This window comes from Acomys minous, assembly GCF_964271855.1.
Source record: "Acomys minous genome assembly, chromosome: 8".
NCBI lineage: Eukaryota > Metazoa > Chordata > Mammalia > Rodentia > Muridae > Acomys > Acomys minous.
In genome coordinates, this window is record NC_140489.1 from 59,753,948 (window position 1) to 59,823,175 (window position 69,228).

A 69,228-nucleotide genomic window follows, 5' to 3' on the forward strand; every position below is an offset into this window, starting at 1 on the left:
AATTGAACTCAGGACCTCTGGAAGAACAGCTAGTGCTCTTACCCACTGAGCCATCTCTCCAGCCCTCCTACCTATTTTTTAAATTGATCATTTTATTCCATTGGTCAAGGGTTTTGAGACAAGGTCTCGTGTAGCCCTGCCTATCTTTGAAGTTGATAAGAAGCCAAGGCAGGCCTTGACCTCCTGATACCCCTGCCTCTCCACTTCCTGAGTGCTAGGGTTCCAAGGGTGAGCCATCATGCTAGGTTTACCTTGTATTTACCTATTTCTTTCTTTCTCTCTCTCTCTCTCTCTCTCTCTCTCTCTCTCTCTCTCTCTCTCTCTCTCTGTTTTGCCATTGGGGGTTGTTGTTTTGAGATAGGGCTTTTCTGTGTAGCTAGCCTGGGACTCACTTTGTAAGCCAACCTGGTCTCAAACTCAGAAATCTGCCTGCCTCTGCTTCTCAAGTGCTAGGACTAAAGACCTGTGCCAACATGCTGGGCTTTACCTATTTCTTTAGAGTTTTTTGTTTTGTTTTTTGTTGTTGTCTTCAAGACAGGGTTTCTCTGTGTAAGAGCCCTGGCTGTCCTGGATTTGTTTTGTAGACCAAGATGGCCTCAATCTCACAGAGATCCTCCTGTCTCTGCCTCAAGAGTGCTGGGATTAAAGATGTGTGACAACATACCCAGCTCATTTACATATTTATTTTGTGTGCATTGGTGTTTTGTTTGCAAATATGTCTGTATATAGGGCGTTGGATCATCTGCAACTGGAGTTAACAGGCAATCGTGAGCTGCCATGTGGGTGCTGGGAATTGAACCCAAGTCCTCTGGAAGAGCAACCATTGCTCTTAACTGCTGAGCCATCCCCCCACCCCCACCCCACCCCCACCCCACACCGTACCTATTTCTTAAATGTGGCTACTACAGCATTTACAATCCCTTCTGTGCCTGCCCTGTTTCTCCAAGACAGCGCTTCCCTGCATAGTTGCTTCCTGGTAGCTGATACAGCCAGCTATGGTTCCAGCTGCTTCTGCTGCAGGCAGCTTTTGCTTTGCCTCAGTCACTTAAGTAGGAGTGAGAGAAAACTGTCACAGGTGCAGTGTCTTGACTCTTGCCTTCTGTATCTTCACATCTCACTGAAAACCTTTTTGGTTTAAAGGCGAGTAGCCTTTTCTTTTCCTCCTCCTCCTCCTCCTTCCTCTCTCTCCTCTCTCTCTCTCTTTCTCTGTCTCTTCTCTCTCTCTCATTCCCTCCTCTCCTCCTCCTTTTGTGAGGCAGGGTCTCACTGTGTAGTTGTTCAATGCTAGCCTTGAACTCAGCATTCTTCTGCCACAGCCTCCTCACTGCTGGGTCATAGGTGTGCACCCTGAGGCCGGAAGCCCCCATGTACAAAATCTGCTTTGGCAGAGAGGCAGGGTTGAGAACAACCCAGAGCAACAAGCAACATCTTGTCTCAAAGTAAAAATAATCAAGAGAGAAGATGTACCTCAGAGCCTGTCTCTAACACACTCAAGGCCCTGGAACCATCAATCATTCGGTGAAAAATAAGCCCCTGTACTTCATGTGAAGGCACAAGGGGCCCCGAGCTGCTGGAAATAGCTGGAGGGCGGCTATATGATAGCAACAGTTTTAAAAAGATGTGTGAATCATGGGAAAACCTTGGTCAGGCCTAAGTGGAGGCTGAGGCCTGCACAGAGGCTAGCTTGAATCCAAGTTCACTGTATTTTTATTTGTTTGTTGGTAAGTGGTACCACTGACTATCCTAGCAACGTTAACAGAGCATTCAATAACACACACTGAGTACCCTCTCTAAACCAGCTTCACTAGGCTATGATTTAGCTCACTCCCACAGGCCCCGGCCACCTCCAGGTGTATGGTGCTTTCACACAGCTGTCACTGTAGGGCAGTGCAGACTTGCTTGCTGCCTTTCTCTCACCTGCGTCCATCCTCCTGCGCACTCTCCTCTCTTTCATCCTTTCTCTCTCATTCTTTTATATTATTTTATACAAGGAGGTGTTCTGCCTGCATGCATGTCTGTGCACTGTGTGTGTGCACCTGGTACCCACTGCAGCAAGATGAGGGGGATTGGGTCCCCTGAGCTGGAGTTTTACATGGCTATGAGCTGTCATGTGGTTGCTGGGAATTGAACTCAGATCCTTTGGAAAAGCAGTCAGTGCTCTTAACCACTGAGTCATCTCACCAGAGGGTAGCTCGCTCTCTCTCTCTCTCTCTCTCTCTCTCTCTCTCTCTCTCTCTCTCTCTCTCTCTCTCCCCTCCCCCCTTCTTTTCATTTGTTTGTTTGCTCTGATCATTGAACTCAGGTGGTTTTGGGCATGTTATGTTAGGCAAGTACTCTGCTTTTTAATACTTGAATAATATTCTACCAAATGACTATGTCATGTCCTAATTCTCTATAGGACATATATGTCTCCGGTTTTTCAAATGTAAATAAGACAGTGAAAATGAAATGTGTATCGTCTTTATAACTTTCCTTTGAGGTTTGAGTTCTTCTTAAGATAAGCTCTCAGGAAATAAACTACTGTGTTGAAGGTAGGAACTTTTTCTAATTCCCTGAGGTATGGCCAGGATGCTATCCAAAAAGCATGTATGGGCTCATGTTGCTGCTAGCAGTGCGCACATGTCTTACATTTCTTGCGACCCTGCCAAGAGCATTCTCACCCATAATCAAATGTAAATGCTGCAGCAATGAGAGCTCTGTTTTGTTTTGGTTTTTTGTTTTGGTTTTTTTTCCTTCACGCTGGTGCTGGATTGAGCCAAATCCAAGGCCTTAAGCAAGAGCTGCACCACTGAGCCGCCTCCTCTCCCTGCTTTTTATGAAGCCCAAGCTGGCCTTGACCTTGCCCTGTGGCTGAGGATCCCTCAGCATCTGTCTCTCCTGCCTCCAGCCTTCGAAGTGCTGGGGGGTCCTGCTGTCAACCAGCGCACCTGGCTTTCAGAGTACTTGTAGGTCCTTAGTCGGGGAAACTGGTCGCCCCTGCTGAACTTTCTCCCCAGAAGTATGGTTTGGGGGAGGAGGCAAGAAGGTGCACAAAATTATTTCTATTTAGAGAGGAGATTTCATTAAATCTTACCCAAAAATTAATTATTCATAGCTACCAGTGGGAAGTGTTAAAGGCACCAAGCACTCTGTGTGGGTCCCCAATGGCGAAGGGTCACGGAAGCCACTCTACTGGCCTAGCCATGTGTCAGAGGCTCCTCACTAGAACCCACAGGAGAGTCTCAAACACAACTGTCTCCATTCCAGAGTCATATGCGCCTCAGTACTTCCCTAGATTGTATCTTTGGATGGAAGAGCTTCGTCTGTTTGGTCTGTGATACTGGCTGCCTCAGACGGCCTCGGCATAGCCTGATGTGGATTCTGTCTGTCCATCTGTTTGTTTGATTAAGACAGAGTCTCACTATGTAGCGCTGGCTGGCCTGGAACACCATAAGTCAAGCTGACCTTGAACTCAGACACATTCACCTGCCTCCACTTCCTGAGTGCTGTGATTAAAGGCACAGGCCGCCACCACACCCAACCTTGGACGTGGATTTTACCAGCACGGTACTGTCCACCAGAAGAGCCTGATGCTCAGAGAGTGGCTTTCTGTCATCTCTGCCTTCCCCAGCCCCTGCCCCACAGGAGGATGGGGCTCCCCTCTCTCTGTAGTGGTGAACAGTGAGCATCCCTCTTCTGCAATGCCTGCTCACCTGAACTCTAGAGCCTTAGTAGGGTGAGAGTCTGCACGGAGCCCAGCAGCACCTCCTTCTAACACAGAGCTCATGTTTACACAGGCAACAGTAGCTGGAGCTGGGTCAGGCTCTGTTCCAACTTATTTAATCCTCGTTTAAACTTTTTTTCCTCTGGTGAGCTATGCTTTTTTTACACGTGCATTCAGGTCCTCCTACTTGCATGGGAAGAACTTTACTGACTGCAACACCACCCCAGTCCACATTACGCCTATTTTTATAGGAAAATCAATGCCTTGAGGTTTTGGGCTGTTTGGTTGTTTGTTATTTTGGAGCAAGGCCTCATATTATGGCTCGAGCTGTGCTCAGCCATGGCAGTCGTCTTGCCCCAGTTCCCGGACCCTCGGGTTTCAGGGTTGTTTTTGTTTTTGTTTTTGTTTTCGTTTTTCCTTTTGGTATTTTTGGAAATACAAGAGATTGAACCGAGGACCTCAAACATGTTAGACAGGCACCCCGTTACTGACCTATAGCCCTAGCTGACAACTGTTGTTTGGTTTGGTTGTTTTGTTTTGTTTTGTTTTTTTCAAATAAATGATATAATTTCAGGATATAGGAGGAACTTTAAGTAAACAAACATACAAATGCTGCATGTGTCAATTTTTGGGCTTGCCATTTTCGCCTTAGAGCCCTCCAAGTCAGGACATATAGATTTACCTCAGCCTTTGAAATAGTCCACCATGGGAATGTACTTGCCTGGTGTCCATTTTATGGGCCTCATGTTGTTTCTTGCACTTTGCTAGATAAACAATGCTAGATAATCCTTGGGTGAGGATGTTGGATAGTGAGCTCCCAGATGTGAAATTTCCACATCTAAGGTAGTTACACTTTCCATTACTACTGCCTACGTCTCCAAAGCCACCTGGCTCATTTGCTCTCCCCAGCCGAACTTGAAAATACTTTCGTGCCCAAAGCCTCAGCCATACTGAGCTCCACAGTCCTTAGAGTTCTGCCCCTCCCACAGGTAGAACGAGACCTGCTTCTTTGAATTTGAACTTTTTAAAAAAAGATTTATTTATTATGCATACAGTGCACTACCTGCTTGTACCCCTAAAGGCCAGAAGAGGGCATTAGATCACATTACAGATGGTTGCGAGCCACCATGTGGTTGCTGGGAATTGAACTCAGGACCTCTGGAAGAGCAGTCACTGTTCTTAACCGCTGAGCCTTCTCTCCAGCCCTGAATTTAAACTTCTTCTGCTTGTGTATCATGCATAAGTTCCTGAGCCCTGAGTTCCCTGGCTTAGACATTTGTCACAGTGCTAATCTGAACAGATGTTTGAAACTTTGTTGATCTCACCTTTGAGCTTATGCAGACTTTTCTTGAGAAATACGAGTTTCCATTTCCAGGCAGGTCCAAGGCTATCTGGAGTTGTCAGTGATGTCTTTGTGGGACTTGGCAGGGTGACAACTCAAGCAGAACTTCCTATTTGTCCTTCCCAGAGTTCCTAGAGCTGGTCCAGAACACGCCTGCCTGTGGACTGCTGTAGACTTTCATCACTGTGACTCAGGCCATGGTATCTAAAGTTATCCACGTGGACAACAGGAATTCCCTACACCAACTGCCCACTGCTGTCCTCAGCTCTTTGACCAACTGTCTTGCTGATTGACAACTTTGCTATAGATTAACTATTTTTGGCATATGTAGTAATATCATTTCCCTTGGCCTATGATCTGTCTTTTATTTGTAGGCTTTTATTGTACACATTTTATAGAGTATGGATTTTGTGTCTTTTTGATACAGGGTCTCTGTACATAGCTCTGGCTGTCTTGGAACTCACTGTGTAGACTAGGCTGACCTTGAACTCAGAGGTCCTTCTGCCTCTGCCTCCTCAGTGCTGCAAATAAAGGCATGTGCCACTATTCCCATCTCTTTTGTGTCTTATAATACATTTCACAGCGTAGAATTTAAGCACATTGGTTTTGTTTTTTTTTAAGATTTTATTTATTTATTATGTATATAGTGCCCTGCCTGTATGTAACATCTGCAGGCCAGAAGAGGGCACCAGATCATATTATAGATGGTTGTGAGCTACCATGTGGTTGCTGGGAACTGAACTCAGGACCTTTGGAAGAGCAGACAGTGCTCTTAACCTCTGAGCCATCTCTCCAGCCCAAGCACATTGATTTTTGTTTGTTTGTTTTGGTTGGTTTTTTTATTTTTTTTCCAAGACAGGGTTTCTCTGTGTAGGCCTAGTTGTCCTGGACTCTCTTTGTAGACCAGGCTGGCCTTGAACTCACAGCAATCTGCCTGCCTCTGCCTTCAAAGTGCTGGGATTAAAGGCGTGTGCTACCACGCCTGCCCAGCCAGTCTGGATCTTCTTCCTTTCTTAGGAAAGGCCAGCTCTCAGGACATCTGGCCCTTAGGTATCCCCAGCTGTCTGTTCAGCTCAGCCTATCCCTCATGGCATTTGGTAGTTCCTCTCAAGTCTTATTACCTCTATTTCTGTTTTTTTGACTTATTTTCTCTTCTCAGTGTTTATGTCATCAGATAATTTGCCTGTGGACTCTGACCCAAACTCAAGCATGAACCACAGTGCTTAGCGACCCATCTAGAGCCACTCATGGGGTCGACTCACTGGCCTCTTGTGACTTTAAATTCTCTGAGCCTCTTTGCTGTGAACCTGTAGTGGTGGGGGGGAACCCTAATGAGGATTCCATGGGTGTCGTGAGAATGTAGTGATTATTGTTAATGTTACATTTCTATTCTGTTATTATTGTTGTATTAGCCTACTCCATTTAGCACAGTGGTTCTCACATTTCTTTTTTGTTTTGTTTTGTTTTTTGAGACAGGGTTTCTCTGTGTAGCCTTGGCTGTTCTAGACTCACTCTGTAGACCAGGCTGGCCTTGAACTCACAGCGATCCGCCTGCCTCTGCCTCCTGAATGCTGGGATTAAAGGTGTGCGCCACCACCGCCTGGCGGTTCTCAAATTTCTTAATGCTGTGACTCTTTAATACAGTTCCTCATATTGTGGTGACACCCCCCCCACCATAAAATTATTTTTGTTGCTACTTCATAACTGTAATATTGCTACTGTTATGAATCATAAATTAAATATGCATGATACCTGATACATGACCCTATAAAAGGGTCACTTGGCCCCTAAAGGGGTCACAACACACAACACCGCTGATCTAGCCTAAAGCTCTTTTTTGTGTGCACGAGACAGAGACTCCTCAAACTCTCCGTCATCTTGCCCGCCCTCTGTCTCGCTGGGATTACTGGCATGCACCACCATGCCTGGCGATCACGAATCTTGTTGTGTTTGTTTGGGGCGGGAGGGCCTCTCTACTATTTCCTCCCCCTTTTTGCACAATTTTTTTTTAATCGAAAATGAGGCTGTCTGAGAGAGGAAAACACCCTAGGGTGTGAGTGGAAAGACAAATAAGCTCTGGGCAGCCTTGCCTTGCCGGGTAGCTGCCAGCACAGTCAGCCGTGAATGAATAAAGCTTGGAAACTTCGGCCCAGCCTCCTCACCATCTGTGGACAAGAGATGGTGCCTGGTGTCTTCCCACGATCTACATCAATCCAGGGCCATGCACACATTTGGAACACAAGCCACCAGGGACAGGCCAAAACACTCAACCCCAAGCCAATACGAATTGAGCTTCTCTAATGAATGAGGCCTGATTCAGCTGAGAAAAGACACTAAATTACAATCTGATGTGTCATCAAAGCCCAAGGACACAGAGGCCCTGAAATCAGGAGAGGAGTGGGTGGAGCATGCAGGGAAGAACAGGAGATCTGCTCCGAAAGGAAACAAGAGGTTAGAGCAAACCAATGCATTGCAAGGCTTCTGTACAACAGAGGATTGCAAACGCCCTCAGTGCTAACCCAGGATGTATCCAAACAAGAGACGCTGAATAAAGAGTGAGAAATTGCATTGCATATTAATGCAAAAGGATGTCTATGAAACGATCTTCATTGTCAACTTGGTTGGTATGGTGGTTTGGATGAGACTGGTCCCCATAGGCTCAGAGATTTGAAATATTTGGTCACCAGGGAGTGGCACTATTTGAAAGGGTTGGGAGGTGTGGCCTTGTCAGAGGAAGCGTGCCACTGGGAGTGGGTTTTGTGGTTTTCAAAGGCCCAAACCAGGCCCAGTGGCTTTCTCTTCCTGATGCCTACAGATCAGGGTGTAGATCCTTCTCCAGCGCCATGTCTGCCTTCATGTCACCATGGTCCCCAGCCTTGGTCCCAGCACTCGGGAAGCAGAGGCAGGCGGATCGATGTGAGTTCGAGGCCAGCCTGGTCTACAAAGTGAGTCCAGGACAGCCAAAGCTGGAGAGAAACCCTGTCCTGAGAACAAACAAACAAACAAACAACAAGAGTTGCCATGGTCAAGGTGCCTCTTCACAGCAGTGGAACACTGACTAAGACACTGGACGACCACGGAAGCACATCGTTGAGTGCGTTTCCAGGAAGGAAGGAAGAGCTGCCTGCAATGTGAGGCTGCTATGCCATGGCCTATGGTCCCCGCTCCCGTCTCTTTGCTCCCTGACTGTGGACACTCTCTTACCAGCTGCCTCACTCTCCCGCTGCCAAGCTTCCCTGCTGAACTGTTTCTTTCAAATTGAAACCAAATAACCGTTCTTCCCTTAAAGATAATCTTTGATGAGGTTGAAGAGCAGATAGTTTAGTTTTACAACTAAGCTTAGTTGTTTAGGGGTTTAAAATGTTTTTAGGTCTAGATAGATGTTTTAAGTTGATAATGAAGAGATATAATAGATAGCGATTTACAGTCAGGATTTTAGACTCACCAAGATAGGAAAGATGTTTTCTTCAAGTTTTCCAAATACAAATGGCCAAATCACTATGAATGTGACATTTATATAATTCCTGATTGTTTCATTTTTCTTCTTGCTGTAGGAAGTTTATTGTATATATGTGTAATGATATAAATGCATATGTAAAAAATACTTAATTAAAAAAATTGGTGGTGCATGCCTTTAATCCCAGCACTTGGGAGGCAGAGGCAAGAGGATCTTTGTGAGTTTTAGGCCAGTCTGGTCTACAAAGTGAGTCTAGGATAGCCAAGGCTACACAGAGAAACCTTGTCTCGAAAAACAAAAAAACAAAACAAAACCCAAACAAATAAATAAATAAACTCCATGAGGGGCAGAGGCAAGGCATGCGCCACCACAGGTGCCTGGTAATTTGAATTTATTTTCACTCAAGTTTTCAGGCAAGAGCAGAATGCAGCCAGATTCTTTACTGAAATAAAACATGTGTAGCCTCTAGCTCAGTTCCCAATGGAGTCCTTATTTCCTGTTTAAATTTCCATTAACTAGGCCTCTACAGTCCGCATTTATCTCAACATTTGATGCCTTAAGCCCTGTTTATAACAGTGTGGGATTTTTCTAGGTCAACTCTTCCATATTCTGCCTGTAAACCGGTTCTAAAGCTCTAAGGACCACCTGGTCAGACTCACGGTCTCAATGGCCCTACCTCTCCCAGCAGTTACCTGTCTCACTGCTGTAGTAAAACAGCCGCCAAACACAGCTTAAGGAAAGAAGGGTTTGTTTTGGGTTTCTTTCTTTTGTTTTGTTTGAGACACTCTGTGCAGTCTTGGCTGTCCTAGACTTGCTTTGTAGACCAGACTGGCCTTGAACTCACAATGATCCACCTGCCTCTGCCTCCAGAGTGCTGGAATTAAAGGCGTGACCCACCATGCCCAGGTCCTACATTATTTCTTAAACCAGAAGTTTAAGTTTCAGCTAGACTGAGTGCCCCCCGACCTCCATCATCCTGTCTCTGCACCCTGGTTCTGGTGCTACAGGTGTGTGCTGCCACAGTACCTGGCTTTTTGCATGCATGCCGGGGATCCAAAATCCAGTCCTCATGCGTGTACAGCAAGCACTTTACCTACTGAGTTATCTTCTCAATCCCCCAAATCTTAAAAAAATAAAATAAATAAAAAAAAATGAAATTAAAACAATGAGAAGCAATAAGTAGATAAGGCCCAGGACAATCTAAGCTTTGTTCTACACAAGGCTGAGAAGCTGAGAAGCAGTAGGGAATAGGATAGGCTGGCCTATCTTACAAAGAGACTGTTTACAAAGCTAGAAGGGACTGTGGAAGCTCAGGGGTGTGTGTGTGTGTGTGTGTGTGTGTGTGTGTGTGTGTGTGTGTGTGTACACGCAACAGCATGGGGTTGGTAGTAGCAAGACTAACATTACTAAGTGAAATTCAGAGAAGAGAAACAGTGGCCAGTCCCCTCTTGCAGGCGAGGGGGCCAAGGAAGGGGGATGTCAAGGAGGTGCATAGGCTTTCCTCTCCCCCCTTCCTCTGATCTATGTCTGAGATGCTCACTGACCAACCCCAAAAGTCAGCCAGAAGTCAGGAGCACTTATGCATGCAGTCAGGGGCTGAAGATGCCCTCACAACTACACTTACCTTCCAAGCTGCCTTGAGGGTGAAGCTCACCAGTACATACCAAGTGCTAATGCGCATGGCAGCACCACACACAGGAAGGACACCTGTCACAGGTGCAGCTGCAAGGCTCCTAAACACCTTTTATAAACCCTTCAAGCAGGCGCACAGGAGAGGCTGAAGGTGGAAACCAGCAGCGGGTGCCAGGTCGGCTAGCCATTGGAAACAGCAGCAATACCCATGAACCGAGCACCTGAGATGTCAGGGCTGCATTGGTCCCCAGGATACATGACGACTGGGGTAGAATCCTCCCCATCTCCTGTGGGAGGGGACTGAAGCTCAGAGACGTCACACTTCCTGCCTGAGGCTGCACAGCTAATAAAAACCTGGCTCGCTGCCCCTTGCTCTCATTGCTGTATTCTTTCAATCCTATGGGTTCTTTTTAGACAGTAGCATCTATGAACAAAACTTATAAATTGTAATATGAAAATTTGAGTTAAGATAATCTTTTGCCTAGCAGAACTTTGTTGAGCGTGTCTGTTACCTAGACACTTGCAAAATGAGTAGATTTACATTTAAGAGTAGGATAGTAAGCTGGGCACAGTGGCCCAAGCCTATAATCCCAGCACTCAGAGAGGTGGAGGCAGGTGGATTGCTGTGAGTTTGAGCGAGGTCAGCTTGGTCTACAAAGCAAGTCCAGGTTAGCCAAGGCTACACAGAGAAGCCCTGTCTTGAAAACAAAACAAACAAACAAAGAAACAAACAGAGTAGCATAGTAGCCAGAAGTGGCGATATGCACTATTAATCCCAACACTTGAACTTGAAAGGCAGAGGCAGAAGAAAAAAAAATTACACACACACACACACACACACACACACACACACACACACACACACACACATTTGTATGGTTTATGAGAAGACTTAGTAAAAAATAGTGTTAAAAATGTCAAATATGGGCCTGAGTTCAGTTCCCTGGCACCATGTAAAAAGTTGACTGTGGCTTCCCGGGCTGGCTAGCACCGCCTCAGTGAGTTTAAGATCACCATGACCTTGTCTCAAACAAAACAAAAACAAAAGACCTAGGGTGGGACTGGAGACAAGGCTCAGTGGTTAAGAACACTTGCTGTTCTTAAAGGTTTGGTTCCCAGCACCCCTGTAGAAGCTCACATGCAAACATACAGGCAAAACGTCCATATACATAAAATTTTTACAAATCTGAAAAACAAAACAGAGTGAAGGGTCCTGAGGAGCAAAAGGCAAAGTTGTCCTCTGGCTTCCACGTACACACGCACATACATGTACACTCAATCACACATGAAAATACACACACAAATGCACACAAAGTCAAATTATTGACTTAAGAACATAATTTTGAAGAAAAACTGGAGGAAGTTTATATAAAATTTTGTTTATTCACCTATTTGTTTATTTTTGAGACAGTATCTATTTATATAGCCTTGACTGGCCTAGAACTCACCATGCAGACTAGGTTGGTCTTGAACTCACAGAGATCTCCCTACCTCTGCCTCCAAAGTATTGGGATTAAAGATATGTGCCACCACACCAAGCTTTAAAAATTTTTTTCTAGCCAGCCTGGGCTACAGAACGAGTCCAGGACAGCCAAGGCTACACAGAGAAACCCTGTTTTAAAAAACAAAAAATAAAAACAACAAAAAAGGTTTTCTATTTACACAGAAATATAATAGATTGTGAGCCACTGTGTGGGGGCTGGAAATGAAACCTGGGTCCTCTGCATGAAGAGCAAGTGCTCTATGGGGTTCTAGTGATTCTCTGGCCTCAGCTTCCTGAACTCTAGGATTACAGGCATGCACCACACACAGCTACACACACATACACACATAGTGTATGTATATAATCTTTTTCCCCCCAAAATAGGGTTTCTTTGGACTTGCTCTACAGACCAGGCTGGCCTCAAATTCACAGCAATCTGCCTGCCTCTGCCTCCTGACTGCTGGGGTTACAGGTGTGTGCCACCACACCTTGCTATAATCTTTATTTTGAGATTTTCATAAACTCCAACTCCCTCTAAATCTTCTCCCCAAACATGTGTCCCTCCCATCTTCATCTTTTCTTTTTCTTTTATAATTCACTGAATCTAGTTAGCGCTGACCATATGTGAGTGGGTATGAGTCCATCCGCTGGAGTACAGGCAAGCCACTCGAGACCACAAAGAGATCTGAGCCCCCCTCCCCAGCAGCCAATAGCTCCACAGCTCAGGGTGAGACCTCATAACCCTCTCCCCATCATGAAGGGAAGCCAGGAGGAAGAAACCCTTTCCTCCTCAAGTTGCTTCGGACCATCAGGGTTTATCACAGCAATGGAGAGCAAAGGAAAGCACCACAGTTCTGCGGTGCTGCCGCTCTGGCTAGAGAAGCCTCGTCAGCTATGGGCGGCAGTTAGTGGGAGAGAATGGGAGGTAATCAAAGGGCTGAGACTAGGTGATTGCGAGTGCTCAGACGCAGAGGGAACCTCTTTGTCACTCCCTCCCAGGAAGGCTCAAGAACACTGTGGAAGAGCCAGGAGTGGTGGCACATGCTTGTAATCTCAGCACTTTGGAGGCAGAGGCAGGTGGATCTCTGTGAGTTCGAGGCCAGCCTGGTCTACAAAGTGAGTCCAGGACAGCCAGGAATATTACACAAAGAAACCCTGACTTTAAAAAAAAAAAAAAGCATCGTGGAAGAAAGGACAGAAAGAATGTAAGAGGTAGAGAATGGGCAGTGTTGGGCAATGCTCTCTCCTGGGCAGGTCGCTGTTGCAATGCTTTTAGCTTTTTCTCGTGGGTACCAGGGTTTGAACTCAGCTCATCAGACTTGCACACGCAGGCACGTCTATTCACTGAGCTAGCTCCCTACTCCCTCAAGATCTTTTTGAAGTCCGAAGCCACCCCATATATCAAAGTCTGTCAATGGACTTAGAGGTTGCCTCCTTGTTCTCTGTCCTTGTCCCATCTCTATCAGCTTTGGTTTGCAGACAAATGGCCACTTTGAAAGACAAATTGGCCAGGGCAGAGAGGAGCTGGTAACAAACTTGGGCTACACGGGGGAAGATCTGACAAGCTACATGGGGGAGGGGGGGAAGATCTGACGTGGCACTGAAGCATTGAGACTGTCCACTGTCCCACTGGGTTCCGGACAAGAGAGTGGTGCAATGTAACGTGGGCTTTAAGAAACATTTTTCTCACTAAGGAGTTTGGAGAGGCTAGTGGAGAAGAGACTGGCCTCAGAGTCACCACTCTCATAGGTGGCAGTGCCTATGAGAAGGGTGAAAGGGAAGGAAGCCTGAGAAGTGGCCAAGAAAACTGGAGGAACTTAGTGGGCACCTGTACCAGGTGTGGTTAACTACCCCCTATGACAGGAAAAGGGAGCTTTGTCCAGAAGCTGGAGAGACTGCTCAGTGGTTAAGAGCACTTAGTACTCTTACAGAGGACCTGGGTTCAGTTCCCAGCACCAGCACCAGACTGCTCACAGCCACCTGTAGTTCCAATTCCAATGGATTCAAGGTCCTCTGGCGTACACAGCCTCCCAGCATGCAGGTGGTGTATGTAAATGCTTTCAGGCACACCCATGTGCACATAAAAATAAATAAATCAATCTTTAAGAAAAGAAAAAAAAAGCTGTCCACTTGCAATGCAGATATGCTACTTGACTTCCAAGGTCCCAGGGGAGGACAGACTATACATATATATATTTGGGGGGGGGGGGCTGTCTTCCTTCCCTGCAAAGTTTCAGCTCAACCTGGAGTCATTCTAGGGGCAAAGAAGATTTTCCAACCAACATCTCCTAGAACACAAAGCCCAGGGTGGAAATAAGTCGATGGAAGCCAGGATGTGTAAGAGGAACAGAGCTGTGGCCAGTAGAGGCCTTGGGATGTGGACCAATTAGAGGTCCTTGAGGGCCTGGCCATTAGGTTCCTCAAAAGCAAAACCACTTGAAGCATGTCACCCGGGACAGCTGAGGCCCTGTGACCAGCCCCCAATGGCTCAGGAAGCTTCTGTTACAAAAGTCCTCCGCCAAGAAAGGCAGCTGCCGCCTGCAGATGTCCACACGTCTTCCTACTTGACTGTTGTCTTCTCTGAGTGGCAAAGGGGCAAGTGGCAGGAAAGCTGAGGGCTGAGGCCTGACTCTGGAGGAACAGCCGCCCTAAGGCTCCCACTAGCTCCAGGACCTGTCCCGCAAGCTCCCGGCCTCTCTGTTGCCATAACCTTCTGTCCCAGCCTTTGCTTTTTCCCAAGTGAAGGGAGGTTAGAGGCTTGGCTGCCCAGAGAAGCAAGCAGCCAACAAGCCGTAGAAGGCATGGGCCTTGGCAGGCACACAGTGTTGTCTCTGTGAAAGCAACAGGGCTAATTATATTCAGCTGGCAGCCTGGTGACGGGAGTTTCCCAGCTCACCCGCCTCTCTGCTTGCCTCTTTTTGTGTGTAGACACTTGGGGGGGGAGGGTTGCGGTGGAGGGGGGACAGAAGGGCCAAGAACAAGTGGGAGGAGTTAGAGTCGGCCTTGAGTTTGGCTTCAACAAAGGACTTGACCTAAAATTCTAGGGGGAAGGGCATGGCCAGCTCCGTCCAGGATCTGTAGCCCCCCTCCCCCATAGAGCTCTGAGGTACACTTTGATGGAGAATGACGGTGTTTGAGTTTTCTTCTTCCTTAGCCTAGAGACTTTTCTGGGGTCAAGGCTGCTGTGTTCAGCCACTAGGTGTTAGCTAGAGGGAGGGGAAGCGGGGTCTCAGGTGGTCCTGAGCTCTGTCCATCTGAATGAGCAGTAGCTTTTCCCAAATCACAGCTGGAACAACGTGATGTCGGTCTGGCTGGCGTCAGGAAGACAAGTCTTTGGAGATGAATCTGTGCTGGGTGGCTGTCATTTCGTGTACGTTACCAGAGGGTGGGTATTAAAGAGCAAGGCATGAGAGACGACACCTCAAGGACTGCACATTCGGCTTGGATCATCATGACAGGCTCCTGAGGTGGATTCATAGCTCGGGAGGCACCGAGAAAAAGGCAGCATCTCCGCGCTGCAGGCTGTTTGCTCCTGTGTCCTTCCCTTCCTGTGTACCAACTGGTTTTCACACTGAATAGGTTGGGTCACACAGAACTGGAATGAAGCACAAGTCTGTGCCACCGGGGGCTGCAAGTCAGTGTGGTGTCTGCACTGGATCTGAAAAGTAGCCTGCGGTGGGCAACTTATGTGTAAGGGTGTGATGGACACTGTTTTGGTAAGGTGTCCGGTCTGACCTAATTCACTAGGGCCAACTCTGGAAGTGAGGTTCCCCCACCCGACCCCGTTTCAGACCTAAGTATGTTTGTTTCAGAGTGTCCTCCAAAACCTTTTGTTCTGGGACATACTGTCCAGATAATGGACAGGGAGGGGAGAGAACACAAAATAGCCCAAGTGAAAACATTGTGTCCTTGAGAACAGTTAAAAGGTAAACCATTTCCAGGAGGGGTTACTGTATTTATGTTGTGATACAAAAATGCCTTCAGTAAAGGGCTAGAGAGATGGCTCAGAGGATAGGAGCACTGGCTGTTCTTCCAGAGGTCCCAGGTTCAATTCCCAGCACCCACATGGCAGCTCACAACTCTCTATAACTCCTGTTCCAGGGGATCCAACACTCTCATTCAGACATATATGCAGGCAAAACACCAATGTACATAAAATAAAAGTAAATAAATTAAAAATGCCTGCAATGGGACCGAGAAACCCAAGTTCAGCCCTGGGAAGCTCATCTGGGAAGAAAAAGCTTTTACAGGGACTCTAGCTGACTGCCTCATCCTCCACAGCTGGATGTTTATAAGCTCCGATTTGATGATGTCATCTGCCTGCTGCTATTTGTCGGTTCACCTGGAAATCTCACTTGAGGGATCACTCTGTTTCCCGGGAGACTCTGAATCTAGAATTCCAGCCGGCTGGCTTCCCTGATAGATGTTTGCAAGCCCCGGTATGGGGATGTTACCTCTATTGTCTCACAAACAGGCTACACAACTGTCTCCTGCATGCTTTAACTGCCCCTCTTCCCTCCCCCTCCCGCCCCCTCCCCCCATCTAATGGTGTTCCTACTGCCTGCGGCTTCTATCTGCCACTTACGATTTATTCTTACTAAACGCACTCATTCAAAACAGGAAGTCTGGTAATGGCGGGCCATCCTCTGGATCATCCAAAACCAATGACTGTTTGGGGGCCAGGAACAGTTACTTAATTCATAGCTGTTCTCACATAATTCCAAAGGATTTTAGATTTACAAAAAAACAAAACAAAACAAAACAAAAACAACATCCGGTCAGCAAAATGGCTCCACAGGTAAAGGGTGCTTGTCTCCAAGGCTGAAGGCCTGAGCACAACCTGCTCCCGCACTGTAAGCACTGAGACGTGTGTAAGAGCACACAACATTAACAAATATATTCAAAAACAGGGTCAGCATCAGGGTTAAAGGTTAAGTTATGTGCTATCAAACATGGGGACCTGAGTTCAACTCCCAAGACCTACATAGTGTAATGAGAATCAACTCTTTTTTTTTTTTTTTTTTTTGAGACAGGGTTTCTCTGTGTAGCCTTGGCTGTCCTAGACTCACTTTATAGACCAGGCTGGCCTCCAACTCACAGCGATCCACCTGCCTCTGCCTCCCGAGTGCTGGGATTAAAGGCGTGCGCCACCACCTCGAGGACCAACTCTTACAAGTTGTGCTTGAACTTAGACAGTGCTCTCACATTGTCACACACCACACACACACTCACATTATTGAGTGCACACACTTTCTCTTGATCTCCAAGTCTGCCTCTGTTCCCTCCACTGTAGTCTGTGCTATGTGGACCTCCCCCATACCAGCCTACAAATTTAAATACATCAGTGCCTCCATTTTTAAATATTTTATTTTATTTCATTTTTATGAATCCACCAGGACATACAGTTGATCCCTCCCTCCGCCTTGTGGTGCTTGGGAGCTGGCACGCTCCTCACGTCTGTCTTGGGTCACATCCACCCCTCATGTTTGTAGGTGGTCACTGCAAACCTCCTGTCAGCACTCAGAACATCACTCTCCACCACTGACAACCATAGCTGTGAGCAGGTGTAGAGGGAAGCTGCCTCTTGTGTAAGCTTTGTGGTCTGGGGTGGCTCAAGGCTTTCTTTCTCTTGGAAATGGACTGGGGTGAGTTTTCTGCTATTCCTCAAAAATGAGGGCAGTGAAGGTAAGTCAGCCACACCCTCAGGATTTACCAATCCATCACTTCATACTCCAGCTTGAAGCAACCTCCCTGAGATTTTGCAATTTACTATTGCTTGCTTTCTTGTCCATTAGAATGTAAGCTCAGGAGGGAGGCAACCTGCTGTGTTTTGCTTCCTTACTCAGTCTCCAGGGACAATGTTGAACAGGAGGTGTCTAGAGGGCTTTGTGGTTAATTTTTCTTTTACATTTATTTGGGGCGGGCAGTCCTGATACAGACGTGAAGGACGTGCTAGCGCCTAGGCACCACAAGAGGGAGGGAGGGAGGAATCAACTCTATGTCCTGGTGTATTCATTAAAAAATAAAAATTAAAAAATGGAGTGAATGAATTTGAATTTGCAGGCTGGTATGAGGGAGGTCCACATGGCACAGGCTACAGTGCAGGGAACAGAGGCAGACATGAGGACCAAGAGGAAGCGGGTGCACTTAAATAGGGTGAAGCAGGCACTCAAAGGGGGAGAAACAGACAGCTAGGCTGGGGAGTGGAGCAGGGCCTCAGCCTGGGCAGGAAGCCAGACAGCACTCAAGGGCAGGAGGATGCCAGCCCTTGGTGACTCCTTCCCCTCCCTACCACCCCTGCAGCTGCTTCTGCCACTCCCTCTGGGGGTTTTCCCAAAGTGTCAACTGGCCAGAGTCCTGCAGGGCAAGGCCGAGACAGAGCAGCAGAGAGTGGGTATGTTAGAGTGTGCCTGGGGAACAAGGCTGCTCCCTTCAAATCCAGCTGGCTAGTTCCTTTTCTGGGAACAGCAAGACACTAAGAAAAGTAGCAGCAGCAGCAGCAGCAGCAGCAGCAGCAGCAGCAGCAGCAGCCACCCAGAGCGAGGCAGCTAGTCGGAGAAGAAAGCAGTCTGCTGTGGGACTGCCTTTTACTCAGCAGTGTGAAGTGTGTCCATGCAGAACTAAAGTTCTCAAATGCTCACGCTAAGGATTACCAGGGAGGGAGGGGCCTGTTCTCCTCTGAGATCGGAACGTCTAGCATAGGACTCAAGGAAGGGTCATTCAGGCAGGCTCTTGGCCAGGCGAGCTTTGGTGGTGTATATCAGGAATCCCGGCACGTGGGAGACTGAGGCAAGAGGATTGAGTTCAAGTATGGATTAGAGTGAGAGTTTACCTCAAAAGCAGACAGACAGACAGACAGACAGACAGACAGAGCAGCAGCAAGCAATTCTGAGGTGGCAGCTGGTGATCCCAGAGTGCTGGGTGCTAGGCCATATAGCCCAGAGCCATTAGGGAGTTTGGAAATGGGTAGCCCTATGTTGGCCAAGCAGCTCAAGAAACCCCAGGACATTCCCTCTCCTCATATCAGTTCCCCAGTCTACCCTGTCGCAAAGTCTATGAAGGAGTCAGGTCTCCCATCCACCGCATCTTGGACTGTTCCATCTTTGTTGAGCCTTCTCCTGCAAACACAATAATATTTTCCCACAAAAGAAACAGAATGAAATAAGAGAACAAAGATTCGCAGTAGCCTCCGGTCTGATAATCCAAAGTCGAAGTGCACTTGCCTATGCAAAGTTAAAGCCCTTGGCTTCTTAGTGCCAGGCTATGGTGTGTAGTCAGTGGACAAAGATGAATATTCCAGAAGCCTTGAAAGGACCAGGCAATAGCGAGAGCCCACACCTCCTGAGACCGAGCTGCAGGAAGGCATACATCGTCTTCCTACTTCATAGCCGCTGGTTCAGAAGAGGCAGGAGGGGAGGACTCTCTGGTTAATCAGGAAGATCAAAGTGGGACACAGAGGCCTTGGTGGACCTCAGGCAGGCCAAGGATGCTGCCCTCAACAAGCCCTTCTCCAGGGCCAAAGGCTGGTTGAAGACAGGTGGGAAATAGCAGCTGAGCTCATTGTATAAGTGTGTATGCCTCAGTTAAGACTCTTAGTTCAAATTAAAAAAAAAAAAAGCCAGGCGGTGGTGGCACACACCTTTAATCCCAGCACTTGGAAGGCAGAGGCAGGCAGATATCTGTGAGTTCAAGGCCAGCCTGGTCTACAAAGCAAGTCCCAGTCAGCCAAGGCTACACAGAGCAACCCTGTCTCGAAAAACAAAAAACAACAACAACAAAAGACTTTTGGTTCTAGCTGGGTGTGGTGGCACAGTCCTGTAATGCTAGCACTTGGGAGGTAGAGGCAGGAGTGCAAGGTCACATGACTACAAAGTAAGTACCAGCCAGCTTGGGTTGCAATGAGTCCTGTCCCAAAACAAGCAAACAAAGAAAAGAGTCCTAGCTATAGATAGTTCTGGTGTTGTGTGCCTATAACCCTAGCAGTATGCTTGGAGGGTCAAGAATTCAAGGTCATCCTTGGCAACATAGTGAGTTTAAGGCCAGCCTGGGTTATGTGAGACCCGCCCCCCCCCTGCTGCCCCATATAACAAAACAAAACAGCAAACAAACAAAGAGGGGGGGAGGGAGAAAGGAAGAAAGAGAGACAGTGACCAAGAGTACAAAGCCAAATAGGAGTGGGGGGTGTGTGCCCGGCAATCCCACCCCTCAGAAGGTTGAGGCAGGAGGTAGCGTCAAGGGCTGCACATCAAGGCTTTGTCTAAAAAAAAAAAAAAAAAAAAGTGTGTGTGTGTCCACAGGACAAACACAAGAAAGTTTCTTACTTATGAGGCTGGGGTGTAGGAAGACTGGCTTTTAGTATTCACAAAGCCCTTGGTTTAGTCCCCAGCAGCAAACACACATTTACAGATGCACGCACATGCACACAAACAGAAGTCGTTAGGCTTCTGCAGCCTGCTGTTCCTAGATCTTAAACACAAGGTGAGGACAGGGTGGCGCGAGCCTGTCTGTGAGGCCATCCCAATGTCCTTCACTGGGCTAGACAGGAGGCCAGTTCTAGGAGCTTCCAATTTGTACCCAGCTAGCAGAGATCTGACCCCTGCCCAGCTCTCTCCTAACTCCTATTAGTGGCCTTTTGTCCTTTAACAGTGGCACTGTGAAGAAGGTAGGGTCCTGTCCCAGATCCATCACCCCCTGCTGAGACACACTTAGCTGAGTAAATTTAGCTGCAGGGAAACCACCCAGCAGGAGGCAAATTCTACTTTTAAGTAGTAAGGCCAAGTTGCTCTGGCCTGCCACAGGTTAGGTCTATATCCTAACTTAGAGAGCCCCGTGATGATTGCTGTGTGTTCTGCCTGCCACTGTGCTCTCCTGCTAAGCAGTCTCAGGCCACCTCAGAAAATCAAAGGTGAAATGCTCACATCTTTGTGAGCCTCTGGCCCTCTTTTATGGGTGCAATTGAAGCTCTAAACCTTTGAGTTCGGGGCTGGATAAGAACATGGATTAACTGTGGCGTTTTACAAGGGGGGTGTGTTATGTAATATAGCCGGTGTGACAACACAAGACTCAAGGTCACTCATGAATTTCAAATAGGCCAGGTTTTGAATTGATACATCACCTATGTGACCTTAGGCCAGTCACTAATCTGTTTGAGGCCCAGAATTCCATCTGTCAGGCAAGAAAACATCCCACAGGATTGCCACTGAGAAGTAGGCAATGTTTACCCTTAGCACTTACCCGAGGGCCAAGTATGTGGTGGATGCTCAATGTGTACTGCTACCGCCTGGCCTCAATTAGGAGGAGCCCGGAAAATACATTCCTTTCAGAGTGGTCACAACCTATTGAGCGAAGGCATCTACAGCAGGAGCAGACAGCAGCTAACAGAGCAGGCAGCATTCTCATCAGACCTTCATCCAGCCATGGAGTGCTTGGGGAGGGCTGGGAAGAGTACAGACAGTGATAAAAGAGGGAGGCAAAGGTGGCCTCTGTAATGTTAGCACTCAGGAGCCTGAGGGCTAACACCTCAGGCCAGCTGGGGATAGAGTGAGATGCTGCTCCAAACAACAGTAAACACAAACAGGCTGCTAAGAGGAGTCTACCTCAGGCACTGTTTAAGTCTCTCTGTCTCTGTCTCTGTCTTTGTCTCTCTGTCTCTCTGTCTCTGTCTCTCTGTGTCTCTCTGTCTGTCTCTCTGTCTCTCTGTCTCTGTCTCTCTCTGTCTCTGTCTCTCTCTCTCTGTCTCTGTCTCTCTCTCTCTCTCTGTCTCTCTGTCTCTCTGTGTCTCTCTCTCTCTCTCTCTCTCTCTCTCTGTGTGTGTGTGTGTGTGTGTGTGTGTGTGTGTGTGTGTGTGTTCTGAAATGGTGTCTCTCTGGGCCCACCTGCAGGGCACTTACATCCCTGCCATATGCCATCTATGGCATATTGTGACATGGTTGACTTGTACCTGGTCAGGAGCTCTTTTCCCCTCCTCACTCCCTTCTCTGGCCCTTCCCTTCCCCCTTTCTTCCTTTATTTCTTCCTTCCTTTCTTCCCTCAGCTCTCTTTCTTGGCAGGGTCTCATGTAGGCCAGGTTGGACTTTAATTTACGCTTTAGCTGAGGATGACCTGGATCGTCCTACCTTCACCCTTCAAGTGCTGGGATTACAGCGTGCACCAGCACACCAGGCTGCAGACTCAGTGCTCAGGGGTCTTAGTCTGCTTGACCATAGGGCCCACATGAGGGCTGGGTCCTCAGACAGCCACACTTGCTCGACACTAGACAAGAAGTTTAACTTAGGTAAACAGAAAAATTTTTTAAAAAACTAAGACAAAACAAAACTAAACAAATTTTGTTTATTTGAACTATCTGTGTATGGTGTATGCTGGGAATCCAAGCCAGACTCTCTAGAGGAACATCAAGGGCTCTAATCACTGAGCCACCTCTCCAGCCTCACATACATTTTAACATATAAGAAACATTAACTTGGGGCCAGAGAGCTGGCTCAGCGGTTAAGAGCACTGGCTGCTCTTTCAAAGGACCTGGGTTCAATTCCCTGCCCTCACATGGAAGCTCACAACTGTCTGTAACTCCAGTTCCAGAGGATCAGCACCTTCACACAGACATACATGCAGACAAAACACCAATGCACATACAAAGGTAATACATAAATTTTTTGAAATATTTTTAATTAAAAAAAACATTAACTTTAATACATACCATAATTTAATGCATATAAACCATTTGTATATTTCTCATAAAGAAAGGCCATTTGCATGGTCTTTGCTGGGGTTGCGCTTAGCTCCTTTAGACACAAAACCGAATCCTCTTGCCGTGTCCCTGATGGCACAGGTGCAGCTTGTTCATCCCAGCAGGGTGCCTGCAGGGCTCAAGCCCTGCCCAACCTTCCCTCTTCAGTGCTCACACAGAGACTGCATGTCACCTGGGCAGCCCAGCAACAGATTTGCATTATTTTGTGGCAACTAACACATTTCCTGGAGGGGATTTTTGGAGGTGCTGGCAGCAACCAGGGGAAAAGCCAAGGAAACAGAAGAGGAGGCCAGGCAGAAATAGGCCTGGGGAGCCAGGCATGGTGGCACACGCCTTTATTATCCCAGCACTTGGGAGGCAGAGGCAGGTGGATTGCTGTGAGTTCGAGGCCAGCCTGGTCTACAAAGTAAGTCCAGGACAGCCAAGGCTACAAAGAGAGACTATGTCTTGAAAAACAACATACACACACACACACACACACAGAGAAAGAGAGAGAGAGAGAGAGAGAGAGAGAGAGAGAGAGAGAGAGAAATAGGCCTGGGAAGGAGTGAAGAGAAGGCCGCTGGGTCTGAAGCTTTGGCTGAGGGGCACCTGAGGCCTTGAACCCCTCCTCCACCCTTCTAGACGGCAGCAGGGGAAGCCTGGCTCCTGAGCTGGGCAACGCAAGCCTGTGTCCACAGCAAGATGACTTACGGAGCTCCTGCCAGGCTGCAGAAAAATTCCTACCACACTCCTGCATCTGTGCTGGACCCAGCACTGTGCTCCTGTCTGACCCCCACTGCATGAGGTCAGGGGGCGAGGGTCAGCAGAGAAGCAGTGTCCTGGGGGGGGGGGGCGGCACTGGAGGCTCAGTATTCACTGTTTTGCTTTTGTTTCTCCGATCTGACTGTAGGCTATGATCTGTAGGGGGGGGGCAGAAAGGAATTTGGAAACGAGGGAAGACAGATTTACTTTCTGGATATGAAGACGGCAGGACAGTAGGCTGAGGATCTGATGCTCAGGTCTATCAAGTGTCTCATCCTGTGGCATGTCCTGACTCTTAGGAGCCGGACTAGTGACACTCTGTTCTGTCCAGTGCACTGCGACACGTCATTCCAAAGATTTTGTTTTCTGATCTATCCTTGTGGTAACCTGTTTTGGTTTCAAAGCATTCTCTTAAAAAAAAATCCTAAAGGCAGCCGGGCGGTGGTGGCACACGCCTTTAATCCCAGCACTTGGGAGGCAGAGGTAGGCAGATTGCTGTGAGTTCAAGATCAACCTGGTCTACAAAGTGAGTCCAGGACAGCCAAGGCTACACAGAGAAACCCTGTCTCGAAAAACCAAATAAATAAATAAATAAATAAATATCCTAAAGGTATGGTGGCACATGCCTTTAATCTCAGCATGGGAGGCAAAGGCCAGCCTGGTCTACACAGAGATCCAGGGCAGCCAGCCCTACATAGAAACAGACCCTGTCTCAAAGAACAAAAACAAAACAAAAGGTCCTAAAAGATGCAAGCAGAATTCTTCCAGAGGACTAGAGTTCGGTTCCCAGCACCCACTTGAGGCAGCTTATAACCTGTAATCCTAGCCCTAGGGGAGCTGGTGCCCTCTTCAGGCCTCTTCCTGTCCCTCCACACAAATTGCAAATAAAGAAATAAATCTTAAAAGAAATAGACCAAGCAGCACTCCAGTAGTATATGAAGATTTCAAATGTAGCAGCTACAAAACTCAGGGGTGTGTGTGTGTGTGTGTGTGTGTGTGTGTGTGTGTGTCTAAGTGCAATCCTGACTAAGCACTCTGTGAGTCTTGGGCCTTGAAATGACATTCGTGGAGCACCTGCTGTGGGCTGGGCAGGTTCACACGACGCTTCTAACTCAGTCCTTGGCTGATAAGGGCCCTGCTGATAGGAGGACATGATCCATGTGGGAGAAATGGTCCTGGCCAGGCGTTGTCAGCTTCATACAGGACAAATTGTTCAGGCCAGCTGACGTTGGCCATCTCTGAGGCCCTGACAAATGAGGGTGCTTTCCACTCGAAGCGGGAGCTTCGAGGTCCCTGAGCCCCAGGAAGAGGGGAAGAATCCAGGTGTCGGGAGGAATGTCCTCGGGAGAGTTGGCCGGGAGCCCAGCAGCCAGCTCCCAGGTCCAGGAAGCCTTCCTAGCTCCATGGTGCCAATCCAGAAGGCAGGAAGGAAGCTGTGCAAGATAGGATTTCCCCATCTCAAGGCCCACAATCCTCCTGACTCCAATAACCTGATAAGCAAGTTGGCTTGTGAACTGGCCTGCTGTTCTCTATAGGTGACGAAAGTCATCCCGAGGTTGCAAAAATCTCTTGCACAACCAAGGCTCCCAGCGGCCATGTCCTTCAATAGGCATATGAGGAGCTGGAAGAGCGAGGCTTTCAGAACAGGCTAACTTCACCAGCTACCAGAAGTAACTGTCCCCCACCCCACCCCCCAATCAGGTGAATCTGTTTCCTGGTCCCTATTTCTCGGTCCTCCAAGGCCTCCACATCAGATCTTCCTCCTCAGATGGCCTTGACTCACATCCATCTTCTCCTCCCTCATGGCCAAGAAGCAGGGGCGAGAAACCCTTGGAAAGAAGGCTGTAAGTGCAAGTCAGGGACCTCAGAGGGGCCTCTGTGCTGGGGTCCAGCGGAACCAGGACCACCAGGGCTTTGAGGACTCCGTAGACCTAGAACAGAAAGTGAGTTGGAGACCATTCTAAACCCAGGGCCCCTCTCAGTTTGGTTCTTGTTAGGGGAGGGCCTTCCCTCAAGGCCAGAGATACCTTACAGAGAAGGGCCTGGTTTCTGTTCAGCAAGCTAGTCATGGGCGGCTCAGAACATCTTCATTTTTAAAGGTATGAAGTTCGGTCCCTTGGTTAGGATACAGAGGGCCACATCTGCTCTGCCCAGGTATGGAGATGGTGGGGGAGAGGGAGCTAATAGGGAACAGCAAGCGACCCACCTCCAGACTGCCCTTGGCCTCACTGAGCCTGTCTCCTTGATGTGAAAGTGTTCTCAGGAAATCACATTTCAGAAGGTTAGGATGACTTAGAAATGAGAAAGCAGCTCCGGAAGGCCCACACCATACCCTACTAGTAGTTACTAGTCAGTGGCTTTTGTTTTCGACACAATCTGGAGTAGCCCAGGCTAGCCTCCAGATATGGTGAGGATAACCTTGAACTTCTTCTGCTCCTTCCATCTCCACTTTCCAAGCGCTGGGTTATATAAGCATGCACTAGCATACCTGTTTGCATGGTGCTGGGAATCAGATCCAGGATTCGTGCGTTGCCAGGTAAGCACTCCATCAACGGAGCGACATCCCCGGCCATAGCCAGTGTCCTTTCTAGCACTTTACAAGCACTGCCTCGTGTCAGGTGTGGTGCCACACACTTTTAATCCAGCGCCCTGGAAGTCCGTGACCCACATAGTACTTTCAGGACAGCCAAGGATACATAGAGAGATCTGTCTTTAGAAAATAAAAATAAATAAGTACTGTCTAGGCTGGAGAGATGGCTCAGAGGTTAAGAGCACTGTCTGGTTTTTTGTTTGTTTGTTTGTTTTTATTTTGTTTTGTTTTTCGAGACAGGGTTTCTCTGGGTAGCTTTGACTATCCTGGACTCACTTTGTAGACCAGATTGGCCTCGAACTCACAGCGATCCACCTGCCTCTGCCTCCCAAGTGCTGGGATTAAAGACGTGCGCACTGTCTGTTTTTACAAAGGTCCCGAGTTCAATTCTCAGCAACCATGTAGTGGCTCACAACCGTCTACAATGTGATCTGGTGCCCTCTTCTGGTGTGCAGGCACCCATGTGGGCAGAATAGTGTGCACATAATAAATAAATATATTTTTAAAAGCACTGTCCCGTCATAATCATTTACATGTTTTAAGTCAGATAAAACTAAGGCTGTACACTTCCTCAGGCTGGTGGTGCTGAGGGGCTGTGAGTAGGAACAGGGCAGAGGTGAGCAGTGGGTGAGTGGAGGGCCCTGGCAGCAGACCCAGCCCCACTCTCACACTCTGCTCTCTGGCTCTGTTTAGTTAGAACCTTTCTGGGTTTCAGTTTCTCCGTGTATAGAGGCAATAAAGTGGTTCCTACCTCAAAAAAACCAAGCAAGCAAACAAACAAAACAACCTGAGGCTGTAAATTCCTCAGTTGCAGACTGAGAATTCCACCTGGGGATGGATGGGACTGTGGTGATCTGTCAGTACCACAACTGGAAGTGAGCAGTGTGGTATTTTCACAGTTTCCTGGACAATTCTGGCCCCACCTTTGTGGCTAGGATTCTCTAACTCGCTTTCTGTGTCTTCCAGGGGGCCTGGTCAACCCGGCTGAAATGAGCACTTCTCCACCAGAAGGTCCGAGCCGTTGGTCTCCAGGTAGAAAAGGACCCGGGTCCTGAGTGAGGTCAGTGTCACAAGACTTCCAGTCCAACCTGGGGTACGGGAAAAGGAGAGTTTCTCAGCAATAAGTGTTATTACTATTTTAGCTGGGTTGCCGGTACCAGGCCAGGTGGCAGAGGGGAGCTCAGGGCTTGGAGACTGAGTCAGGCAAGCCAGGTGGCTACTTCCGGGAACAAGCCAGCAGCTCCCTCCCACCGATGGGCACGGCAATGGGTGGAGCGGTGCAAAACATGGTGGCAGCGATCCGTGCAGAAGCTTGTGGCCAGGAGAGCTCTAGAGGTGACCACAGCATTCTGCGGGCAACTGCTTGCCTGGCAAGTGGAGTCCGGGGGTCCAGCGATGAATACTCCTGGGAGAAGGAAAGCTCTTCTTTCCAGTGCTACATCTCAGAATAAACAGCCAGTGTAGTAGATGGTGCTCACTGCTTTATTTCAGTGAAACGAAGACTTATAAACCTTGCGCTGTGGGGAGGGGTTTTGAGGACGAACGTGCCTCATTGGCTGGGACTTAGAATGCCTACAATGCTCTCTTTACACGGGGAGAGGTAACAGATGCTAAGCTCACGTGTTGACTACCGGTAGGCACATGGGGCTTGTGTTACGTGCTCCTGAGGCTGGCACGGAAACAGGAGAGAGCTTTGCTCCACAGCTTCCACTCTCAGCATGAGCTGTTACGTCTCAAGTGTGAGATTTCCGGGCTTTGAACACGCTCCATTGCGGCAACTCCGTGCAAGTTCCTCTGGAGGCTCCATCCACGGGCCGCACAAGGATCTTCACTATTCCCAGTCTCCCTGAGTCTCAGAGTAGGTGTAGCTGACATTTGCTGCTTTGTGGTTTCCTTACTCTCTCTCACCCTTTTAGGGGTGAAGTTCTCTTTAGACTACTTCCTGCTGATTAGGGGCAGCAAGCTTCTTGGGGCAAGTTTGATCTTTGCCATCAGGGTATCTAATTCTTCTTCTCATTTCTTTGTGCACAATTACTTGACAAACTGCCACCAAACAACAGAAACCCCACCTCTGTGGCCCTAGCATGTATATATCCTCTGAAAAGTTCCCAAAACTCCAAACATCACGCACTTGCAGAAACTATCTGTGGCTGGCAAAGCCACATCCGAGCTGGATCACGAGGCAAATCAGTCACCTGCTGTGAAGCAGCCTCATAGCCCCACACCTGGGATTGAAAACAAAAACATATTCTCATAACATGTCTGGGGGTGGGGTTGTTTGTTTGTTTGTTTGTTTGAGACATGGTTTCTCTGTGTAACAGCCTTGGCTGTCCTAGACTCTGTCCTAGACTTTGTAGACCCAGATTGGCCCCCAGAAATCTGTCTGCCTCTGTCTCCTGAGTGCTGGGATTACAGGTGTGTGCCACCATGCCCGGTTCCTTTCTGTGTGTGTGTGTGTGTGTGTGTGTGTGTGTGTGTGTGTGTGTGTGTTTTTAAAGAAACCAAATTTTTCACTATAGGGGACAAGTGTCTGAAATGAGGTTTATATGACTTTTTCCCCCCTAATAAGGTTTCAGTATATAACCCAGGATGACCTAAAACTCAAGGTGGTTCCAATTTCTAGGATTATAGGTGCAAAACACCATACCAGCTTCATGGGGCTATTCCCCTGCTGGATCCCCCATTTTGTTCAAGGAACATTGGAACTGGGGTTTTTCACAAAGGAAAAGTCAGCTGAGCACCCTCAGCTCTGCTTGGACCTGAACATCCTCCACGTCACAGTGAGCATGAAATACACGGCACAGAAAAAGAAGGAGGAGGAGGAGGAAGAAGAAGAGGAAGAAGAAAAGAAGCAGGAGGAGGAAATAAGGTCCCAGATGAGATCATCACATGGTTTGTGGCAGGAAGGGACTATGAATGAGAGTTGTTAGGGACGTGGCTCTCCCGGACTATGGGCTGTAGGTCGGGGGGGGGGGGGGGGGGGGGGGGAGGGGAGGGGGAAGGGGGGCGGCTGTCCCTGACAGAGCCTGTCTGGAAGTAGGGCCAGGAGGCTGGTTTAGCACAACAACCATTCTAATTTGCATCTGTTTTGGTTTTGTTTGTTTGGTTTGGTTTTTCAAGACAGGGTTTCTCTGTGTAGCCTTGGCTGTCCTGGACTCACTTTGTAGACCAGGTTGGTCTCGAACTCACAGCGGCCTCCCGAGTGCTGGGATTAAAGGCGTGTGTCCCACCACCACCGGCTTCTAGGGTTGTTCTTAATAGAGAGGGGCAACAGAGAAGCAAGCAGCCTCTTTAGGTCACCCTGCAATAGAGGGGCTCTATGACCATTCTCTTTGGATAAGTGACTACTTTTTTTTTTTTTTTTTTTTTTTAGAGGTGTCAAACTTGCCCCATTCTGTTTCTTTCAAAAATTAGCTCTTGCCACTTCAGCACAGGCTGGGGTGGTGGGTGTGCACATACACACATGCAGGCATCAGGCGTATACATATAAAACACATCTTTAAAATAAAAAAAATTTTTTTTTTTTTGGTTTTTCGAGACAGGGTTTCTCTGTGTAGCCTTGGCCATCCTGGACTCACTTTGTAGACCACGCTGGCCTCGAACTCACAGCGATCCATCTGCCTCTGCCTCCCGAATGCTGGGATTAAAGGCGTGCGCCACCACGCCTGGCTAAAAAAAATTTTTTTTGTTTGCTCAATGCCAGCATTAAAGGAGAAACCGCTCCTATCCCTCTCGCTGAAGACTTACATATACTCCAAGAAACAAGTGCCAGCTGAGCCCCCGAGGCTGCCTGACTGGAGTGGCCTGGTGGTGCTGTAGTGGTAGTTGTGGTCTAGATGCTAAATCTAGTCAGTAACTGCTCCAGGCCTCTGTCCCGGGAAAACCCCAGCGAGCCTGAGCCCTCTGCGGCTGTCAGCTGGGCCTCCCCACAGAGCACCCCTTCTCTGCCCAGGCAAACCAGGTCTTTCCTGTTCTGCTGCTGTTTCTTTTCATCCTCGTTCCAGCCCCAACAAGGGCTTAACAGCGGCAGCGCTGTCTGCGCAGAAGCCGCGTAACCCGGTTAACTGGGCTTTGCAGGTCCGCTCCTGCCAGAAGGTCACATGTTGGCGTGATGTTGGTGCTCCTAATCCGCACTTTTCTTGGGACAATAACTAGAAAGGAACACCAGTAGCGCCCCCGGAACTCCAGCAGCACCACCTCCCACCTGAAACAGCCATCCAACCCCTACTTCTAAATCAGACTTCTCTGTGCTCCCCTTTGCAGTCCTTTGAGCCTGGGAAAGGTCTCCCATGGAGAGGGGGCGGAGAGAGACAGGGTGGCTCTGTCTTCTTTGAAAGAGGAGCCCCAAGATGAGGTTTCTGGGCTCTAGGTAGCGTTCACTATCGGCAGACAGTTGCATGGTGTATTCCTTCCACCGCTGTACAAGTCAAGGTTGTGATTAGCGGAGACACAGTAGAGGTGGGATGGGTCCCCGGTATACTTTGATCATATGTGATCTTGTCTGCTGCAGAGGCTGCTTCCTCAGGAAACAGATTTGACTAGGGAGAGATCTTAAAACACGCATGCCCACAGCAGCGTGTCCAGGGAGCTTCTTCTGGTCTGATGAGCCAGCTGCGGGGGTGGGGGTGGGGGGTGGGAGTAGGGAGGGGGGGGGCGGTGCCTGGTTTACACACTCTGAAAACAGTACCCCAGGGAACTGGAGAGATGGCTCGGCAGCTAAGAGCCATTGTTGTTCTTGCAGAGATCCAAGTTCAATTCCCAGCCCCCGACATGGGAGGCTCACCATCTGTACTCACTTTTCCTTTCTTTAAAAAAAATTTGGGGGTGGGGGGGCTGGAGAGATGGCTCAGTGGTTAAGAGCGCCGCCTGCTCTTCCAGAGGTCCTGAGTTTAATTCCCAGCAACCACATGGTGGCTCACAACCATCTATAATATGATCTGATGCCCTCTTCTGCAGATAAAGCATTCATATGCAATAAATAAATAAATCTTTTAAAAAAATATTTTTTGTGTGTGTAGGCAGTTCTAAGTGGGATGTGGTCCATCAAATCCCTTTCCTCAGAGACCAGGGAACCCAGTGGAAAAGGAGGCAGGAAGACTAAGAGTCAGAGGGGTTGGAGGACACAGAGGAAGAAGGCCCTCTGAATCAAGAAGAAACCTCATGAGATGTCACAGAGACGGAAGCAGCAAGCGCAGGGCCCGCGTGGGTCAGCACCAGGTCCTGTGCATATATATTATGGCTCTCAGTTTAGTGTTTTCATGGGACTCCTGAGTGTGTGAGTGAGTGGGTCTCGTTCTTGTGCTTTCTCTTGGGCTCTTTCCCCCCTGTTAGTTTGCTTTATCCAACTTCTAGGTGACAGTTCTGTTTTATCTTTATATTTTATTTTGTCATGTCTGGTTGTTATCTTTTAGAAGCCTGTTCTTTTCTAATGAGAGACAGGAAGGGAGCGGATCTGAATGGGAGGGGAGGGGGGATGCCCTGGGAAGAGGGAGGAGAAACTATAATCAAAACACGCTGGATGAGCGCCACCACACCTGGCTTATTATAAATGTTTATGTGCACATGTTTGTGTGGGCAGAAGCTGGATGGTACAGCGTGGTTGTGTCTTACTTTGTAAAACACTGCCAAATTGTCCTCCATTCCCACCAGTTTCTGGGGTTCTATATCCTTAACAGAATTTGTTATAGATTTAAAATTTTTAGTCATTTAGGCCAGGTATGATGGCGCGCGACTTTAATCCCAGTACTCGGGAGGCAGAGGCAGGTGGATCTCTGTGAGCTCAAAGCCAGCCTGGTCTACAAAGTGAGTCCAGGACAACCAGGACTATTACACAGAGAAACCCTGTCTGGAAAAAAAAAAAAGCTGTTTTGTTTTGTTTTGTTTTGTCATTTAAAAAGATTAGTGTCATTTCATTGTTATTTTAATTTGTATTTCTTTTTAAAATTTAGTTTTATTTTATGTGCTACATGTATACACATATACATATGTATTTAACAATAGTAACAAAGGAAAAGAGGCTATCAACACGTAAGGGGTTTGATAGACAGTAGCTAGGAGGAGCTAGAGGAAGAAAAGGGAGGAGGGAAAGTGATGTGTGGGACTTATTTATTTATTTTAGATTTATTTAGAAGCACAGGCAAGGGAGCATACATTTGTAATCCCAGCACTGTGGGAGGCAAAGGCAGGCAGATCTCTGTGAGTTCAAGGCCAGCCTGCTCTACAAAGTGAGTCCAGGACAGCCAAGGCTACACAGAGAAACCCTGTCTCAAGAGAGAAAAAAAAGAAATTTAAAATACAATGTCATTTACCATAACATGGAAAGACGGAAAGAAAGAAAGACTGGCAGATCTGTGTGGAGAAAACATGCTCCCCCACCCCCACAAAATAAATAAATGTAATTTAATTTTTTTTAATGCAGCGGATGTGATGGTGCGTGTCTGCAATTCCACCACTCAGGAGGCAGAGGCAAGAGGATCACTCCAGTTTAAGGCTAGCCTGGTCTATATCCCTAGCTCCAGGCCAGCCAGGGCTACATAATAAGATCCTATCTCAAGCAAGCAACACAAAATATAAGATAAAATATGAAATGCAGGAAAGTAGTTTAAAAGTCATGCAATTTCAATTCCCCAGAAATAGCCGGTGAGCACTGTGTTGTCATTCATTCATCTGTTTCCTTTCTTGGGAAACGGACTTTGACCAGGTGATGAAAGCTGTGGGTCTCTCCCAGGAAATCAGCACATGCACTTTATTTTGTATATTGGCAGATTTGTAGGGATGTCTCTAGTCCATCCCAGGGACGCCCACAGGACATTTACCCATCAGTTCCAGCTGGCCTGATTTCCCTGCACTTCCAGGTTGGACTGAGTTTGCAGACTTGAGCAGGCTCTTCTGGCTTCACACAAGGCCCTGAGGCAGGGAAGCAGAGAACTGCACAGAACACTGTGACCTGGGACCTACAGGTGGGACTCAGAAGTTTCCATCATCATAAGGATGAAATTAGACAAAGGGATTAAAACAGAAGAACTTGTCCCAAGAATTCTGATCCTGGGGATTGGGCACAACGCTTTGCATACGTGAAAGCAAATACTTTACCACTGAACGACACCCACGGGCACCTCTGACACTGGACATTTTGTATCTTGTTTCTTGCATAATACAATGTTATGTAAAGCGGGTGCATGTTTGTAATCTCAACATTTAGGAGGCTGGGGCAGGAGGATTGCAAGTTGAAGGTCAAGCCGGGCTGTGTAGCAAGACATTGTTCCTCTCAAAAATTAAATGTTTAGCACCACTAACAAATTAGTTTTCAGAACAAGATTTTAATGGCTGCTTAATATTTGACAGTATTGAATGCCACTTGTTGTTTATAAAAACTGTGATAAGTAAAAACTACTGTGTAATTCTGCTTTTCTAGTTACTTCATGCATTTTTACGAACAAAATGACCTTTCTCTTTCTCTCTCTCATAAAGGCGCCTGCGTGTTGCACCAAGCCTGGGAAGCCATGTTCATCCTCAAAGTACATATAAAGGCGAAGGGGCAGCCAACTCTACAAAGTTGTCCTATGACCTCCACACGGCACAGCATGCCTCCCCCTCAGCCCCACATACACAACAACAATGGCAAAGCAACAACAATAAAGAACTTTATTCTTTCATCGGCAGTAGTAGCCAGCTTTTCTTTTAAACAATTGTTTTCCTTGATGTCTTAGTTACTTTTCTATTGCTGTGAAGAGGCACCATGGCCTCCTGAGGGGACTAGTGTCCTGATCTTTGCCACATGTATCTTGAAGTATTTTCCCAGTCTTCCTTTAGCAGTTTCCAAATTTCAAGTATGACTACTCCCCCACCCCCTCTTTCTCTTCTGAGACAAGGATTCTCTGTGTCACCCTGGCTGTCCTGGACTCATTTTGTAGACCAGGCTGGCCTCTGAACTCAGAGATCTGCCTGCCTCTGCCCCCCTGAGTGCTGGGATTACAGGTGTGTACCACCACGCCCGGCTCTGTTAAGGTCCTGAACTCATTTAAAACTGGTTTTGAATAGAGGGAAAGTGGTGCAGGTTTGGAAGCAGGACAGGAAAAGGTAAAGTTATGATGACCTGGAAAGGGCAGCATGGGAGAAGCCCTTCAGCTTGGAGTCTGGCTTGTCTCTCCTGCTGACAAGGCACTAGGTCAGGAAATTTCACGCACTGACAGAAAACTCCCAACTCAGAAAATGTGTCTCTTCAAGCCACTTTCCTTAGGGCCAGAATAACTTCAACTTCTAACCCTTCCCTCAGAGTCCTAGAGCCACTCCTGCCTATCTAGGCCCAGAGTGACAAATGACCTTGAATTCTGACAACTTCCTTATAATCCTGCGACATTTTTTAAGGGTGCCTTCTTTGAACAATTAAAGAAAATGGCTATGCAGGTTCCTTTTTTTTTTTTTCCCATTTTTGTTTTTCGAGACAGGGATGCTGTGTGCATGCCTGGCTGTCCTGGAGTAGCTTTTGTAGACCAGGCTAGCCTTAAACTCAGAGATCCACCTGCCTCCTGAGTGCTGGGATTAAAGGTGTGCGTCGCTGCACCCTACAACTTTGTATTTTATCAACAAAATGCCCTTTGAGTTGGTGAGATAGCTTGCCACCAAGCCTGACAACTGCAGTTTAGTCTCCAGGACGCAAATGGTGACGGGAAAAGAACTGACTCCTGAAGGCTTTCCTATGACCTACACACACACACACACACACACACACCCATGAATACAGCTAATGCAATACAAATTTTTTAAAAAAGGCCTTCCAATAAACATTTAATTCATTTTTATTATTTTAACAAAATTTTGCATTAGTCTTGTTCTCTTGTGCTTCCATTGGTATTTTCAGGTTCCTTTTAAGCTTAACATGATCCATCCTAATATTTTTAAAACTATTCAATAGTTAATTCTCATTCATCTAGATTTTTCCATCAGATTGATTCTAGTTTTCTATGTCCACACACTATCTTCTTAGAGGAAAAAAAAAAATCATTGGCTAGTTTCTCATCTATGATATCAGAGTGAAAATAGTCCAGGTGTTGTGGATGCTGTCTGTTGTCTGCTCAGGGGAGTGGACCTACCAACACCCCCATCCTTTTTTAAAAGGTATATTTTATTATTTATACAGCCTTCTGCATGCATGTGTGCCTGTGCACCAGATGTCATTATAGATGGTTGTGAGCCACCATGTGGTTCCTGGGAATTGAACTCAGGACCCTTGGAAGAACAGCCAGTGTTCTTATCCTCTGAGCCATCTCTCCAGCCCACCCCACCCCCGCCAACTCCACTTTCAAATTGCCTTCAGCACCTAACAGATTCGGAAGGGTAATCCCATGGCAGCAGCCCCTGAACTGAAAGAACTGCGACCCTGTTAGGAGCTAACCACTCCTGACTCAGCTTTGAAGAGGATGTGGTTGAAGTTTCCTGCTTCTAGTGGCTACACGCTCACATGGCCTTCTTATATAGGCCTACCGCCTATAGATGGGCAGCTCTCACTTTAGGAATGGTCTTGTATTCATCTAGCAGACACTCCGACCAGTCAGGTCATTGCAAGTCTTCCCCAGTGCACATAATGCATTAAAGACTTCCCAAAGCCGGGCCTTTAATCCCAGCAGAGGCAGAGGCAGGTGGACCTCTGCGAGTTCAAGGCCAGCCTGGTCTACAAAGCTAGTCCAGGAGAGCCAAGGCTAAGGCTACACAGAGAAACCCTGTCTTGAAAAACAAAAATAAAAACAAACAAAACAAAATTTGCAATAGTATTATTGCTAAGCTGTAAAATCAGTTCTGTACTTCCTGCTTTCAATACTTAAAACAGATCATTCTTCCCCAGTCCTGCTTCCTCAAAGTAGCTACATAGGAATACAAGGGCACGGTGGCACACACTTAGTTCTCCCACTCAGGAGGCAGAGGCAGGTTAAGTTCTGTTGAGGACAGCCTGGTCTATACAGTGAATTTCAGGCCAGTTAGAGATCCTGTCTCAAAAAAAGCCACGCCAAACCAAACCAAACCCCAAATCCCCATGTAAAAAAAGCTATACACTTCTTAGACACAGACTAAACTACTAAAAGGACAGCTGGTGGTGCAGTCCAGCAGAGCAATGGTGTGCTATGCTGGGTTCAAAGGCCAGGAGCAAAGTAAGTAACTCAGTCTGAAGCCCAGTCAGAGCATCTTTTAGTAGAAAGTCTCCAGGGAACTGAGCTTAGAAATGCCCTACGGGAACAAGGAATGCTAATAAGCCCGCCTCACACGACAACTCATAGTCAGATAGTTCCAGTCTGAGTTGACTTGTTGTGCCAAGTCAGTAGTCTGAATTGAGGCCTATGTTCCAAAAAGAAATATGAAGTGTATTCTGTAAACAAAATGGCTAAAGGTGACATGAAGATGGTGAACACTTACTGGTCTCAGGCTAATACTTAAAACTAGAGGGTAAAAAAGGCAGGACACAACTATTTCCAAAAGCACTGTTTTTATTTATACAGAGTCCTAGCCAGTTACATGGCAGGAGGAGTGGGAGACGTTCCATCTTCAATCCAGGGGCCTCTATCATGTTGGTTTGTTGTTACCAAACACACAGGCAAGTGGCATCATGAATTTGGTAAACTGAGGACAACGTTCAGTCTCTCTCTGCTAGAGCAACAAGGTGAGCATCAATCTCAGCTTCTGTAAGAATCCTAAAAGGCAAAAGGTAAAAAAGAAACAAAACAAAACAAAACACAACTGCTTACTTTAAAATGTATTTTATTATGAAAAAATTCAAACATAGAAAAGATAGTACAACAAACTCCCATATAGGGATCAACTAACTGGAGGAAATACCTATTTATAACTAATTAAGTCTATACACCCACGACTCTTCCCTATGGCTATATTGCAGGAACTCCCAGACAATTTCATCTATAGATAGAAGTGATCTTTGATATTAGATCCAGCATTTAATTGCAGGTAAGGCTGAAAACACTTCAACTGAATATAAAGCTAAGTTACACAAAATGTGTTCAATTTAGTTTAGGTGTCAATGCCTTAAAAATCTAAAACAACTTAAGCCAGGCGTGGTGGCACACGCCTTTAATCCCAGCACTCGGGAGGCAGAGGCAGGCGGATCTGAGTTTAAGGCCAGCCTGCATGAACTACAGAGTGAGTCCCAGGACAGCCAGGGCTGCTACACAGAGAAACCCTGTCTCAAAAAACCAAAAATCTAATACAACTTAAAATAACTGAGCAATGAGAAACTTAAGGCAATTTTTTAAAACTGTTGTGTGCAGCAGAGCTGAGGAGACAGCACAGTGAATGAAGCACTTTCTGCAAAAGCATGAGGATCGGAGCTTTGATCCTAGCGTGGGCAGGCATGGAGGTCTGTCTGCGACCCCAGAGCTCAGAAGGAAGCTGGCTAAATAAACTGGGTGAGTCAGCACGCACGTGAGAGACGCGCCTTCACTGTGGAAGATGGAGGACATCATCCCACTGAGGCCTCTGCAAACACGTGTGAATGTACAAAACATACAGAAGCACATACATATGCCCCAAACCAACAACCAAACAACCAAACCAACAAAAACCTGCTTGGGTTCAGAAACTATCCATGAAATAAAGTTATAGCACTATTTACAATCCACCCACCAGAAGATACTCCATGAGAACACATATTTTCTTGATTTTGTTTTTTGTTTTTAGACAGGGTCTCTCTGTGTAGCCTTGGCTGTCCTGGACTCACTTTGTAGACCAGACTGGCCTCGAACTCACAGTGATCCACTTGTTTCTGCCTCCCCAGTGCTAAGATTAAAGGCATGCGCCACTACGCCCAGCTAGAACACATATTTTCTAAATGTTTGTCTTAAATCAGAGGTCCTCAACCTTCCCATGCTATGACCCTTTAATACAGGCCCTCATGTTGTGGTGACCTCCAACCAAAAAATTTATTTTTGTTTTTTTTGAGACAGAGTCTTTCTGTGTATCCTTGACTGTCCTGGACTCACTTTGTAGACCAGGCTGGCCTCAAACTCACAGCAATCTGCCTGCTTCTGCTTCCCAAGTGCTGGGATTAAAGGCGTGCGCCACTACGCCTGGCCACAAAATGACTTTTGTTGCTAGTTCGTCACTATACTTTTGCTACTGTTTTTTTTTTCTCCTTTATTAATTTATTCTTGTTACATCTCAGTGGTTATCCCATCCCTTGTATCCTCCCATTCTTCCCTCCCTCCCATTTTCCCCTTATTCCCCTCCCCTATGACTGTTCCTGAGGGGGATTACCTCCCCCTGTATATGTTCATAGGGTATCAAGTCTCTTCTTGGTAACCTGCTGTCCTTCCTCTGAGTGCCACCAGGTCTCCCCCTCCAGGGGACATGGTCAAAGGTGAGGCACCAGAGTATGTGAGAAAGTCATATCCCACTCTTCACTCTACTGTGGAGAGTGTTCTGTCCATTGTCTAGATCTGGGTAGGGGTTTAAGGTTTACCGCCTGTATTGTCCTTGGCTAGTGCTTTAGTTTGAGTGGGACCCCTGTGCCCAAATCTGCCTATCATAATGTTCTACTTGTAGGCTTCTAGGACCCTCTGGATCCTTCTACTTTGCCATTCTCCCATGATTCTCTCATCTAGAGTCCCACTAGAATGTCCTCCCCTCTGTCTCAGTTTCCTGGTAAGTGAAGGCTTTCGTGGGACATGCCCCTTGGGCTAATATGCAGATATAAGTGAGTATATACCATTTGAGTCTTTCTGCTTCTGGGTTAACTCACTCATTATGATCATTTCTAGCTCAATCCATTTATCCACAAATTTCGGGAATTCCTTGTTTTTAATAGCTGAATAGTATTCCATAGTGTATATGTACCACAGTTTCTTTATCCATTCTTCTATTGAGGGACACTTAGGCTGTTTCCATGTTCTGGCTATTATGAATAAGGCTGCTATGAACATGGTTGAGCAAATTGCTACTGTTATGAATTATAACGTCTGTGGTTTCCAATGGTCTCAGGTGACCCCTATAAAAGGGGTTGCAACCCACAGCTGAGAACTGCTACCTTTAAGGAATCAGTTGCTTGGCAACACTGTTGACGTGACCTGTCACTGCTGGGATTCTGTTTGCTGCTTTGAGACAAGGTCTCAGACTTAGGTAGCCCAGGCTGGCCTGGAGCCTATTATGTAGCCAACAATGACCTTGAACTTCTGATACTCCTGTCTCTAATTTCCAAGATCTAGAATTATAGATGTGTGACTATGACAGACTTCACTACTAAACTTTCTAAAAAGGTAGATTTGTCTAAGTGATTTGACATTTTTTTTTACAACTTGGAGAAATAAGTAGTTTACAAAGATGTAGAATCTTGTGCTATTTTTATATATTTGTTATTACTCAAGTACACTTACTATGCTATAATTTAGAAATAATACAAGCTTCCCTTCCCCCCCCCCCCGCCCCAGTACTAGGAGTGAATCTAGAGGTTTTCTGCTGCTGGCAAGCACTCTCACACTAGTTATGTTCTCAGCCTTTTAAAAGACATTTTTATCTCAAGAGACAGAGGCAAGGAGGATCTCTGTGAGTTTTAGACTAGACTGGTATACAGAGCTAGTTCTATGACAGCCAAGGTTTCACAAAGAATGTCTGTTTTAAAATAACAAAAGTTTTTTTTTGAGACATGTTTCACTATGTTCTCAGAGTTGACCTTGAACCTATATTCCTGCCTCAACTGTCCAACAGCTGAGATTGTAGGCCGGTGTACAAGGCCCAGCTACAATGGTTTGCTTACACAGATACTTGGTTTCTTGTTCAATTTAAAAATAAGATGCAAATAACATCCAGATGTAGTAAAAAGATTTCATAAGAGATAAGAAAGTAAAGTGCATGTTGGAATTTCAGTGCTTAAAAAAAAAAAAGTAGGCCAGATGGGTGTGGCAGTCTATAATCCCAGTTCTGGGGACTGAGGTCAGCCTGGACTCAAAAAGAAACAAAACAACAAAAAAGGGAAACATTTTTGTATAGAAAACAATTATAGGATAGATGCAAATCTTCCTGTTTATATCACCTGCAGGCAACCAAGAAAGCAAATCTGAAGGGGAAGACATACAGACTACAGAAGTCCAAGCATGTGGGAGGCTGAGGGAGGATGATCTAAAGTTCAAGTCTAGTTTGGCCTACATCCCAAGGCAGTGTTACAAAACAAAGCATACACGCCACTGAGGAACTAACTCTTCAAGGCTTGAAACTTAGTTTACCAATTCTCCAACAACGCCCATGGACCTAGTCTAAGAGGAGGCACACTCAGAGGGTAAAACCTCAGCAGCTCTTAGTGGTGTTCAGTGATCACAAAGGCATCCTAGTCCACAGTGGACAAGCCACCTGACAGATCGCTAAGAGGATGAGCTGGCTGATGTAAGCAACCAGTACACTTGGGTCATGTGAGCTGATGTGCTGAGTAAGAAATGCAAGCAACTGTGTATTAGAGTTTCATACTGCCCTCTGAAGCTCCCTTACCCAGTGAATAACCAAAGTTCACCTGAAAATTACTACTTTGGAATGGTTTCTACTGGCTTTAAACTGAAAAAACAGAAGACTGAAGTCCACTCCACTTGTTGGTCTACTAATGTGTTTTACTATCAGGGATCAAGTCCAGGGCAGTGTGCACTCTAGGCCAGCATTTGACCATGCGCTTGCTCATTTCACTTCTTGTATAAAGGTTATTTTTTGTGTGTCATCTTTGGTGTTAGATATAAAGTTACCTGGAAGAGGGAGAAAACTTGCCTCTGTTTTAAGAGACTTCTAAATAAGGCTGTTTTTACAGTGCTAGGGATCAAAGCCATGACTTTAAAGACAGGGTTTCTTTTGTGATGAGCCAGGCTGGCCTTTGAATTTATGATCGATCCCCCGGCCTCAGCCTCCACAGTGCTGGAATGACAAGTATGTACCAAGATTTCTAAGACGTTTTGAAATCGACCCCTCAGATACTGGGAGGAAAAAGAGATTCACATTTCATCATCACATCAACACACACACACACACACACACACACACACACACACACACACACACAAGCACGAAGGAACCCTAATGTCTCTAGCTTTTTAGTCTAATATTTAACACATAGCTGAAAATGTAACTCACCTGAATTTAGGATTTTCAACTGTAACTACTCCAACTTCTATTTCTGAAGGTTTGAAATCAATCGACAGAACAGTAGACAGGCATGTAATTGCAGTCTGAAAAGAATTTCAACATTAAAACACAATGCTTCCCAGCTACCAACATGCCCCACCCCAAGCGTATTAATAACACCACAAGATACTTGTTTGTGTTTCAACAACACAGTCCTATAGGCATGTTACTATCAAGCTGCTTACATAAACCTGCTTCTATTAAATAGCCACAAATTAAAGGAGCTTATCAAACAAAATAGACAGAGTACATAAAAACTTATTTGCAGCCCAGTATAGTGGTGCACACCTTTAATCTCAGCACTTGGGAGGCAGAGGCAGGCAGACCTGAGTTTGAAGCCACACTGGTCTACAGAGTGAGTTCAAGGATAAGTAGGGCTACACAGAGAAAACATGCCTCAAATAAGTTGAATAAATAAATAATCAATCAACCAATCAAAATTTCATCTGCTTGATGACCAATATAAGCAAAACTGTTTAGCACCTGATGTGAAAGAAATGAAATCATTCAGATTGATGACTGCACCTTTAAAATGTTTGTGGTCATGGCAAATGAAGAATGCTCTGGCATGGTGACACAAGCATTTAATCTGAGCACTTGTGAAGGAGAGGCAGGCAGGTCTCTGTGAGTTCGAGGCCAGCCTGGTCTACAGAGTTCCAGCTGGAGCTATACAGATAAACCCTGCCTCAAACCCCCCTTGATAAAAAAAGTTCTAAATGGTTTTATATCAGATGTGATTAACATAACTATAAATTATAATTTTTAAAAGTTTTGTTTGTTTTTATAGACAGGGTTTCTCTGTGTAGCTCCTATATGCGCCACCTTGCTTGGCAATTTAAGAAACACTTAAAGAAGGCATACCATTCTATCTTTTAGATCAGAACTAACTTATTTTCTTTCAATATAAGATAAATTATTAAACAATTGTAAGTCTCTCTGTTTTGAGAAAGGGCCTTGCTTTATAGCCCTGACTGGCCTGGAACTCACTATGTAGACCAGGCTGGCCTCAAACTTACAGTGATCCTCTTGCCTCTGCCTCCCTCATACTGGGATTACAGGTGTGCATCATCATATCCAGCTTTAAAAAGTAAAAAAAAAAGTGTATGTGGGTGTAAATGTCAGGGGGTTTCTCCCTGGCCTGAACTAGCCACCTAGCTGGCTGGCTGGCAAAGCTATCTATGGCCAACACATGGCACAATAAGTAGGTTCTGTTTGCAATGTGGGTTCTGGGGACTGAACTGAGATCCCTGCACTTCCAGGAGAAGCACTTCACTGCCTGAGCTCTTCCCAGCCCTCTGTGCATATTCTTTTACTAGGAAACAATCTGCTCCAAGAACTAGCTGCTTTTATTTAGGGCCATGAAAATAATCATTACTGGATCAGCAAGATAGCTCAGTGGGTAAAGGCGCTTGCTGCCAAACCTAACAACTTGAGTTCAATCCCTGGAACCTTTGTGGTAAAGAAGAACTGACTCCTGCAAATTGGCCTTTGCTTCCATGGGTCATGCAGATGCAGACACACATACATGGCTTTTGGGTTTTTGCCTTTTGTGTTTTGGGTGTTTTTGTTTTTTTTGAGACAGGATTTCTCTGTGTAGCTCCAAAACAAATGTTAACAAAACAAAATAATATTACCAAATCTTAAGTGTTTTTACTTTTGTTATCCACAAAGTTTAAACCCAATTTGAGTCTATTAAACTTAGGCACCATGCCAATCTTAGAGTCTAGTGTTAATTCTTATTTTTCTATTTTGTGTTTGTTGAATATTCTTTCACATATATTAAGATTGAAATGAAATAAATAAACACAGGCCCCATCTCCCCCCATGTGAGCTGAATGATATCAATTCTACCTTTATTAAACTATCTTGGATCTTGTAACATCACTGAGAAATAGCTTTCATAGACTATCAATAACATACTGATGCTCACTCCCCCAGAACAATAAAGAAAGGACAGCTCCTTTTGGCAAACTTACTTCCACTGTTTGTTCAAATGTCCAATCAAATTTCTTCTTCACTTTTTTTTCAAGGAAGCTGGTTGACTCTGTTTGTTTAACTCCTGCTGCAGTGGCCTTAAAGCCACAGTAGTAGCCTGCAGGGTCACACTTGTACACTTGAGGGCCTTGTTCTTCATCTATACCAATTAAAATCATACCTAAAAAGAAAGGCTCCAGTTAAATATGTTACACCATCCTGCAAAAATTTTCCTTTCTTGGGTTGTCATATAGTTTGTTGTTAATCATTATTTTGATCATTAATTTTAAGCTTATTTGTTTTCCTAAAACTGTTAAAATGTAGCTTTATTACCAATAATAGATTAGAAAACAGAATCTAGAAAACAGAAAATAGAATCCTGTTTTGACAAAGGATATATCAGGTTGTTGTTTTAAATAGGTTCAGCTTTTTTTTTTTTTTTTTTTGAGTCAGGTTTTCTCTGTGTAGCTTTGGCTGTCCTGGACTTGCTTTGTAGACCAGGCTGGCCTTGAACTCATAGCGATCTGCCTGCCTCTGCCTCCCAAGTGCTGGATTAAATGCCTGGCTAGGTTCAGCTTTTTATTGAACATGTTTAAAAGTTTCATCAAGAAGACCAAAGCCCATCCCACCACCAGTCTCCTTGGATCCCTCTTTCTCTGCTGTAACAATCAAAATTCATTTTTAGAATAATTCCTGAATACAGAGGACAGATTAGAAAAAGAAATGACAGAAGAAATAAATAAGTTAGGAAGGAAATAGTAGCAATAAGACAATGAGAAAGTGACAGGAAAAGAGGGAATAGATACTCTGAAGCAGAAAACTTGATGGCTTAATCGGATGACCAGGGAGAGCAGACTAAGACTACTAGGAGAAGGAGAGGATGCATGTACAACAGTAACGACTCAAGTGTCTGAGATGAGAGCGGCTGGGCTGAGAAACCAGGTGAGCGACTAGCATAGAGGTAAGGTAGTACGTGCAGCCACTCATGGGCTGACATTAGCCAGACTGCAAAGGAGAAAGGGAAGGCCCACGAGTACAGCCTAATAAGTGACAACATTTAAGGGACCAATAGAGGAACATGAACAAAAGAAACTGAGCAGAAAAGAGCACTAGGTGCCACCATACCTGTAAGCTAGCACTTGGGAGGCTGAGACAGGGGGATCACAAATTTGAGGGAAGCTTGAGCTACTCAGCAGGACTCTAAGAGTATGGAGTGGATGAGAATGAAATCAGGGGCTGGTGAGACGGCTGAGCAGTTAAACAACACTGGTTGCTCTTCCAGAGGATCGGGCTTACAGCCATCTTAACTCTAGCTCTAGGGACCTGATACACTCTTCTAACTTCCACAGGCACCAGGCACACGTGTGGTACAGGCAAACATCACACATTACGAAAATAAGAGAGTCAGGCATGGTGGCGCCGCCTATAATCCCAGCGCTCAGGGAGGTAGAGGTAGGCAGATCTCTGTGAGTTTGAGGCCAGACTGGTCTACAAATGAGCCCAAGAGAGCCAGGGCTACACAGAGAAACCTGTCTGGAAAAACCAAAAAGAAAAAAAGAAAGAAAGAAAAGGGGTCAAAGGAAAAGTAATGTTTAAGAGGTCAACAGAGTCATCTGCAAAAAAGAAACATATTTAATTCTCTGAGTAAGACCTGTGACTGTGGCAGAGCACTTGCCCAGCAAACACTGCCCTGGCTATGAGCCCCAGCACCTCAAAAAAAGAAAGGTCAGACTGGAGAGATAGCTCAGAGGTTAAGAGCATTGGGTGCTCTTCCAAAGGTCTTGAGTTCAATTCCCAGCTATCACATGGTGGCTCACAACCATCACCCAGTGCCCTCTCTGGCATGCAGGTTACATGCAGGCAGAACTGTATACATACAGGGAGAGGAGAAGAAGAAGGAGGGAGGAGGAGGAGGAAAAGGAGGAAGAGGAGGAGGAGAAGAAGGAGAAGAAGAAGAAAAAAAGAGAGGAGAGAGGAGAAAGGAGAGAGGGGGGAGAGGAGAAAAGAAAGAGGAGAGAGAGAGGAGAAAGGAGAGAAAGAGAGAAGGAGGTGATAAAGGCCAGGGGACTCAAACGTTGAATTTTCATTAATGGATGATGTCAGAAACAAATACAATGCCAGACAGATGCTTTTAACCCCAGCATTTGGGAGGCAGAGGCAGGACACAAAGAAACATTATCTCAAAAAAACAAAAAACAGAGAAAGAAACCGTAAGTCTGGATGTTATCCCAGTTCTTTACCCCATGATCAAAAGTAGCATTGACACTGATAAAATGCCTACTAAAACTTCACAGAATTAATAACCTGAATTATAGTAGAACCCCATTACCATAGCCTAATAAAGCGGGACCTTCAGATCACATATCCTAAACAGAAATATTTTAATTAAAAAAAAAAACAAAACAAAACATAAAAACAGAACTCAAAGCTGTAATTTCAAACTACATGTTGAGAACTCAAGTATGGCCTCAGTTTCTTTATGCAAGTTCTCTAAAGACAATTACAACTCAACTCTTTAGAAGATTTCTGAGCATACTTACAACAACCTAGAGGCCTCATTTCAGCATTCTGTGTGTAGACTTGAGAAATATCAGCGATTCTTTTACATAGCATGTCCACAGGAATCTCATAGCCGTATTTGTATTTCCAATTAGCTGCCTCATAGCGTGCCCTCTGTACCTGGGATCTGCTGTCAGCTTAAAGGATACACAAAGCACCAAAGAGTCACCACTTTAGAATCAGAATGAACTTGAAAGTCATTTCTCTACCACAGATATCTATGTTTATTTCAAATACAAGTTATGCATAAAAGTCCTCTGTGGCTTTTTCTTGTGATAATGAACACTGAATTACTTGGCATGGAGTACATGTAAGAAAAGAAAGAGATTAAAACATGGAGCTAAATGTTTATGCCCTATTGCTCTTTTGCACCAAGTCCTTCACCAGCTGTCAAAATAGTTTCTAGAAGAATCTAGTAGTTTGGGTTGGCACAATGGCTTAGCTGATAAAGGGGCTTGCCACCAAACCTGATGGTTTGAGTTTGATCCTCAGGACCCAGTGTGCAAGAAGAGAAACAACTCCCAAAGGTTGTCCTCTGACCTCTACATATGCTTCACGGCACATATGTGAACAAATAAATGTAATAATAAAAAATGTCTAATCATGGCTGGGCCAGGGTGGTACAAGCCTTTAATGCCAGAACTCGGGAGGCAGAGGCAGGTGGATCTGAGTTCAAGGCCAGCCTGGTCTACCAAAAGAGTTCCAGGACAGCCAGGGCTACACAGGAAAACCCTGTCTTGAAAAACCAATAAACAACAAACAGATAGTATTTCTTGTGAAACTTTTTTTTAAAAAAGTACATTCTTTGAGAGTTATTAGAAAACTAGTAACTAATACTTCTATGTGCATGAGCATTTGCCTGTATACATGTGTACCATACATGTGCCAAGTGCCTCCAGAAGCCAGAAGAGATCACAGACAGGGGAGTATGAGCTGCTATGTGGGTGCTGGGATTGAATTTTGGTCCTCTGCAGCAGCAAAGGCTACTAATCCTTGAATCATCTCTTTAGCCTCCTAAAACATACTTTAAGGAGAGGGAATAACCTCTTCATTTTAGTATTTTAGATGTGAATTTTCCTTTGAATTCAGAAAATTGAAAGCCAAAATAAGTTTTACAGAAATTCTCACTCCTAAGTAGTCATAACTAGATCTGAGAAAGAGTGATTGTTTAGATCTATTTAAATTACTAATCACAGCTGAAATACAGTATCTGTGGGGGCTCCAGATTCCCTACTAGCGGCAGAAAGCCCTAACTCTATTACTTAGGATTTCAAAACAGCTCACAAACCAGAAATGGCGAGTCCATTCCTGGAATGCCAGCACGCAGTAGGCTGAGGCAGGGTGATTACTGAATCTGACACTAGCCTGAGCCTTACTGCAAGATGCTGTCTCAAAAACCCAACTAATCAAACAGGCATGGTAACAAACACCTTTAGTCCTAGCATTCAGGATGCAGGAGGATCTCTATGAGACCAGCCCGGTCTACACAGGGGGTTCCAGACCCTATCTCAAATAAACAAACCCAAAAACCAAAAGGCCAAACAGTCAACTAAATAACTATGATCAGTCAACTAAACAACTAATCAATCAATATGATTGATACTAGGGGCAGGTAAAGTCCTGTGGAGAACCTAAATTGTGATCCCTAGTAGTCTTGTAAAAGCTAGGCATGCCCCTGTAACCCTGGGGCGGTGTGTGTGTGTATGTGTGTGTGTTTGAAAAAGGAAGATGATCCTGGGGGCTTGCTAGCTAGACAGTCTGGTTGAAACAGAGAGATCCAGATTTGGGGAGAGAAATAATCTCAAAAAATAAGGTAGAGAGTGATAGGAGAAAACACCAGAAATCAACCTCTGGCCTCCATAAACACATGCACAAGTGAGTATACTTATACAATTAATACTAACCTTGGAAGACAGTGACTCTATTACTAACACCCCAAAACCAGGCACCAAGGGATCTTTAAAGCACAAAAATCAGGGCTGGCAAGTAAGGGTGTCTGCTAAGTCTGATGACCTGAGTCCCATCTGTAGAACCCATGGGGTAGAGAAAGCCAACCTCCACAGGTTGCCGTCTGACCTCACACATGCCATGACAAAGTGCACCCCTCCCACATACATCATTGTTGACTGATCTGGTCATAGATGCCGCATTAGAGAATGAAGCTCACTGAGTTGCTACGCCTTAATTTTTGGAGAAGCAGTGGGGCTCAGCCTTATTAAAAGATACTGAAATCTGCCTAGCTCACTCCAGTTACTTTATTCAAACATTATATAAGGTTAATTAGGGCTGAGAAAGGCTCCAATTACCAAAGTTATCTTGCCCTTGCTGCCTGTGAGAGCAAACAACCCACACAAATCTCAGTCCCTTTGACCATAGCTAACCATAATCAAAAGTAATAACTCCACGTTTGCCAGGAGTGTCTTAGGACCACAGCTGGTGCAGCTGCAAGCTTCCACATAACACCAAGCACAGATTCTCAGCAGAGACAACATTTATTCAAGGTTCAAACACTCTCAAAACAATTTCTCAGCCTCTATTGATTGACCCTCATGTAGCAAAGGCTTTGCTGAAACATATCACTCAAAGCCAGATACAAAGGCTTTACTATACATTTTGTACTACATATTGTACATCAATAAATAAATGCAAAAACAAATACAGAAGAATTCAGAAGGAAATGCATCAGGCTTGTTTTTCCAGGAAGGTGACTAGCTGCCAATACCTGTCATTCCCGTCATCACACAGCCAATGTTTTCAGTTATCTTGAACAAGTGAGTTACCGTGCTGGAATCCAGTAATTTGTCCTAATGAACAAAACAAATCAGGACCATTTCATTTTAAAGTAAACAGGCCCCTGTGCAGTTATAAAAACCCCACAGAATGGAACTATAACAACATACTGTAAAATAGAAGTTATGAGACATGTATGTTCTGTTCAATTTACAGTTAAATCAATCTTTTAAAAGAGGGCAGATGTTATCTGTAGATGAACAAAACAGTCCCAGATGACAAAGGACTTAGAAATATCCTTCCATTTCTTTTTATTATATTATAGAGTTTAATGTGCCACTTCTGTTTACTCATGCACACCATCTATAGCTAGCTGCTCAGTGCCCCTTGAATGATTAGTTAAATGGCTGAGTCAAGCCAAAAGCAGCGCTGCTGTGAACCTGTTCAAACCCACAAAGGACCCTTATATTTGTTCTGTAGCAACTAGATACCTGGTGGTATTACTTACGGGTACTTTCTTCTGTGTGACAATAACTGCACAGTCCTTTCCTCTGACAGCGACAGATGTGAGTCCACCCTGGTTAATAGCCTTAAAAGCATACTCTGGAAAAACAAAACAGGTTGTTGTTTTTGGACTTTTTTTTTTTTAAGGTGGAATAGGGGCTGAGGATGTAGCTCAGTTGGTAGAGAGCTGGCTTATGCACAAAATACTGGATCAATCTGAGTGTGGTGGCTAGAAGTTAGCATCTGACAGATGGAGACAGGAGAATCAGGGAGGTCAGCCTGAGATACAAGAGACTGTCTTTAAAAAGGGGGGGGGGAGAGAATAATTTTCTTTCCATTTTTGAGACAGGATCTCATTATGTAGCTCTGGCTGGTCTGGACCTCGAGTGCTGGGACTGAAAGCATATAACACCATGTCTGCTAACATGAGATAATTTATCATAGATTCTTACAATGGAATTAATATACTGTCATTAAAATAACGAGGTTAAGCTATATGAATGTGGAATGCCAACCAAGGGATGTAAAGTCAAAATAATAAAAATGCCAATAAACCAGTCAAACCAGCTCCATTTCTTCCCATTTTACTGACACAAGTTTTACTCTAATTTTATCACAGCAAATCTTAATATTTCATCATTTTCAAAGTTTTTTTGAGACAGGGTTTCTCTTTGTAACCTTGGCTGCCCTTGAGCTCACAGCAATCCGCCTGCCTCTGCCTCTCAAGCTGTGATTGAAGGCATGCGCCACCACACCCGGCTTCAAAGTTGTTTTATGGGCACTATTTCAACCAAGCCTGGTTTTCCTAGGTCAAAGTTAGATGCTTTAAAGATTTAATACTTGGGCTGAAGAAATGGCTCAGTGGCTAAGAGTACTGGCTGCTTTTCCAGAAGTTCAGAGCTCAATTCTCAGCACCCACATGGTGGCTCACAACCATCTATAATGGGATTCAATGCCCTCATCTGGTGAGCAGGTGCATGTGTAGATAGAGCACTCAGAAAATACATAAGAAAGAAAGAAAGAAAGAAAGAAAGAAAGAAAGAAAGAAAGAAAGAAAGAAAGAAAGAAAGAAAGATGACCTTATGACACAAAAAGTAGTCAGAAAGGAGGCTTTAGGTCTATGTGTGGTAATTATGGCTGCTATGCAGTAGGTATAAGGAAAGGGAAATAGGCTGATGTGTCAAACCAAAAACAGACGAAAAAAAGATTTAATACTTCTGTTGTGTGGGCAACAACTAGCCACACACACACAGCTTTAATTGCTTTTGGATCTCACATGGATATTTTGTCTACCAGTTGAAGTTTAATCCCAGCACAGTCCAGGCCAGCCAGGGCTACATAATGAGAACCTGTCTCAAACAGTGGAAAGAAAACACTGTAATCTTTTGTAACTTATAATAAACACATGGCCCCAAAACAAAACAAAAAAAGCTGGGCTATGGTAGCACACTTGGGAGGCTGAGGCAGGTGGACTCTGTGAGTTCAAGGCCAGCCTAGTTTACAGATTGAGTTCCAGGACAGCCAGGGCTGTTACACAGGGAAACCCTGTCTCAAAAAACAAAACACAAAAACAAAACAAAACTCAAAAAAATAATTAACACATGGTTCTTTAGTTTATTACAAACCAGAATGTGTACTTCTAGCTACTGTCAATGCATTCTCTGGTTTTAAAAACTGGTATCAAGATGGAAGCCAAACACAAACTACTTTCATATTATATAGTTTATTTGATAATGACTATCTCTCAGGAGATAAGATTAGAAATAAGACTATCACCTTCTGTGTTAATATAGAAAATACAAAAGATAATATTTTTTCTTTCTTTCTTTCTTTTTTTGTTTTTGTTTTGTTTTTTTGAGAGAGGGTTTCTCTGTGTAGCCCCGGCTGTCTTTGACTCACTTTGTAGACCAGGCTGGCCTCAAACTCACAGTGATCCGCCTGCCTCTGCCTTTGGAGTGCTGGGATTAAAGGTGTGCGCCACCATGCCTGGCTCTCCTCTTCTTAGATAAACAGAATATGGCAAATAAAAATGAAAAGATCCAAATAGTCTGTAAAACTTGGTTATTAAAAAAACAGAAGTGCTGGGCATGGTGGCGCATGCGTTTAATCCCAGCACTCAGGAGGCAGAGGCAGGCAGATCTCTGTGAGTTCAAGGTCAGCCTGGTCTACAAAGCAAGTCCAGGACAGCCAAGGCTACACAGAGAAACCCAGTCTGTACTATAAAGCGAGTTCCAGGATGGCCAGGGCTGTTATACAGAGAAACCCTGTCTCAAACATCCCCCCTCCCCCTCGATGTTCCTTTGTTTCCCTAAGTTTGAAGGCTACATAATAATTTCACACAACTTGCTAATACTTGTTTCTTAAAACAGTGATCCTCAAAAGTGGGATCATTAGTAATCTTAGTATTGGCACAGGAGGAGAATATGAGATTTGAAGATATAAGTGTTGGTTGGGCTGGAGAGATGGCTCAGAGGTTAGGGGCACTGACTGTTTTTCCAGAGGTCCTGAGTTCAATTCCCAGCAACCACAATGGTGGCCCACAACCATCTATAATGTGATCTGATGCCCTCTTCTGGCCTGCAGGTATACATGCAGGCAGAGCACTGCATACATAACGGTAAATAAATAACCTTTATAAATGTTCTGGTGTAGACATTTATGTGTGTACATACATATAATTAACACTCTCCTCTCTCTTCCTCTGGACTTCACCTCATCTTTTTCTTGTGTGCTATAACCACTGAGCTACACCCGAAACCTTAAAATTAAAATTTAAACCAAGGAGCTCTATAGTTCTTAATACATGCCTGCACAAATACAATTTGTATACATACATTAAGAAAAGACATTTCAGTGCCAGAGAGATGGCTCATTGAGTAAAGGCATCCACAGCTAAGCAGGGCAACCTGAGTTACATTCCTGAGACTCACATGGTGGAGAGAACCAACTCCTGCAAGCTCCCTTTGACCAACATACACAAATGTACACATATGCACATGAACACCCAAACACATACACAGGCAACACAACATAATTTTAAAAAACTGAACTTTAAACCTATATGCTCTATAACTCCTAACACATGCTTGTACACAAACACAATGTGCACACACGTTAAAAATTTTTTCAGAGGCTCAGGGGTTAAGAGTGTATTGCTCTTGCAGAGAACCTGAGCTCAGTTCCCAGCACCCATGCTGGGCAGTAGACAAGCAGGCAGGCAAAGAGACAGACACACACAGTGGAGTAGGGAGAGGTGGGGTAATTCAGGGCCAGACACTGGTTCAGTGGGTAAAGGCACCTGCTAGCAAGCAGGACACCTTGACTCCTGAGACTGGTCCTCTGACTCCTGTACACACAAAATAAATAAAATGCAATTTAAAAAACTATTATCTTAAGGTCTAAAGAAAAAAAATCAATAGTTACCAGAGTTATTTCTTTAAAAGTCTACCAGCTGGGCGTGGTGGCACACACCTTTAGTCCCAGCACTTGGGAGGCAGAGACCAGGTGGACCACTGTGAGTTCGAGGCCAGCTGGTCTACAGATGGAGTCCAGGACAGCCAAGGCTAACACAGAGAGACCCTGTCTTGAAAAACAATAAAACCAAAACAACAACAACAACAAAAAAGTCTACCAACTGTTAAAATTGGTAGACAATATTTATAATTATGCTTAGTATACTGTAATTTAAATTTATGACTTGATCACTGCTAGACTATTTTGGTGTTGGGAATTAAATGTAGATATTTAGGCATGCTAGGAAAACACTACCACTGAGCCCCACCCCAAACCCCTTATAGCATCTCTGAGTCTTAAACTCTAGCAAATTAGGGATATTAGTCTATTAATACTTACTTCCCTTATTATCATTCCATCTTGTTATATTAGTCTACAACTGTGTAGGTTAACAAATTTCATTTTTATAGTTCTTAGATGCTGTGTCTTTGGGTGAGTCTGAAGTTTAGCCTAATACACAGCATTTACAATATTGTGAATAGACACATATATTTCACTAGGAAACTAAGCAAGATGGACTCAAAGAACGGGATTCTTTAGTTAGAGAGACTAATTTAACAGAATGTTTTAAAGTCAAAGAATCAACAGGCATCCTGTGATGTACCAAATGCTCAACATTTAATAGCATATACTAAGCAATATAATGTATTGCCTAATCTCATTCTCAAAACAACCACAAGAGGAGGAATATTAGCCCAACTCTGCAAACAGAGTTTGAGCAAAGATTATAGACTTGCCCAGGCCAGCTAGTATGGAGCACAACAGGTCCCTTAATCCAGGTATGGCTCCAAGCCCTGAACTCTGCACCACTATATTGCTTGCTCATACTGTTCTTTCACTTTCTTTTTCTTAACAATGCCTAACTGATATCCTGAGTAGCAGAGAGAATGCTATTCAACAATTACAATCACTGTCTAGATATTAAATTTGCTTTGAGCTGCATCTTCTCTCCTAAATCCTACTAAAATGACACTATATTCAGCCTTTCTATTCACCAAATTTAAGAAGTACTAAAGACTGGTTTATGGCCAATTTCTACAAAGCAGTTTACAGAAATAAGACAGAAAAGTCTAAGGGTGGCTTTTTCTGTTCACAAACTTAACACAAAACACGGGGCTGCTGCCCTTCCACAGGACCCCGGCTCAACTTCCAGTACCCACATGGCAGCTCATACCTGTCTATAACTCCAGTTCCAGTGGATCTGGGACCCTCACACAGACATACATGATGCAGCAACACACCAATGCACATAAACATAAACGAATATTTTAAAAAATCAACATCTCAAACAATAATTAAACATAGAAAAACTCTTTCAAACTCAGAAATAAACCACAGACAGTAAAGAAAGTGTTCATCAGGACCATTACCTCTTTTGTCACAACTTTCAAATGAGGTGAATTAAATGGATTACCGAATCACTTATATGATGACGGTCCTTGCCACGTTATATACAATATGTAGCTACAACATGTAGCAGCCCAGCCTCTTTAATGGCCCTTCTAAAATTTATAGGTGCATAGAACTCCATTTATAGGCCAACTCTAGGGTCTCCAACCAACATAGTATGACTCCTCTTGCCAAGACACTGAGATAAAAGACTTACTCAAAAAATAATAATAATAATAATAAAATAAAAATCATGGGCCAGATGTATATCAGGCCCTTCTAACACTAAGTTTTCTACGGCAAGAGCTTAAAAGTCTGTCCTGTATTCTCAACCTAACTCTGCCACGATTTCAATTCGCCAAATTTTATTGTTACTGGGAGTAACTGATTCCGAGTTCAGCTTTCTGTACATTACCTTCAGTGAAGACTAAAGGTACCTCAACTAGGCTGAGAATCAGCTTTTAAACTATAGAAGCATTCATAGAGATGGGGGCTAAAATCTGGGTGCCAGCTCCAAAAGCAGTTTATTACTATTCCTTTGTTTTGCACTTTTGAACTTGGCAAATACTTGTAAATTTGTCTGCTTTTTATTCGTTTGGTTCCCAGTCACTTCCTTTTAAGCTGTGGGCTTCAGTAGGGACGAGTGACAAGTATATCTTTCCTAGAAACAGAAGTGTCTGCTATAGGGCTTCGCATACTTGTATAAAATTAACCACATTAAAAAAAAAAAGTCATTACTGCACAGGAGGATGTGTGCATTTCAGTTGGATGGTTAAGGAACCAACCACTCTCTAAGCAGCGGCTCTCAACATGTGAGTCGCGACCCCTTTGGGGTATGGAAACCCTTCCACAGGGGTCGCCTAGAGCCCCCCAAACAACACAGACATTTATATTAAGGCTCATAGCAGTGGCAAAAGTACAAGTTTGTAGTAGCAGCGAAAATAAGTTTATGGTTGGGGGTCACCACAACATGAGGAACTGCATTAAAGGGTCGTGCCACTGAGCTAAGGGCACCCCGGAAGCCAGGGGCAGGCATTACAATGCAATACCTTAGCTCTTTGTGTCTGGACAGCCAGGCGCCCCCTGAAGAGCGCCTCCAGGCTTTGGCTTCTGCCTCCGAGTCCGCTTGCAGACAGGAGTGGGCACCCGAGGCTCAACCCGACCTCGATCTTCTCCTTTCCTGACTCAGGCCCTGCTTTAAGCCCCAGACTATACCTGGGCCGCGTCTGCTCGCTCCAGGCCGAAGCATGACAGAGCAATTCGGGTGTCCCACGGGCGGCCCTAGTTCACTCACCTACTTGGTAGAGTCGTCCCTCGGGAGAGAAAATAGTAATGTGACGGTCAAACCCGGCGCTGGAACCACGGGACATGACGTTCCCACTATTTCAAACCCAGTCTGCACCCCGTAGCACCCACACGCAGCACACAAGCCCCTCCCGGAAGTTATAATTACTGCTTCCGGAGCACCGGCCGGGCTGCTTCCGCTCTGGTAAGCCTCTCGGTACCCGCGCTGGTTCCAGGGGCAAGTTCCACAGCACCGCCCTGGGTGGGCGGGGCCTCGACCGCCCCCATGCTGCGCCCTGGCGTGCTTCTGGTCCTTGGTTGCGGCCGTTAGGGCATTCTGGAGAGCAAATGAGCCAAAAGAGGAAGTTTTCAAGTAATGATTTGCCTGTCTGTGACCTCAAGAGACTGTATGCCCAACGCCTCTGTCGTTAGTTTTGGCGCATGCACTTGATACCTTGTCTTACCGGAGATCTGGCTTTGTTCTTCCTAACCCTCATTTACCCGCCGTTCTCATGCTACGATTTGGGGGAGAAAGGAATGCAGCTGCTGTAGCACCCCTTAAATGTAGCATCTGAAAGAGGGCTAGTTGAAGAAGCCACTGGAAAGCACAAACGTTTTCTTCTAGTCTGGCAAGATCTTCCTTTGGACAGCGGCCCAGGTTTTCGTTATTTATTTATTTATTTGGGTCATAAATGTGGAATTGAAGTTGAAATGCAAGTAATGGGAACGCGAGGTTAAGCAGTCTTAATTGGTAAGGAACAAGACCACTGTTGGTGGTGGATGGATACAGGAGAGTAATTTTAAGTAGGTGAAGGAGCTCCTGGGGAACGGGTGGCTTTTCAAACGGTAAAATTCTGCACACTGTGCCCCTCAGGGTACAACACGTAGTGAATATAAAATTTGAAGCATTCTGTTTTGGTTTTTGGATTTTGGTTTTTCGAGACAGGGTTTCTCTGGGTAGCCTTGGCTGTCCTGGACTCACTTTGTAGCTTCGAACTCACAGCGATCCGCCTGCCTCTACCTCTCGAGTGCTGGGATTAAAGGCTTGTGCCACCACGCCCAGCTCTCGAAGAATATAATTAAACTATTTTCCCCTAGATTAAAAGAAAAGTGTGTCCAAAATAGGGTTTTTCTTTTTTTTTCCTCCCTTATTAATTTATTCTTGTTACATCTCAATGGTTATCCCATCCCTTGTATCCTCCCATTCTTCCCTCCCTCCCAATTTCCCCTTATTCCCCTCCCCTATGACTGTTCCTGAGGGGAGGGTTTTTCTATATAGACTTAGCTGTCGGGGACTCCCTTTGTAGACGAGGCTGGCCTGGAACTCAGAGAGAACCACTTGTCTCTGCCTCCCAAGTGCTGGGATTAAAGCCCTGCCCAGCTGTTCTCTCTAATATTTGTAACAATTTACTGCTGTAATACTGAAATATTCAGCTCTTTGTTATTCTTTCTAAACGCACTTATATTAAAGCAAAACATCTGAAGAGATTATTCATAAGGAAGTTTGGGTTTTTGGTTTGGTTTTTGGTTTTTTGGTTTTCTGAGACAGGGTTTTTCTGTGTTATCTGAAAGTTTTAATTTCTCAAGTTAATTTTTTTCTTCTTTTAGAAGTGAAACATTTTTTTAAAAGTATAAAGCCAGGTGTGGTGGGGCACATCTTTAGACAGTCACGATCTCTGAATACAAAGTGAGTTGCAGGATACTACACACACACACACACACACACACACACACACACACACACACACACACACACACGGAAGGTGGGGCGGGGAGATGGAGACAGGGACATCCAAAACTGAAACTCACTCGGCCTCTGGAACCCTCGGTACTTTCCAGCTCTAATTCCCAAGTGTACTGATAGGAGCTGCTGTCCCTTTGTTTCCGGTTCAGGTCCATCAGGATTAACTCCTAACCTTTGGGGCACTCAGTCTGAGCCAGGTGAACTGTAACGCCTACAGTTTGCCTGAACAGCCATGGATAAGGAGCTCTCTGTAAGACTGCTAGGAGGGTGCGCTGCTTTAGTATGCAGATGTCTCTAATTTAGGCCTCACACTGGACTCTTCCTTGAAGTTGTATTTTCCCAGTTGCCTCTGTCATAGTAAACAAACATTTCAAAACTCCAAAATAGGCAAAACAAGAATTCCTCATCTTTTTTCTTTCAAGCCGTTCCTTGGCAAAGCATGTCCTCCTCTGCTCCTGAAGTCTTAGCTGGCTCCTTAAAATTCATAGTTGTACTCACCTTATGGTACAATGTGCTCTAATGAAGGCACCAGGCTCTTGGTGTATAAAACCCAGATGTTTTACCAGATCTTGAGCAATGGCACCGAGAAATGGACTCTCCGGTAGCCCACTTACCGTCCCTCATCTTCACACGACCACCACCACCACCGACTAGACATAGCACCTTCATCTTGACTGTGGACTTTACCACTATGGTTTGGCATTCTCATTGTGTGCCAGCAGGGAGCGGAGCTTGCCAGCCTTAATTAGGCCTCGACCCAGGATTTTGGGATCTGCTTGATCAGAGACTTGGAGGCCAAAAAGGCATCCCACATTTTGACCAACTTCCTGCCCTAGTTTCTTGCTCTTGCTAAGCTTCGTTAGCACCTCATTGTCCATGTGGGAGACAGCCAGGGCCTTGGCCTCATGGCAGCGCTGCCAGTTCCCCCAGGATGCACACAGAGAACTTGAGGCAGGGAAGTGGTCTTAGGCCTGGTGGTGCCTGAAGCACGTCTCCTTCTGACATTCTTGAGGTGCATCTGCAGCTCCGCTATTTCCAGGCACCTGTGGCCCTTGTGTTGGTCCTGGGCAGGATTCCCCACACTGCCTGGCTCAGGGCATCGCCAGAGACGTTTGTTGTTCATGGCTGCTCACACCAGGAAAGCAAGAAAACAACAAAACAAACAAACAAACAAACAAAACCCCCTCTATTCACTTCTGTCCTGTCATCCTTACTTGAAATGGCAAGAGAAAAGCCCATAACATTGTTACTGATACAGCTTAACTTGGGCAATGCCTAGCATACGTAAAGTACTCAATAAATATTTGCTGAATGAATGTATTAATTGTTCAGAGCACATTAAGACTGTATCCCTTGGGGCTTGAAGAAATAGCTGAACAGTTGAGAGCACTAGCTCTTCCAGAGGACCTGGTAGCTCACTCCTCAGTACACATGAGGGCAGCTCACCTGTCACTTCAGCCTTCAAGGTATTGGGCCTCCAAGGGCACCCGCACATATGTGACATGTTCGTGTAAATGCACACTTTTTTTTTTTACAAGAGTATTCTTTTCTATTCAAACTTGAATTTAAATTCCATTTGCAACAGTTCTCAGATATGTGACCTAATACAAGCTGGATTCTCTTGCTAACTTTGCATAGCCAGATCCACTTTATGGGGGTTAAGAATGAATAAGAGAAGTAGTAAGCAAGGTCCCTAGCCTATAATGAGGACTGTTAGGACTGCCGCTTCCCTGGTGTGTTATTGAATGCTGCTCATCATTCCTAAAAAACAACTCTCCTGCTTTTTATTCTTTCTCCCACTGTTCAGATTTGGAGCCCTTTTGGTCTACCCTGGGACAATAGTTTCTTGCTGATCCATCGATTATAATTATCAATTTTTTTAAAGTTTTTTTTTTTTTTTGAGACAGGGTTTCTCTGTGTATCCTTGGCTGTCCTGGAGTTGCTTTGTAGACCAGGCTGGCCTCCAACTCACAGCTGATCCACCTGCCGCCTGCCTCTGCCTCCCGAGTGCTGGGATTAAAGGCATGAGCCACTAGGCCCAGCTCAATTTTTTTTTTTTAAGAGCAACATCTCAAGTTGCTTCTCTGCCTAGATTCCTTTGGGATCCCCAATGTCTTCTGAATGAAGCTTAACATGTAGGTTAGGGCCCAGGGCTGTTAACGAGCTGGCCTCTTCTGCCTCATCCTCCATCGCCTGGTCACCCCTCAGGCTCCACCTTACTGTGACGACCACCCGTGCCCATCTCCTCCCATCGAAGCCCAGCTCTACCAGTTTGTCTCTTTACTTTTCATGCCCACTGTATAGAATTCATATTTTTATTGGCTTGAATTCTCAAAAATATTATTCCAAAAAGCATAGAAGAGAGTGTATTTAACCCTAGTCAGCTCACAATAGAGATCATGGATGACTAGAGTAATTAACTCATATTTTGGATGCTTAATGGACTGCCAGTAAACGCTGGGCAAAGGAAAGCAGAGGAACTTGGACTTTTAAGAATTAGAACTGAAGCTGGGCACGGCCTTTAATCCCAGCACTCGGGAGGCAGAGGCAGGCGGATCACTGTGAGTTGGAGGCCAGCCTGGTCTACAAAGTGAGTCCAGGACAGTCAAGGCTACACAGAGAAACCCTGTCTCAAAAAACAAAACAAATCAAACAAAACAGAGTTAGAACAGAGCTTCTCTGAAGTCCCCTGGCATCTGCTTAATGCTGTGTCTGTGGTTAGAAACGAACAAGATAGGAGCTCCAGGGGTTCTGTGTTCAGGACCACCGGCAATTGTGCCACGCGTGCTGAGTCAGTGCTCTGTAGGGAGCCGTCTTCTGCGCAGGCTTTGTGTGCTTGGCAGTTTTTGACATCTTGGTCCTTTGACCATCCTCAGAGCCGCTTGCTACCACCACTGCACAGTTACACAAGGGGTCTCCTTGGCCCTTGGACGTGCTGTCATCTCCTCCCTGCTTCCAGCAAAGCCTGCTTATTTACTGTTGACAGTGCCGAGGATTGAACCTAGGCTCTGACACATGCTAGGTGAACATCCGACCCCTGAACCTCACCTCCAGTCCAAGCAGGCCATCTGTGAGCGAAATATTGGCAGCTGTTTGGTTTAACTACAGAGCTGTATGTCTAGGCTTCCCCAGTTTGGAAGAGGGGGGCTGGGTGTCTCTCTATCCTCACTACCCCTGGAACAGGAATTGCCTCATCATAGTCCAATAAATGACTGTCACACTAAATTGAAAGGTAACAACAGAGAAATGTTTTCATAACCGTAATCTTTTGCTTCCCTTATAGACATTACCTTGTAATGATGGGATGTTTCAAAACACACGCCCTACAGGCCAGGCAGTTTCACAGATTCAAACAAATTTTGATCTCCAGTGGGGTGGCTGGGTTTTTTGTTTGTTTGTTGTTGTTGTTGTTTTTGAGACAGGGTTTCTCTGTGTTAGCCATTGTAGACCAAGCTGGCCTCCAACTCACAGTGGTCCTCTGGCCTCTGCCTCCTGAGTGCTGGGATGGTATATTTTAAAGGTGTTTTGCCGGGCAGTGGCGGTGCATGCCTTTGATCTCAGCACTCGGGAGGCAGAGGCAGGCAGATTGCTGTGAGTTCGAGGCCAGCCTGGTCTACAGAGCAAGTCCAGGACAGCCAAGGCTACACAGAGAAACCCTGTCTCCAAAAAAAAAAAAAAAAAAGAGTTGTTTAGTATACCTCCTTGAAGGAGTCAGCTTAGTTTCCAGTAGTTGTAAAGCAGCGGGTCCATCTTGTAGTGAGCACCAGACCGTTCAGAGAATTGTACGTCCTTACCAGTGGGCTGCTTGTGTTTATTTCTCTTTATTCGAAGAGACTTGTGACTAAATGAGAAATCCACATTTGAGATTTTTCCACACAGTCAAATGAATTCCTCTGGGAAATCTTTCAGAAAGATGAAACTTTGCTGATTCCATTGCGAAGGGAAATCCCCTGGAAGCAGGCTTCATGATGCATGCCCTGGGCAGCAGCTAACCCACTCAGCCCAGTGGACTTCCCCTGGCTCGGGGAGGTGTCACCCAAGTCTGGGCAGCAACCCTCCCGCAGCTTTAGCACAAGCCTACGGGGCAGAGCTGCCATCTGTATGGAAAGTTTGTCCTTCCTCTCTCGGTGGCCACCAAGTCAGACTTTTTGAAATGACTTTCTGGGTTTTTGAAAATTTTTAGAAATGACTTGACATCTCGTGAGTCTTGGAAAACTTTCTGTGGGGCCTCTGTTTGGCCAGGCCCACGCTCTCCCCGGGGATAGAAGAAGGTGGAAGGTAGGGGTTACCCACAAGGCGAAGGTACAAAGTGGCAGTGTAGCTTTCACAGTGGCATGCTGGGTCACATGGTGTTCAAAGGCCATGTAAGAATTCTGCCCTTATTGGGGCTATAGCTCAGTGAAGACTGATTTGTCTAATATGGGCAAGGCCCCAATTAGGGCAAGGCCATCCCCACCACCACCCTCACTCTTTCCTATCCCCCCCCCAAAAAAAGTCCATAACTTAAAATGCTCTCCTGGTAGTTTCACTGAGGCAATGAATAGGAAAAAATGAGGTCTGTGGTTCCTCGTGATATTAGCAGGTGTTAAAACCCAACACCTTGTGAATTCAAATATACAGCAGTAAAGAATCTTGGGAGAATTGGGATTCCTCACTGTGAAGGAGCCCTTAGAGGCAGCTGCAGCCAGGCCAGAGCTGCGGGTACAAGAGCCCTGCGTGAACAGTGAGGAGGAGGCGGACTCCGCCCAGCTCTCAGCCAACCCTCCCCAGAAGATTGCCCAAAGACAAGAATCTATCTGAATCTTCCCATTCAGAAAAAAAATCCCTCCCTGGCTCATGTGTGTCCAGCAGTTCTTCCTGAACCAAATAGCTATGTCTGGATAGCTAGCAGTCCAGTAATCCTGAATAAGTATTGCAAGGGAGAAAAGACAATTTATCTGTACTCTAGTTCTACATACAGTCTATGAACAAAGGAGAAGGACAAATGAGACACCAAATGCTGGCTGGGATGTACTTTCTGAAACATACGTTAACTTCATGCTAAATCATGTGAATCAATGTTTTGCCTGCATGTATGTCTGTGAACTACATAGGAGGCCTGAAGTCATCAGAGGGTTATGAACTGATGTGTGAGTGCTGGGAATCGAACCCAGGACCTCTAGAAGAGCAAGCAGATAGTGTTCTTAACAGCTGAGCCATCTCTCCAGTTCCAACTTCATTATATTTTTATTCATAAAGCCTTCAATTCCCTACCTCACAGTATTCTAATGAAGCAGTGCCCCCCAGTTCCCCTTGTCCACGATGTCCAGACCAAGGCGGGCACAGAACCGAGTCTACCAACACAGCAGGCACACAAGTATTGTTATATCCCTTCTGTCTGTTCCCTTCCTTACCAGTCAGTGTAACTGTGCCTGGCTTCTCTCAGCAATTACCAACAACAAGAAAGTGCTGTTCTTTGATTTGAAGGGGAATAGGCGTGTATTGGTTTGATCCTGAGGGCATTTACTTATAACCAGCCGCTGTCCCCATCTACACAGCCGAGACCTCCAGCTTTGCAACTTGCCCTTGATTTTTAGCTATTACGTCACTGAAACCGTCTCAGACTTTTGATGTTTCTCTTGTTTTCACCAAACTGCCTTAAATGAAGACCTGGTGCTCAGCTGCAGTTTCTGGAAGCCAAGGAGACTGTGAATTCCCTACAAAGTCTCACAGGTCTCCTGAGATGCTGGAAGGCACCAGCTGGCTTAGTCTTAACTGTTGGTGGATTGTGACCCACTGCTTCCCCTTAGGCATGCTGACGCCAGAAGCCTTTCAGAGCTTGAGAGAACAGAACAGTTCTGTGAAAAGCAAGCCAGGGAAGACAGAGACACAGTCCTGAGCCATAAGCACGCTCAAGCTCTGCTTGGAGTATCGGAAACATCGGAAACAGGGTTTAAATCTGAGCCTTACCACAGGCTACCAACTGACCACAATTGCAGTTTCTTCTCTCACATGGAGCATTTTGTCTCTACTTTAAAGGCAGAGTAAAGATCAACTTGACTACTACAGTAAAAATAATGCCAACTACTGCTAGATTGAAGCCTAGCTTCTCTTCTTGGAAAAGGGACTAGTGAACACTGGTGAGCCAGTGTGTTCAATTAGTAAAGAGTGAAGCCAAGAACTGCACAGGCCTGAGCATACTTGGTATTCAGAAGTGAAAGTCTTCCTACTTAGAAAGTAGCCAGTGCTTGGCCACCCCGCCCCACACCATTCCTCAGACCAGTGAGTGGGCCGTTGTGGAACCGCAAACATCAGTCTGTTATTGAGACTGTCATGGCTGCCATTGGGTTCTTGTATCTTGGGGTCTTTTAGAATTTCCCTTGTTCATCCCAGACCTTACTTCCTGACTGGGGGATGTGGGTGGGGGACCACTAGGAGAGTCAAGAACAGAGAGGAAATAAGATTCAGCGGCCCTCCTTTCAGCCCAGAGACACTTCCTCTTCTTTGAGGTTTCCAAATTGGCTTCCTCTAATTCCTATTTCCTTACCACAAAAGTGACTTCGCTGATGCTCAAAAGGCCATATCCTCGTGGGGTAATTGGAGAGAGGGAGGGGGAGAATGCAAATGAATGAGGTTTCTGATCATTAAACAAGTATTTTCTTTTTTGAGACAGGGTTTCTCTGTGTAGCCTTGAGTATCCTGGACTCGCTCTGTAGACCAGGCTGGCCTAGAACTCACAGCAATCCGCCTGCCTCTGCCTCCCGAGTGCTGGGTTTAAAAGCGTGGGCCACCACGCCTGGCTCTTAAACAAATATTTTTATTCATTGATTTAGAAACAAGGCTGTGGGGCTAGAGAGATGGCTCAGAGTTTAAGAGCACTGACTGTCCTTCCAGGGGTCCTGAGTTCAATTCCCAGCAACCACATGGTGGCTCACAACCATCTGTAATGAGATCTGGTTCCCTCTTATGGTCTGTAGGCAGAACACTATAAACAGAGTCTCATGCAGGCAAGGCTGGCTTCATATTTGATGTAGATGAGGCTGGCCGTGAACTCATGATTCTCCTGTCTCTATCTACCAAGTGCTGTGATTAACAGGGATGTGCCAACACGCCAGGCCCTAAGAGGCTATTATTTCTTGATCAGTGAGACATCAGACACCACAGACTTAGTTTCTGTCCAGCCACTCACATACATAGTGCCAAGGAGTAGGGGGAATTCAAAGGAGAAGTGGGCATGACAGGTAAAAATTAGGGAAGCATTTTCAAACAACTTCTCCAAAGCAGCTCAAGAACTCTAACTGAACCACCTCTATGGGCAAGAAGCTGGCCTCACTGTACTGGGAGACACACAGATGAACCACAGGCTCCTCCCTAGAGTGAGGGCTCGGTGGGGGGAGATGAAGGATGAATGAAATGGAGGCTAATATGAGGCAGTTGGCAATACAGAGCAGTGCAGGCAGGGGAGGAAATGAGTTTATATGCAGATGAACCAGAGCCTGTCCTTCTAGAGGGCAGACTTGGGAGAACCAGGACTCTAACAGGTGTGTCAGATGTCCAAACACACACACACACACACACACACACACACACACACACACACACACACACGTACGTCAAGGAACAAGATCCCAGATGCTAAGATAAGGAGTTTATGCTCTAGGTAGAAGGCAATAGGGAGACCTTGAACTTTCTTGGGTTTTGTTGTTTTTGAAACAGCATCACACAGTAGCCCAAGCTAGCCTCAAGCTTGCTGTGTCGGCAATGGCCTTAAACTCTTGATTACAGGCATTCACCACCACAGTTGGCTTTTTTGTTTGCTTGCTTGTTGGAGACATGGTCTCAAATGGGCAGTGACGAGAATGACCCTGAACTTCCTGCTCCTTCTACTTCTGAGTGCTACGGTCACAGGTGTGTGCAATCATATCTGGTTGTGCGGTGTTGGGGCTTGCACACAGGACTCTGTGCGTGCTAGGCCGAGCTACAGCTGCAGCCCAGCTCTCTGATGTCTTTGAGCACGCAGAGTTGCATGACCAGGATTATGCTTTGGACAGATAAATGAGGTAGTAGGACTTAGGGTGAACAATCACTGGGCAGATGAATCAGGCGGCCATTGTCAACACGCTAAGTGAAGACTTTATGAGGGCCTAAAGTTCAGAAAGCAGAGCAACACCATCTTCCAGATGCTAGCTTCCCACGCCATTGTTAGTCACAAGCAGGGTCATTTGTAATAGGCCCAAACTGGAAACTAGCCAAATGCTCATCAATATGGAGTGGGAAGTAGGGAAAAAGGCAGAAGGGTGTTTCTGGAGCAAGTGTGAGACGGACTGTAACAGGACTGATGATTTTTGCTCTCCCACCCCTCCTTGCAGTTTTTCTCTTTCTAGTTGATATCTCTCAGCAGTTCTCAACTTGTTAAGGCTTGACCCCTTTGCGGGGGTGGGGGGGTGAGGGGGGAGGTGGGGGGGGTGGGTACATATCATATATCCTTCATGTCAGATATTTACACTCTTTTTATTTAATTTTAATTTATGTGCATTGGTGTGAGGGTGTCAGATCTTGGAGTTACAGACAGTTGTGAGTTGTCATGTGGGTGCTGGGAATTGAACCCGGGTCCTTTAGAAGAGCAGACGATGCTCTTAATCACTGAGCCAACTTTCCAGCCCTACATTATTTTTATAACAGTAGCAAAATTACAGTTATGAGGTAGTAATGAAATACTTTTATGGTTGGGAGTCACCACAACATGAGGAACTGTATTAAAGGGCCGCAAGATCAGAAAGGGTGAGACTCACTGCTCTGGAAGGTTCCATTACATCTTTGCTCCCCTTAGATAACACACAATCCTAGGGTGCACTACAAAAGTAACTGCAATTCAGAAGTTAGAGTGTACACACACACACACACACACACACACACACACACACACACACACAATTAAAACAAAAACAAAACTTGGAAATCCTGAGCTAGAGAGATGGTTCAGTAGGCAAAAGTGCTTGCTACCAAGCCTGATGACTTGTGTTCAATCCCTGAAACCTGTTAGTTCACAAGCAGATCCACTAGCCTGCCTCTATGTTGCTTAGCAACCTCTGACATCATCACCTGCCATTGGGTGTGTGCCATTCACCCTTCAGCTGCACAGCAGATATAAAAGCGCCAACCTGCCACCTTGTCTCTCTTTCTCTCTCTTGCATTCTCTCCATCTCGGTCTCTCTCCCCCTCCCTGTTTCTCAGGCTTCCCCCTTCCATATTTCTCTCTCCCACTGTCTCTTTGTCTCCTCAAGCCTCAGTTCCTCTCTCCTTTCCTTCCTTGAAATAAATCTCTCCATATCATATCTGCTGTCTGTTTATGTATTTTTAATGATAACAAAACCACCTACTCCCAAAAGTTTGACTGTCTTCCATATGTGCAAGAGTTCACAAGTAACCAAGTAAATGAATATAAAAGAAAAAGTTTGAAACCCTGAAACTAGGACTGTTTTAAGTAATCAGAAAAAGATCTGAGGGCTGGAAAGATGGCTTGGCAGTTAAGAGCATTTGCTTCTCTTTCAGGGGATCCAATTTGCAAGGTCTCAGCACCCATGTTGGCCTCCTCACAGCTGCTTGTAACCAGCTCCAGAGGATTGAGGGTTCTCTTCTGGCCTCTGTGGGGCACCTGCATACACGTGGCACATGTGCTCATAAACACACAAATTCTTCTTATCCCACTATCTGGGAGGCAGAGGCAGAGAAATCACAAGACCACAGAGTGGTCTGAGGCAAGACTGGACAACAAGAGAGCCTGCTTAAAAAACAAAAATCTCCCAGCATTCAGGAGGCAGAAGGCAGGTGGATCGCTGTGAGTTCAAGGCCAGCTTGGTCTATAAAGTGAGTCCAGGACAGCCAGGGCTACACAGAGAAACCCTGTCTTGAAAAAAAAAAAAGTCAAAGATAGGCGAGGGGGGGGGGCCATTGCACAGCAGGGGGAAATCACTACTGTAAGAGGTTGAGACACTGTGGTGATTCTAGAAGTGAAAGAAAAATATTCTTTTGACATTTGCAGAGCACAAAGAGTTCAATAAACGATTTTCTTGTATAAACTTCCCTTTGTGCCTTGATTAACAGCAACAAAAGCTGCATGGTTTGCTCTGAAAAACAAAAGGCTCTTTATGCCCTTTAGAAGTTCTCTTCACAGGCTTGGCCTGGCCAGGGTTTTCTTTATGAGCTGCAGATCAGAGGGCCTGACTTGGAAAGGACCCGGCTTATGAAGGATGTGACCACTCCTGCAGGGACAGACTAATTGCCAAAGGATGTGGCCTTTTACTTAAGAAAGTTTCTGGGAACAGTTTCTTCTAGACTCGAGCAAGCCCTGAGTAGGAGTTTGATAATGTAGCTACAAGAGAGCATGCTACACTATGTGGAATGCCCTAGTTTAAGTCAGGAAACTGTTTGTTTGTTTTGAGACAGGGTCTCCTGTAGCTCAGGCTACCTCAAAGTAGCTAAGTAGTTAAAGATGGCCTGAGTTGTCTTCCTCCAGCTCTGAAAAAGAGTTATAGGCATGGGCCATTATATCTGATTCCCAGTTGACTCCTTCTATGATTTTACATTTTTATGAGTATATAATAATGTATTTGGAGAACAGCTGGGTGGTGGTGGCATCATTCTCTTTTAATCCCAGCACTCAGGAGGTAGAGGCAGGCAGATGTCTTAGTTTGAGGCCAGCCTGGTCTACAGAGCAAGTTCCAGGACAGCTAGAGCTACTCAGAAACTCTGTCTCAAAAAACCAAATAATGATGATGATGATGATAAAATAATAATAATAATAATAATAATAATAATAATAATAATAATAATAAATAATAATAATAAATAATAATAAAGTATATGAAGAAAACATGGCAGAAGACTGTTAGAACAAGGAAAATGGGCATATATGTACATAAAATTGGGTAAACATGTATGCTAACTTCATTTACATAGTGAGTTCTAAGCTATAGAATGGAGACCCTCTAAAAGAAAAGGAACCTTGAATTCTAGGGCAAGGTCACTAAAGAAGAAAGTCTAAGAATGATTTCTTTCTTTGCAACGATCCACTGATAAAGATTTTATGCAACAAGTGACACGAGATACTTACTTTTCCGGAGACTGGCCATATCCACCCCCCAAAAAAGCTGTTCCTCAGAGGTGGATGCTCTGTCCCATCCTGCCCCCTCCCCAGCCCAGGACTCTACTGTGTCCCAGAAAAGCCAAATGGACAGAACTGTCGGGGATTCCATTGGCACATAGTGGACACAGACATTCTGTTCTTATGTAGTCACAGACGGGCCAAGATGCCAAGAATCAGATGCCAGCTGAACTTGATCCCTAATAGTGTTCTGCTCAGTTGGGAGTGATGAGGTTGTCTGACCAGACCTCTTGAATTTATTTCTCTAACATATTAGAGATTCAAGTTGCTACCAGTGACTTCTCAGGCATTTGCAATTGGAGTAGATTTTAAATAGCACCAAAAAGATGCCTGGCATATTCACCTCAGCTGAAAAGGTCTCTTCTTGCCAGAGTTACCAAAAAAATCTTTCAGATGTTACTGGTATTTACAGTTATCGTTTGTGTGTGCATGAACGTTCATGTTGGGGTATGTGTCCATGGGTAGGCCAGAGGACAACCTCCAGCACTGTTCCTCACAAGCCATCCACTTGGAATTTTCAGACAGGCTCTTCGGACGGTCTAAAGCTCGCCTGATAGGCGGGCTGACCAGTGAGCCTGTCTTGGTTGGCTCCCTCGTGTGCTGTCTTTATGAGCATATGCCCCTACTCTTAGCCTTTTCATGTGAGTACTGGGGACCAGATTCAGGTCCTCATGCTGGGGCAGCACTTTACCAACTGAGCCATCTCCCCAGCCCTTCTTATGGTACATTAATAATTCAATCTAGGTGGGCATGGCAGCTCATGCCTGCAACCTAGCACTTGGGACCTCAGGCAGATGGATGGTTGCAAGTTCCTGATCAAACAGGTATACATTGCAGGACCATTGGCTGATACCCCCGAACACCCACCACCACCTAAAATCCTTTACACATGTGTGGTGGCTCACATTTTTTTTTTTTTGAGACAGGGTTTCTCTGTATAGCCTTGGCTGTCCTAGACTCGTTTTGTAGACCAGGCTGGCCTCAAACTCACAGTGACCCACCTGCCTCTGCCTCCCGAGTGCTGGGATTAAAGGGATGTGCCACCACGCCCGGCTGGTGGCTCACAGTCTTTCATCCTAGTACTTGGGAGGGGGAGGCAGGCAGATGTGTGAGGTAGAGGCCAGCATGCTCTACATAGTGAGTTCTAGGCCAGCCAGGGCTATAAAGTGAGACCCTGCCTTAAACAAAACTGAGTTGTGTGTGTAGTAGGATTTCTGCAGACTCCTGTCAGGCCAAATACTGCCAACAACACACAGGCTTGAGAGAGCTCCAGGACATCCTGAAATTAGACATTCTGTCTTGTGCTTGGCTCTGTTTATTCACTGGTGTTCTTGTCTCTGGTGTTTTCTTTCTTCTTTTCTTCTTCTTTTTTTTTTTTTGCGTTTCCTTTCATTCCAACTTTCCCATGGCTTCCTTTAAGTCAGTGCCTCTCAGCCTTCCTGACACTGCGGCCCTTTAACACAGGTCTTCAGGTTGTGGTGACCCCCTCCAACCGTAAAATTATTTTCATTGCTACTTCAGAACTGTAATTTTTCTA

General features: G+C 45.6%; 1 protein-coding gene across 1 annotated transcript; it reads right to left on the reverse strand.

Annotated features, from left to right (window-relative positions):
* Positions 1 to 36,155: 36,155 nt before the first annotated feature.
* PSMA6 (proteasome 20S subunit alpha 6) lies at positions 36,156 to 54,986 on the reverse strand. The gene is made up of 7 exons (XM_084792370.1): positions 54,815 to 54,986; positions 48,623 to 48,717; positions 48,107 to 48,188; positions 45,366 to 45,521; positions 42,828 to 43,006; positions 40,801 to 40,895; positions 36,156 to 36,377 (listed from the first exon to the last, which is right to left on the reverse strand). Exons 1-7 carry the CDS (start codon positions 54,888 to 54,890, stop codon positions 36,320 to 36,322), a joined length of 741 nt encoding a protein of 246 aa, XP_084648496.1. The 5' UTR covers positions 54,891 to 54,986; the 3' UTR covers positions 36,156 to 36,319.
* Positions 54,987 to 69,228: the final 14,242 nt, after the last annotated feature.

Coding starts and splice junctions, on each gene's coding strand:
- PSMA6 (XM_084792370.1), bottom strand. CDS start 54,890: ATGTCCCGTGGTTCCAGCGCCGGGTTTGACCGTCACATTACTATTTTC. Junction 48,189..48,622: donor TCACACAGAAGAAAGTACCC/GTAAGTAATACC, acceptor TTTGTTCATTAG/GACAAATTACTGGATTCCAG. Junction 40,896..42,827: donor CATTTGAACAAACAGTGGAA/GTAAGTTTGCCA, acceptor AATTCTTTTCAG/ACTGCAATTACATGCCTGTC.